This window comes from Haliotis cracherodii, unplaced genomic scaffold (genome assembly GCF_022045235.1).
Source record: "Haliotis cracherodii isolate W230 unplaced genomic scaffold, xgHalCrac1.p SCAF_31, whole genome shotgun sequence".
Lineage (NCBI taxonomy): Eukaryota > Metazoa > Mollusca > Gastropoda > Lepetellida > Haliotidae > Haliotis > Haliotis cracherodii.
The window spans coordinates 2,161,616-2,233,704 of NW_027266288.1; the positions used below are offsets into that span (position 1 = coordinate 2,161,616).

General features: G+C 38.9%; 2 protein-coding genes across 3 annotated transcripts; both read right to left on the reverse strand.

The window, feature by feature from the left end:
- Nucleotides 1-52,654: 52,654 nt before the first annotated feature.
- On the reverse strand, nucleotides 52,655-53,956 carry LOC139477083 (uncharacterized protein F54H12.2-like). Its single transcript, XM_071259636.1, has one exon. The coding sequence runs from the start codon at nucleotides 53,954-53,956 to the stop codon at nucleotides 52,655-52,657; it is 1,302 nt and encodes a 433-aa protein (XP_071115737.1).
- A 3,509-nt stretch (nucleotides 53,957-57,465) lies between these two features.
- On the reverse strand, nucleotides 57,466-59,645 carry LOC139477156 (uncharacterized). 2 transcript variants are annotated; one of them, XM_071259706.1, is made up of 2 exons: nucleotides 58,762-59,645; nucleotides 57,466-58,299 (listed from the first exon to the last, which is right to left on the reverse strand). In XM_071259706.1, the coding sequence occupies exons 1-2, from the start codon at nucleotides 59,586-59,588 to the stop codon at nucleotides 57,669-57,671; spliced, it is 1,458 nt and encodes a 485-aa protein (XP_071115807.1). In that variant the 5' UTR covers nucleotides 59,589-59,645; the 3' UTR covers nucleotides 57,466-57,668. The 2 variants fall into 2 exon arrangements, 1 of the variants encoding a protein (XP_071115807.1); XR_011654141.1 differs by having other exon boundaries at nucleotides 58,221-58,299; nucleotides 58,582-58,854.
- Nucleotides 59,646-72,089: the final 12,444 nt, after the last annotated feature.

Below are 72,089 nucleotides of genomic sequence, written 5' to 3' on the forward strand. Positions count from 1 at the left end.
CTCAACAGATGGCAGAGAGAGAGTCTGGCGACGCAGTGGGGAACCTTATTCGGATGCTTGTGTTGTTGAGAGAGACCCGTGGGGTGGTCCGAGCATCATGGTGTGGGGTGGAATTGCTCTTGCACAGAAGGTCGGTCCTGTGGTCTTCCAGAACATCGGTCCAGGGAGAGGCAATGGTGTCACAGCAGCTCGGTACATTGATCAAGTCGTGAGACCACACGCCATACCTCATTTTGCACGTAGCCAATAGCATGATAACGCTCGTGTCCACTCTGCGAGAGCAAGGAGAGACTTCCTCCAGCAGAATGGCATCAGAACCATGCAGTGGCCTGCCATCAGTCCCATTGAGCACCTGTGGGACGAGATTCAAAGACGGCTGAAAGACGTCCGACCAAGGCCGACAACTGCAGCTGAACTGCGTCAGGCGTTCCTCAGAGTGTGGGCTCAAGTGCCTATGACCTTCAGCAACGGCCTCATCCATTCCATGTATCGAAGTTGCACGGCAGTCATCAATGCACATGGCGGACACTTTTGGTGCCATTTTCTCAGAGACTAGTGTTGTGTCGTGTGTAATTTCAACCTTAATGATCAGTTTTGCCAAGTTTCATCTTTTTAATATGCCTCAAAGTATGTTTACAGTCTTTGGACAAAATAAGGTTTCTCATAAATCTATCCATGGTGACGTTTCTTTTGCGGTTCAGTATAGTTTGTAATGCTGTAAGGTACACGTTTGACTTCATTTTGGTAAGATTCATAATAATTATCACCGAGGAACATTGCACCACGCACATTGATCACAGTTATACATTCATCATAAGGGCAATTAAATTCTTGCATTCAAATTGGTCGACTTGGGGTAGTTCCTTCATTCAGAAACGACAGGGGGTATAAAATGACCACAACATATAAAATGCGCTGCCTGTATTATTTTCGTTCGGAACTTCCCGTTTTTGTCAGTTGTTGAGATACAGAAATAAGATATGCTGCTCTGAATGCGTCACTCGAAGCCTCGATGATGTTTGGCTGATTAGAAAGTTCACCTGACACGACAGCAAGAAATTGTCAGATTGATTTGCAGAGAGGTATCGTATCGGAGTTAAAGATCTGATTTCATCTGGGTTGGTTTTATGCAGTCAGACATGAGTGTTCTGAACAAAAGTGGTCTGTACTAATCAGAATAATTAAATTTGAATGACAGTTTTGTTTGCATAATAATTATTATGTACCCGTCGATGTTGTTCTGTTAGCTACAAGGTAAACAATAGCAAAGACGTCCTATGGTGTACTTTGTAGTTTCTAAACATATATTCATCTGTTAGGACCCGGGGCAAATAGGTGGTCAGTTTGAAAGGCTCAGTCACTAGGATGATTGAATGTCAGCGTACCCTAAGGACGTGACACAATGCTCATAACATCAGCAAATGGTTTGTGTTTCCCAAATTCTATCAATTACAGGCCACCGTGATATAGCTGAACAATGTTTGACTTTGGCTAATGCCTTAAACTAAACAAACATGTGACAGGCATTAGGTTCACTGCATGGATTTATTGTTTAAGACCAGTCAGCAATGTTCCAGCTATACACGACAGCCTGGGCTATGCAAACCATTGATAAATAGCAAGAGAAACGTTCCACACCGTCATGGTTACGATTACACAAAATCAGCCAGATCACATGTGGTTACCAGATCATCCTCTTTCGTTGACTTTTAGGACTTGGAACCTGTTCTGAATCAAAACGCATTTCTCTCACTGCGCTCATGGCTGTATTGATAACCCCATGGGCGATCCATTTTAGTCCTTCATTGGGTGATTTATGTGAGTTTCAAATAACTTCAATCCTTCCTTTTACAGGATAATCTCCGTATCAACGGCGATTACACCCGTCGCTTTCGCCTGCATAATAACACCGGCGTTGGATTTACTATAATAAATGTGACGGAAGCAGACGAAGGAGATTACAGATGCCTTGTGACCCGCCAAACTGGTACCCTGAAAAAGTTGAAACAGAAATTACAAGTAAAAGGTAATGTTGATTTTCAAAAACACTTTTTTTAAGAATTGATTGATTGAGTGAGTTAATATCTCAACTGTATCCCCCAATATATATATCAATCAACGATAAAATATCATCAATACATTAAAGATTACACAGAAGAATCCGGCAATTTAGAATAGCAGTAACAGAAGCTGTTGAGAACCCACAGAGAACATCAGGCACCCAGTCTAAAACGCTTTGTAGTTCAACATTTGGTCTAAAGATTATGATGGGGTTACCAGTGCCCAGAAGAAGCTTAAACATTTGTAACACAGACATAAATCCCCAGCTATATGACAACTAAAGGAAACACAGGGTGAATTTCAGTAATACAAAGTATCGCTCACCAGTTGCAAATGTGTCCCGAGTCTTGCTGGCGTCAAATACTGTTTGTAATAACAGTAACTTAAAGATATATTCCTATCAGTTTTGATACTTGCATTTGTTGATGTTCATCAGCTCATGAAAAGTGAGGTGAGGTGAAATGAGGTTAAACGTCGCGTCCAAGATTATTGCACTTATATAGCGATGTGCATGTATGTGTATGTGTGTGTGTGTGGCTGCTTGTACTAGTCCGGACTGATGCCAATTTATAGTGCTAACACACTGAGATACCATGCCGCAGTTTTAACATGTATACCCCACTCAGACACAGTATACTGACTCCGAGCCGACCAGTCCTTGTTTTAGCCCCTTAATGCCGAGCACCAGACAGGGTAACAACAAGTACCATCTTTTAACTTTTTTTGGTATGACGCGGCCGGGGATCAAACCCCAGACCTTCCGCTCTTCGGGCGGACGCTCTACCACTAGACCATGGAGGCGGTTTCATGAAAAGTGGATAACGCGGGCACAAATTATGATGTGTAAATACCATATTGACAGTGACTGAAATGGCACCACAAACATTATTCAAGCATATGGAATACTGTAAGGGACATTCTCGCGATCTTAATGCTCACGATCTCGACCTTTGGAAACGAGCTAAATATGCCAAAAGTGCGAGAATGTGATCTCACGATTTCGTGTTTTTGTGACCTGATTTGACAAGTCGAGATTGCAAGATTTTACATCATTTCCAAATGTAGCATTCTCGCGTTGTCGACCATTGACAAAAAGTGCAAGAACACGAGAATGCAAGATCGCGAGAATGTCCCTGTACTCCATTTAAAGGCATTTGTCAAAGCTTTGTGAAAGTCACATCACAAACTATTAAGGGAACTACATAAAGCGGACTTACATTCGATCGTGGGTGACCTCCCTTAGACTGATAAGTAACAAAATAATCGCTTTATTTACGGCAAAAGCTGTTGAAATGGAAATTGTTTCCTGTTACGATATAATTAAGTCACGAATATAAGCTTCGTGTCTATACTCTGACAGTATCTACCTCGCCTCGATTTCATTTCCTGAATAGAGATAGCTCTTAAGCAGCTTCGACCAACATGAATACTTCGACATATCAGCCATAAACGATTTGAAACTAGTTTTCCCTAAACGTTAGCTGCTATGCTCCATATTATACGCCAAATTCACCATGCATGTTATTCACAGCATTATCATCGTCCTGAACCAGTGTGCACCATGGTTACGATGTTAATAAACACTAGATGTCGCTCGACGTTGGCGGCACCGTTCGGAAATTGTGAATCCTGGTGATATTTACAGTTTATAGCCGTCACTAAGTCTTATTTGAGAGTTAAATAGCGAACTGGAGTTATTTGTTCAGATTACAAGACTATCCCTATCCCTGTATCTTTCTGCTCGTGTGAATATGTAATCAACATTACGTGACATTCTGACGTTCATAGGGAAATTAGCGACTGTGACAGAAATAGTGTTAATCAAAGAGAAGTCATCGGCTTCTATCAGTATTAAATATGAGCAAAGTTTTACTTCCTGGCTCAAGCAATACCATTGATCCCTGTTCCTACTTTGTTATATTCGGCTCACCTGCACTGAAGGTCAATGTGAACATTGGAATGGCGCTTGTCCGTCGGTTAACTGCTGTGTTTACAAAATCAGGTTTCACAAATTCCGGCTTTGACACGCCTATGACATTATCTATATTCCAAAGTCGGCTGCGATACATACATCCCTACACAATCAAGTCCATGCGATCCCTGAATCAACGAAAGGCCCCTCGTAAAATCCTGCATACTTTATGTCAGTGAACACACCATTTTGTAAACGTTGGTGATGTCATACGTCATCATTGTTGTACATACAGTAAACTACGGTTATAACGAACTCCGAAGGGACCACTTATTTTAATTTGTTATAACCGTAGTTCCTTATTGGCATATATACAGCAAATGGCCAGGACCATAAAGCCAGTTCGTTTGTTATAAGCGTGTTCGTTATAACGTAGTCTAACTGTATTTGGAATTTTCTTTGAGGTGAAAGTCGGGTGAATAAAAGTACACACGATCATTGTCTCCTGTTGTTTATGTTGATGTAGATTTTGCACATCTTTTACATATTTTTATGTCCCCTTTTCTTTGTCCGTGTATATATTCGTTGTATACATAAGCACATCCTTTATATATCTATGTCGTTCACATAGTAGGCAGTGTTTTGTGTATGATAAAAAATGGAGAAATCTCCTTAGCAGTGTGTTTTTTTCAGGTTAAATATTTGCAGTCAAATGGACACCATCAGATAGGGAATTTAAGATTCTTCCTTTCTGCGTTGTTTTATAACCGGAAGAAGATTCAGTGCCGCGAGAGCGCAATTCTCGCACAAGGTTCACTTTCCAGATCTTTTAAAAAAATTTGCGTCTGAAATATAACTCAGCATCCAGCGTGTTAAATAAAATACATATGAAATGAAAATTCTGTAAGATTTTGCTAAAACTCCGCACAGTCTAGGAAACTAAAACAATGACCTGGTATATCAACACAGATGGATTCAGATTCCTCTTTTTATGCGCTTGTATTGATAATAGGCCATTAAAATTGCACTATATGTCAACATTACTCAGGGGCATGCTCAAAGCGCTACATTATTATTACACCGATCACATGATTTCATTCTCAGCTCCCTAGGGAGTATACAACCGATGCTTCCTTTGAGGCACTAGAAAAAAGTTAACAGTCACACTATCATCTCATCCTACCGGGGACCCATTCACAGTTGTTGAGGTATTATTTGAAAAAAGCCATTTGCTCAGGAGTCCATGCAATTGCTCTCCATAGCTAACGTTGCATAACTTTGCCTGATTTGTGACCTACGCACTGTACACACGACCACGTACAGCCACAGTATTGGTTTTAGATGACAGTTGATTGTTTGGTGATGATATGTAAATTATGTGGTGAGTCAAGGCACTGATATAACTGAAATATTGTTTAGAACGTGACTCTATTTACAGTAATCAAACTAAATGTTAAACTGCAGCAAATTACCAGGAATCTTTCAACCAATGGACGGTCGAATATACAACCTAACAACCAAAAGTAACTTTGTAAAAGGCCTACATAGAATAATATTTAGTGTGTCAGTCTGCATTACTGAAATATTAAAACGATACTCTTCAGCAAGTAATTACACAAAATAACCCAGTCTCAATAAATATGGAAGATTATCCATGCCGTCGGTGCGACGAAATGCTTTCATTCTCATCCCTGAACCTGACTACCTGATATGACGTGAAGGTAACTAGAATTAAGGACCTTATGCATATTTGTTAAATCACAGTCAAATGGCAGTGCCATTGCCATTGCAATGCATCCGTTTACGTATTTATCTTTACAATTTATTTAAGGATTGACTGTGTATTGTTTTCGGTTCATTGAGGTATGAATCGATAAACCGATCTGCAAACTGTATGAATCCGCATAGTTTGCACATCGGTTTTTCGATTCATACCTAAATGAACCGAAAACAAATCACAGTCAATGCTTATAATTAAATTCGACAACGTAAAACATGTTTTATCTAAAACCAAAAACAGTTGTATATATCAAAACAGACAAAAATGACGAGATTGATAAACATTCCAGGTGTTGGAATACATACTGTGGCGTGACATGAATCAGGTGATCGTTTAGTTTATGCACATAACTTGACACGCCTACACAGTCAGTAGCCAATCAACGGAGAGTAGGATCAAACTAATGTTCATTGGACTTGTCAATTAAGGCAAGAGGCAAAAAGAACTGCAACAGTCAGACTGTAACGGACTGGAAGATATATGACCGGGAGAAGTCGGCTGTTTCAAATAACATGGTCAGTTACGGCCAGATTCAAACATTACTTCCCTGATTACGGTAAAACTCAGTTGGAAATATGCCAGTTAGAAATGAAACCCGAAGACATGAAAGTTGAACCGAGGCGACCGGGAAAATAACAGGAGAGCGAGCCTGCACGTTTGCTGTTTCATTCATTCTCAGCCTTCGGTTTGCATGAAAGTCGCTAAATGTCCTGTGCATGAAGATACACCTGAGCAGAAAGGGAATTCCCTCGACTGTAAGATTGGGATTCCCCGACATTCCGCAGTAATAAAAGTAGTGCGCCTTGGTGGGCGTGGCTTAATGTTTTACATTCATTGAGAAATGAATGCAATAACACGTGACCAATTCAGCAAATCAGAATGCAGGAATTTAAATTAACACAACGAAAATTTAATTATTAATTAAGGATTGACTCTGTATCTTTTTCGGTTCATTGAGGTATGAATCGAAAAACCAATGTGCAAACTGTATGAATCCGCGTAGCGGATTCTTACAAAAGTTTGCACCTTGGTTTTTCGATTCATACCTCAATGAACCGAAAAAATTACACAGTCAATGCTTATAATTAAATTCGACAGCATAAAACATGTTTTATCTACAATAGTTTAACCAAAATCAGTTGTATATATCAAAACAGACAAAAATGACGAGATTGATAAACATTCCAGGTGTAGGAATACACACTGTGGCGTGACATGAATCAGGTGATTGTTTAATTTATGCACATAAATTGACACGCCTACACTGTCAGTAGCCAATCAACGGAGAGCAGGATCAAAACAATGTTCATTGGACCTGTCAGTTAAGACAAGAGGCGAAAAGAACTGCAACAGTCAGACTGTAACGAACAGGAAAGAAATATGTCCGGGAGAAGTCGGCTGTTTCAAATTACATGGTCAGTTACCGCCAGATTCAAACATTATTTCCCTGATTACGGTAAAACACAGTTGGAAAAATGCTAGTTAGAAAGGAAACCCGAAGACATGAAAGTTGAACCGAGGCGAGCAGAAAAAAAACAGGCGAGCGAGCCTCCACGTTTGCTGTTTCATTCATTCTCGGCCTTCGGTTTCAAAGGTTTGTTTAGACAATGAATATACATGAAAGTCGCTAAATGTCCTGTGCATGACGATACACGTGAGCAGAAAGGGAATTCCCTCGACCGTAATATTGGGGTTCCCCGACATTACGAAGAAATAAAAGTAGTGCGCCTCGGTGGGCGTGGCTTAATTTTTTACATTCATTGAGAAATGAATGCAATAACACGTGACCAATTCAGCTAATCAGAATACAGGAATTTCAATGAACACAACGAAAATTTAATTATTTGTATATAACATATTTCAAGTAGGTGTGGAGTAAGTAGATCTATTGCAATGGATATGTATTTTACGCACTGTCAATAGATCGGAGGTGTAACTTTCCATTTTCAAGGTCACAGCAGGCAATCTGCTTTTGGAGTTGGAAAACGGTGTTGCCGCGATATCTCAAGAACTAATCGCTGGATTGTCTTCATATTTGGTACTATGGTGTATATACAGGCGGGGGACATTTCGTCACTTTGTGACAAATACTTGTTGTATTTTGGAGCAAACAGATTTGTGTTAAAACAATTAGAACAAAAAAGTCGAGCACGATAATACAACTATGTTCGTGGTGTTAAAACAAACATCATAAAAACTGCTGTCCAATGACACTAACACGTGGTGCGCATGGCTAAACAGATGATGACCCGTGCATTTCTTTATTACATCATATCTGCCATTGTCAAACATACGTATGTGGCATCCTTTAAGATATATATACATTAACTGTTTTGTTTTACATTTAGCCTCAAGGTATTTCATAAAATGTGCATGATTGCTGATGAACAATATTTACCAGATACTGCAGCATGACCGCAGGTGAGATATGATCCGCATATTTTTCTTTTAGGTATTAATTTTGGAGTTTCTCACATAATATACTCTCATATACGGCACCATTCCATTCATTATTTCCAGTACGAATGTAACGGCGAAGTTGTGACATTTTAGTACTTTTAGTAATGACAAGTAATATCACTGTTTCTGGTCGTGCATTGGGACAGTGTTTTTTCATTTTGTGGTAATAAATATCTACCAACTGTCACATGCAATTGCGTGTGAAAAGACCTTTCGTTGTTGAGAGACAAATGTATCTGCAGGGTGAACTTCTGGTTTCAAGGTTTCCCTGCTTCTGCAAAGGCTCTTCACTTGCCTTGATCATATGTCCCAGGATTATGACACAACATATCAATATGATTAGCCTCCTAGGAGAAGCTGTACCTCAGTGCCTACAGTGGTATTTTCATTTCGAAGTAGATAATAATGCATGTGCTTTCAGGTCTTTATTTTGATATTTAATATTGTTGTGGGGCAGCTATATTGTAAGTGCATTTCTGATGTGTGTTGGTGGCAGCAGTGTGTAGTACAACATAGTGATCTCCCTTAGTAGTTTACAGTTCTGTCCCAACGCTTGACGCCTTCCTTATCCTCCCGCTTGTGTGGAGCTTGTTTACAGTTGTAGATTCGCTTCAGGGGCTGGACATTCGCGAGTCCGCTGACTATTGATATAGTGCTTGTTCGATGGTAAATATAAAACGTCATCGCCAGAGAATAACCTGTGTCGATTATCCGATGACACAGATTCCAAGGGTCCAAAAAGCAAAATATGTTTGTTGCAACATTATTTCTTAACTATTCATTGACCGTGTGTGGCTAGTATCTGATTTCACAGCTTAATATTGCTGTACAAACCGGTTCCTTGGATAACCTTCACGTTTCAGTTTTGGGAATCAACTCGTAACAGATATTATGAGATCTCAATTATAGTTGCTGAGAATTGCAAAACAGAAATAATCCCCCTCCTGAGGATAGCAGATGTGACAAGAAATGTCAGCTAGGTCCCCCCTTTTCAAGAAAATGAAGTTGACAATTCTTACCCTTTGCAACACATTTGAAAGACGTAGGGCCTATGGGTAATATTCACGCAAAATGTCTATTCAGCACTACCAGTTAATGCAGTTCAAATTATGGTAAAGTGGAAAATGCTGTTTTGAAAGGCATATGCGTTGGTCCTTGCGGCATAAAGGCAAACACTTATGCGGTTAAGAAAAGTGTGTGTGTGTGTGTGTGTGTCATACTTTGACTTTGTTCGATAGGTGGTCATTGTCGTAGGATGTTAGCAAAGATTTTGATAGGTTGAGGCAACTGATTTTGTTGGAAACTTTCAAGCAGAGTATGCATGATGAGAATAAGACTTATTTCAGATAATTCAAGTCAGAATTATTCGTTTCAAACTGGTTTGATTCCTAGCAAAGTAGGCAGTTGTGCGAACACCCGGTTGTATCACTATTTGATAGTGATTTATAAACAAATGCTCATGTTATAGTCAGCGAGCATGAGCTTTCTACTAAGATTTCAAAGAGGTAAAACTATTCAAGTCCTCAGTAAAGCTTTCAAAAGTTTTTATGGTCAACATGTGGAGGACTTTTCCAAATTTGATGCATAAGTGACAGTGTTCTTTTCAGGTGAACGGTTAACTTACCTTTGTATGTGTTTAGGACGGGTGCTCACCTTTTCGCAAACATCTGGTGTCATCACTATTTGATAGTGATTGATAAACACATACTCATGTTGTAGTCGGACTCGTACAATCGATTCTGCTACGTGTGTCAGAAATAAACATGTCGTTTATGTTGGTTGCAACAAAGTCGGTGAATGCACTGTCGTGTGGCTAGATTTTCTGGTTCGTCGATTGCTTGGTTTCTTGGCCGGCCGCTGTCGCGTGGTGGGGGTGCTGCTGTGCGGCATCAGGGATGAGCTGCTTACTTTTTCTAACAAATTGTGTCAATGGCGGGTGGGGCAGGGCATACATACCTTTGCGAACACCTGGTGTCATCACTGATTTTCGGTGGTCCATTCACATACTTTTTACAGCTATTTAGACCTTTACGCTAAACATTGATCTGTTTCGGCGGATAATCTAGACTGGTTATTTTCTTGCTATAACAATATATACTAGGGCGAAACCGCATTATCAGTGGTTCATATTGGGAAAGGGAGGTCACTCTAATTTCAAACGAGAGCCATCTCCGTTGTTTTCGTATTTGCGAGAATTGGCGTGAGTCACACAATACGTTGTTGGTCCAGCTATTAAATGCCCAGCTTATCCCTAAGGAAAAACGTATCCTAATTAAATGCTTGAATGCATTATATATTTATGTTTCCATCCGTACATCTTCTTAGATTGGTTTAGTGCTGATAACCATTTTCGAAAATGTGGCCCCACATTTTTCCCGTCATATATGGTGATCGAAACAAGTGGGCCCACAATTGTATATCGCATAGCTTCGTTAGGCTGTTTAATTAGTTCTGATAATCAATTCTTAAATGTGGGCAGACGTTCTTCCGTCATATTGATTGCAACAGGAGGGACCACATTTATTAATCGCGAAATTCTACTTAAATATTGATTATCATTTTCTGAAATGTGGGCCCACATTGTTCCCGACATATATGGTGATCGAAACAAGTGGCCAACCTTTGTATATCGCCTAGGGTAAACGTGCTTCCGTCATAGTGATTGCAACAATAGGGACCACATCTATAAATCGCTAAGCTACATTAGCTTTTCTTACTTATAACCAATTTCTAAAATGTGGGCCCACATTGTTCCTGTCTTATAGCGATCAAAACAGGTGGGCCCACATTTGTAAATCACTGGGCTTCATTGGGTTGACTAAGTCATTTAGGCTAGTGGGCCCACATTTGTCATTACTTTGCATGGGTATGTGACATCATCAAGGATGTGAAATCTCCGCGGAAACCATGGAAAATCGCGTTTTTTAAAACAGTTGTTCTCGGAAAAAATCATCTTCCTCGTAAAAATATTATCAAAGATTTTAAAAAAAAAAACACTCTGAAAAATATGATAGAAAACCGGACAACCATCGCGGATTATCCTGTTTTCGACCAGAGCTTTCAGCAGCGTAGGTTTTCGGACATCATACGTTTTCTATCACGAATACTTGCACTATAACGTGGGGTGTGGCGTCACACAGAAATTGTAAATACTCTGAGTCAGATGATGGCTTGTTTTTAAGATAAAGTTGTCTTTTAGCCTGTAAGTGAAGGAGATGATTTACAGTTGTTCATGTGATTAGCAAGAAAACTATGAATGTTTCTTCAGCGTCCAAAAACCCATAACATGGGGATATATGTTGTATTAATGTCTTAGGTTTGCAATGGAGTTTTGTTTTGTTTTTCAACAAAAGGTAAGTAAGTACAAGGTAAGTTTTTTTCAATATGCTTCAACATGGGGAAAGGGGCAGACATTGCACGCTTATGAAGGTTGTCCTTGTGTCTGGGGGAAGGGGGTTGAAGTTTATGGCAGTATTGCTCCCAGACCTAGCGGGTAGCCACGTGCGCGGAAGCTATGCCCAATTTTTTAAAAATACTGATTTATCTTCGAAATTTTGCTGCATCTGCCATCTTGTTTATTTGACTTATTGACTTTTGCCATTGACTTATTACTTTTCTTGGTGTGAATGTTGTCCAAACTGCACGAAATTGCTCAAAATGCAATCAAGTGACTTTTCCTCTTTTTTTCGGGGAAAACCTGCTCACATCCCTGGATTATATATTATTCTCATTTTGTAATATTGATGGGAAAGAAATATCTTTATAAATTATTTAGTGTGACGTTAATTCCACGAAAGGCACAAGGTTTGAATAATGTCATCATAGCTGACCACACCAGTATTGTAAAAATAGTTACAAAGCAAGAAACTTAGATCTACTTCAAATTAAATTTAAAGAGGCAATACCACTCATTCTACTTTTTCCAGTATAAGTTTTGGTGCGAATTAAGCCTGAAAGTATGTCTACACTTGAATTCATCTCGGACATGATACAAGCCTCAAACTTTTCCGAGAACTTGTTCCATAAATGGAATAACTCATGAATATTAATGACCCCACGACCTAGTTTGGCGATGTTCGTAGAAGTGAGTTCTGCTGTATCGTCATCGCATTTGTACATTCTAATCCAATAATAAGTCATAATACTTATTTTAAATAGACAAAATAGCAGTTCGTAACGCGGGTTTGTTTACTTAGTACATATTCTCAACAACAAGTGCGTTTAGTTTCGAATGTGGGCCCACCTCGAATTTTCCATAAAGCAAACAGAGTTAGCTCCCTTCTCGAACCACCGATAATGCGGTTTCGACTATACTAGTATGGAATATGGAAAGAGTGTTGTCGTTTTTAGTATTATTATAGTGATAAAGGTTAATCAAGGTTCTTTTAGAGACGATAAATTCAACAGATATTTCTAAATATGGATCATGTATTCATGTTATAGGTCAGGTTCATTACCCAGCCTTATTGTTTATTATTAGCATCTGCCAATTACTAAAATGGACCGGGTCTGGTTGCTACAATAGATCGATTTAGTTAATTTTAACTTGTGTCATAAAGGAGAGAGCTAAAATTTAAGTATTGTCACATTACGATTAGGAGTCAACTCCAATATGCTAACCTGATATGTAGACGAAGGAGTGCGTGAGCGAGTGAGTATGGTTTTAAGCCGCTTTTAGCAATATTCATGCAATATCGACGTAGGACTATACTTACGTACTTGCTCATGACGTTATGCTAACCTGATGTGTAGATGTAGGAAGGGCTCTGATTCTTATGTACCTGCTCATGACGTTATGCTAGCCTGATGGGTAGATGTTGGAAGGGCTCTGATTCTTATGTACCTGCTCATGACGTTATGCTAGCCTGATGGGTAGATGTTGGAAGGGCTCAGATTCTTATTTACCTGCTCATGGCGTTATGCTAGCCTGATGGGTAGATGTAGGAAGGGCTCTGATTCTTATGTACCTGCTCATGACGTTATGCTAGCCTGATGGGTAGATGTTGGAAGGGCTCAGATTCTTATTTACCTGCTCATGGCGTTATGCTAACCTGATGTGTAGATGTTGAAAGGGCTCTGAGTCTTATTTACCTGCTCATGGTGTTATGCTAACCTGATGTGTAGATGTTGGAAGGGCTCAGATTCTTATTTACCTGCTCATGGCGTTATGCTAACCTGATGTGTAGATGTTGAAAGGGCTCTGATTCTTATTTACCTGCTCATGGCGTTATGCTAACCTGATGTGTAGATGTAGGAAGGGCTCTGAGTCTTATTTACCTGCTCATGGTGTTATGCTAACCTGATGTGTAGATGTTGGAAGGTCTCAGATTCTTATTTACCTGCTCATGGCGTTATGCTAACCTGATGTGTAGATGTTGGAAGGGCTCAGAGTCTTATTTACCTGCTCATGGCGTTATGCTAACCTGATGTGTAGATGTTTGAAGGGCTCTGAGTCTTATTTACCTGCTCATGACGTTATGCTAGCCTGATGTGTAGATGTTTGAAGGGCTCAGATTCTTATTTACCTGCTCATGGCGTTATGCTAACCTGATGTGTAGATGTTTGAAGGGCTCAGATTCTTATTTACCTGCTCATGGCGTTATGCTAACCTGATGTGTAGATGTTTGAAGGGCTCAGATTCTTATTTACCTGCTCATGGCGTTATGCTAACCTGATGTGTAGATGTTTGAAGGGCTCTGAGTCTTATTTACCTGCTCATGGCGTTATGCTAGTCTGATGTGTAGATGTTTGAAGGGCTCTGAGTCTTATTTACCTGCTCATGGCGTTATGCTAGTCTGATGTGTAGATGTTTCAAGGGCTCAGATTCTTATGTATCTGCTCATGGCGTTATGCTAGCCTGATGTGTAGATGTTTGAAGGGCTCTGATTCTTATGTATCTGCTCATGGCGTTATGCTAGTCTGATGTGTAGATGTTGCAAGGGCTCAGATTCTTATGTACCTGCTCATGACGTTATGCTAGCCTGATGTGTAGATGTAGGAAGGGCTCTGATACGTATACACCTGCTCATGGCGTTATGTTTGCAGGATGTGTTGATGAAGGCAGACCTAATAGACCTATACACCTGTTCATGACGTTATGCTAACCTGATATGTAGATGAAGGAGTGAGTGAGCGAGTGAGTATGGTTTTAAGCCGCTTTTAGCAATATTCCAGCAATATCAGGGCGGCGGACACCAGAAATGGGCTCCACACATTGTACCCATGTCGGGAACCCGGGTCTTCGGCGTGACGAGCGAACGCTTTAACCACTAGGCTACCCGACCGCCCCTGTAGATGTAGGAAGGGCTCTGGTACGTACATACCTGCTCATGACGTTATGCTAACCTGATGAATGATCTTTATTTCCTCCATTTACTTCCGAGAGTGATATACATTTGAATCATGTAAACACAGCAAATTTACAAGAACATTATGTAGAGAAATTGGCAATAATATTTACATGTCGTGGTCCTGGTATGAGATATACTGTCTATAGATAGATCATTGATCGCAGGTTCCAGAAGCATTTATATCTTGTGATACATAAGATATGAATTCAGCCCAGCTGTCAAGGCTCATATCCTCTACAATAGGGGTTATACCACCTAGTAATGTCACAAGTTTTACTTCGTCATCTGCACAGTCCTTAATACACATGTATTGTTCAAGGTTTAAAGCGTCAAATAGATGTTCATAGAGGGTGTTCCTTGCATCAGCTAAAGCTGTACAACATAGCAGTTGGTGTTTTATTATGTCATCGCACTCGTCATCGCACATTAAACACTGTCCAGGTGTTATTGGTAGTGTTCCTAGTTTCACAAGTGCATACATAAGTCTTGGTGTATTGTACAAAATACACATTTTCCACAGTGCGGTACAAGCTTACTGTGAATTTTAATAAATCTGTTTAATTCAGGGTGATCTCGCAGACTCGTGTGCCAATGAGCAGTTTCATGTTCTGTTATTTTAGTTGGTACGGTTTTGTTCCACACATCCTTGGATGGAAACTGGTTAGTTTTCATAAAGTGAACTATTATGGTCCATAATCCATACTTCTTTGCCACATTGAGTAGATCATGTGTTACAGACTTGCCTTTGTCACTGCCTGTTATGTATTGAGCACACTTGAAATAGAACACCTTTTTCGCGGCATATCTGTGGCTGCTTCTACACATTCTCCCATGGAACATCAGCTTCATTTTGTCAATCAGACATGTCACAGTTCACAATCGCCGCGTCTGAATAGTTGCAACGGTCGGAGATCTTACATGAAAATTTTGTACATTACGTGCAAAGTAGCACTGGAGTTTTTCAATTTCATTGTGTTCTGTCTTGGACATATTTGACCACCTGTTCATGACATTATGCTAACCTGAAGTGTAGATCCAGGAAGGGCTCCGATTCTTTTATATACCTGCTCATGACGTTATGCTAACCTGATGTGTAGATGTTGGAAGTGTTCCTATACTTATATACCTGCTGATGGTGTTATGCTAACCTGATGTGTAGATGTAGAAAGTGTTCCAATACTTATATACCTGCTAATGACGTTATTCTAACCTGATGTGTAGGTCTAGGAAGGGTTCTGATACGTATATACCTGCTCATGATGTTATGTTTACAGGATGTGTTGATGAAGGCAGATCTAATAGACCTATACACCTGTTCATGACGTTATGCTAACCTGATATGTAGATGTAGGAAGGGCTCCGATTCTTATGCACCTGCTCATGACTTTGTAAGCATGTAGAACTTAATGACCCGAATATGCGAAGGAAAACAGCTTTGGAAAAGGAAGGTGTACGGTTGAACACATCTTTGTACAACATCGATAGTAGAAACCAGGAAAAGCTTTAAAAAGTCAACTTTTGTCGAATTTATAGATTTTAAGAAAGTCTATGGCTGTGTCGACAGCTCCATACTGTGGGAGAAACAGAAACATTTTCTCGTTTCTTGTAGCCATCTAGGGACACTTCAAGCGTTGTGTTAGAAAAACGGCAGATTTATAACGTGGTTGATGTTTGTTGTAGGCTCAAGCATGAGTGTTTGCTTTCGCCCTTCCTCTTCACCTCTTCATAAATGACCCTCTCATAGGAATAACCAGTCTGAAGATGATCGAGACTGATGGTTCTCTGGCGTTGAGGATGTCCTCAGATCTTTGTTTAGCGGTAGTGAGAACTAAGATCTGATTTTAATGAGATTGCTCTCGGGGTCACGGGTGGGTTCGAATCCCAATTACGTTTCTAGGTTTGTCAGCACCATACCCGTGCTCGTGGGTTTCACCGAAGATGTAAACGTCTAAGACCTGCATCACTTCGGGCTTTCCTTCCACATTAAGCTGACACACCATGATATAACTGGAATAATGTCAATGCGGCGTCAAACACAACTCACTCACTCAGGTGTCCCCCGCCTTGATACAACTGGAATATTGAATAACTCAAATTGAATAGATTCGCTCACTAAAATAAATGAATCTATAGTCAGTATAGCCTGTGTTCACTCAGCGTATCAGCGACAGTAATAGATAACCGGCTGACATGAGAGGAGCCGATTGGAGGGATTGGCAAACAAGCAAATTTTGCTTATCTGAATGCCTCTCCCAAACATGATACACATACAAATTACAATGTATTAAAGTGATATGAGAAATAGCATACATGATATAATTGACATTAAAGATGATTATTGTTCTGTAAGTGTTTTATTACTGGATTATCTTTCGAAACTACAGCTACGTTATATTATATACATCTAGCACAACATCATCACAATATCATATATACTTGCCGTAAAAGGCGACTGTGCTTGTCGTTAAAGGCGACCACTAACGGGATCGGGTGGTCAGACTCGCTGACTTGGTTGATGCATGTCATCGATCCAAATTGCGTGGATCGCTGCTCATGATGTCAGTCACTGGACTGTCTGGTCCAGACTCGATTATTTACTGGCTGCCGTCATATGGCTGAAATATTGCTGAGTGCGGCATTATACAACAACAAAAAATTTAACTTCTGAAATATCCCCTTGTACGAGAGTCACAATTCAGGCAGTCTCAATCAAAGGAACATTCTGCCACGACCCGTTTCTACGGACAAAATAGTATTACTTGTACGAAATTGTAAAACTTGTATTGAAGGACACTTGACTTATCAAAATCATCCATTTTCTTTGGAATTATATAAACGTCAGAACTTGCAATTATATAAACGTCAAAACTTGCATCTAAATAACATAAAATAGCAAATATTTCAGTCGGAGGCTTTGAGGCTTGTTCATTGTTACCTCAGACCCCCCCCCACACACACACACACACACACACATTTAGGTGATTTCTTCCACAATTAGTACATTAAGTTCTTAAAAGGATATGTGAAGTCTGATTCTCTTACATTTGAATATAATATGTATGACTTCATTCCAATATTTGAAAATCTATGGCAACATTTAACTTCTCGGCCACTCTTCATATATGTCCTCTATTTGACCTTGAACTATTATAATGAATTAAATTATCCCTGTGATATTTTTTATAAAGTAAATAAAAGTTGTATACCAAGATTGTTCTTTAATTTAGTAATATTAGAAAGAAATTTGAATCTCTTCCTTCCTACAAATATCCAAGAATACGAAAATACGAATTATATATGCCTATATCTTGTGACCTTGAGAAAGGTCATTCCCATGAAAGCTGACATGCTACCAAATAAAATAAAGTATGAATTAATTCTGTTGCAATTTTCTTGAGGTTGGCCATTTATTTTGACCAAAATGACCAGACTACTTAGTATTGAAGATTCTTTAATGGCGAGGGGTCGATCTTTCCAAAGGAAAGGATTCGTATGTGGTGAACGTTTTCAATCCACTTGCTGATGGATAACTTTAGTTCAGTGCCCACCCTTGCCGAACTAGGCCGGAATTTCAGTGGCTATTACGAGTTAGGTCCCTTCTGTGACCAATCAGATTCCACTTCTTATATCACTAACATTTGTTCAAACAAAATGGCAGCGCTCAGTCAAGACGATCTGATTTTTAATAAAGATCTATATTTTGATAAAACGGGTCTTACTTCGCGATGTGCATGAGATCAGGTGAGCACAGAGTAACCTTTCAGAGACCCCTGAAACCTCATTGCGATTGTCAAATATTTTGGTTGCCAGGAGGCTGCATCACAGTCGCATTGCCTGTGTGACTGAGGCTTTAGCTAGATCTGTCATTTCACTTTTTGCCAGGACACTTTGTCCGTCGTTCGTAAGCTATTTACACTTGATTAAATGTGCAGAAGCATTTTGTAAGTGTACCTTTTCACAATAAAAACAATTAATAATTGTCTTGTTGACAATGTCTCCTTTTCATAAACCAACTTTACTCGAAAGACACTTAGTTTTTACTCAAGAGAATGTTTGATAGATTTGTTTACATATAGTGCAAAGATATTGTATGGGTGTTTGGAGACCTCATGTGATACTGGTGAACTTGACCTTTTTATCAAGGTCATTGGAAGTATTTGGTCAATTTGCTGCTTGCTGAAAGATATCTCATGACATCTCAGGATGTCTCAGTGTGTTTAACTTTTGATTGTTAGTTGTTAGTTGACAGTTTAACGTGAATAAATTCAAGCATTTCTTTACCAAACGTGATCCTCTCATAGTATGTTTCACCAGTACTTAACAACTCATCTACATGGAAATATGTACTTAAGAAATCTTCCGCATCCTTCTTTAACAACATGTTTTGAGGAATGAATGAGTATGGTTTTACGCCGCTTTTAGCAATATTCCAGCAATATCACGGCGGGGGACACCAGAAATGGGCTTCACACATTGTACCCATGTCGGGAATCGAATCCGGGTCTTCAGCGTGACGAGCGAACGGTTTAACCACTAGGCTACCCTACCACCTCTCCTGATTACCTGAACTGAACTTTATTCACACTTAGGCCGCTATCAGCGGCATCAGAGGTACAAAATTATTTGAACAACAAAATACATATACATATAAATATAGAATATATACAAAAACATCGACTGGAACACTGCTTCACACTAAACATCGCTGAAGGCAACATTAGTACTTTAGTTTCCTTGTATTTAGCAACGTCACGTAGATCCACACAATAAAATCGTTTTGATTTTGAATCAAATGTTTTAAAAACAAACAAGCGGTAAACGCCGCTGTTGGTATGTTGATTTATTTATTTCACAGATATATATTTTTATGTATAGATATGTATTTATTATGAACGACTGCGTTATTAACATGATTAGACTATGAAGATTCTAGAAAATATTATTCCAAAATATTTTTAAAATGATACACATTTATGCTGTTGATGGTTATAATACCAAATTGAATACACGTTGAAAGCAACTAAATAATAAACAGAAAGTAGAAATCACCAAAACGCAAGCACAGAGAACGTTTGACATTTAAAGGTATCACAAATGCTGTAAGCAGTGATGTGTAACATGTGGAGCGCTTTTCGTGTGTGCATCCACTGCAGACAGTGTGTCAAAATGACAGTACCACCAGAGTCCTTATACCTGACAGTAATAAAATACCAATACACATGTCACATCATGGCCGTCAATTCATGCTAAAAGTGGGTATGGATAATTAATCCGAATACGGATTTAGGGTAACATATTAATTGTGGATTAATTTATCAAAAACGAAATATGTTGTAACTGACACAAGACTAAAGTCACAGTGCCTAAGGAGGTCTCGAGGCAGATCTTGCCCAGGACGGTGTTCCATGAATGAATCAACCCCAGCTGAAATGAGCCTGAAATAACCATGATAAACCATGGTCCACAGACCATGGGCACCATGATATACCATGTCCGGTAAATGGCACCCAGGTTTACCATTACGTTATAACCAATGATTTGTTTTTGACTACTGAGACCATGGTATACTTGTACCCAGGTATAACATGGTCAAAACCAAAACCATTGTATACCATGCAATATAATGGTCAGACCATGGTGTATTATTATGGTAGTGTGATTCTGATGTTCAAAACATTCCAAATGACCTTCTGGTTTTCTTGGGGAATTAGTTAGCAAAAAGACCCGGAGCCACAAGAGATTAATTACAATTTTATTTACTTGAACTAAAAAAACAATATCTTATAATATAGCTGAGGGTGCCCTCTGGGCTGTGGGCGAGAGTTGTCCTTGGTTGGGGAGTCAAACCCCTACTGCTTGACATCATGGTTCTCTATCTATCTAACTAAAATTTAAACAATGCACAGAATATGATTCGCTATTTATACATTATAAGATATTTCCTACAATTAACGATGGCTAGACAGAAGGGAATACTTAATCCTGTCAGTTGGCACTAATCCTGTTAAGATATAAACTGGATGCTTGGGAAGAGATTACAATATCTCAATAGACGAGCTTGTATGTGTGCTAAATCTTAATGAGTCTACATTGAAGTATTATTTTAATCGTTTTAATATAGGTGATGGCAGGTTTACTTAAAATAATAGTTCCAGGCAATCTACTGAACCAGGTAAACATAGCTTTTGGTCTTATTGAATAGTATGTCTAGGAGATGGGGCCTTATTACCTTACACTGGTGTTACTCTAGGCTAGCATTTATCTATAAGCTATAACTGAAACTTTCTTTGGATTTATTATTATATGAACATTTGTAGTAATATTACACCTCATATTTTATGTCACAACTAATATCGTATAACTTCATTTTCCCTAACTCCTAATATGTTGGTTATATGGAAATTTGTATAAATTATTACACCATGATAGTACCATGGTATATAATGAAAAATGACATAGTAATTGAGACACCATCAAACCCATAGCATTTAAAATTGCTTGGGATCAATGGAGATAATAGCATAACATACATTGGTGTATCAAGTATAAATAGTTTAATTAGTACCTAAAACATGTTGAGCATAATCGGAAAAAAATACACATACAAATAACATTTTCTCCTTAAGTGGGAAATTATTACACAAACTCACGCACTGAAAACAAACCGTTTAGAGGGGTTCCAGAGATTTCAACTAAGTTGTGAGTCGAACACATAAACGATAAACACACACCAATTTCAAATATCTTTTTCATTTCCTGTTGTTTTAAAAGATAAATTACCAGCCTTGCACAAAACACTACATTAGACCCAAGAACAGTTGTGATCTCTACATTTCCGCTACCACTTCCGACAATCGCATTCCGCTTATTTGTCCGTTTTGAGTTTCCCAGGTTCTAGACGGTAGCAATGTTAATTTTAAGCGAATTATATCGTTGAACAAACTATAGGTGTAGTTGTAGTTTATAAATCGCGTCTGAGCATCACAAGTAATGAAACTGTAAATGATATGGTTCAGGTTTAGGTATCTATGTTCAGAAACTTTCTTGAAAGACATTTACATTTTTCCAAACGAAATTGCATATTTTTCTTCGGAATATGATAAATTATCTTAAATTCATATATCTGGTTTGGATGAACATTCTATACGTAATATCAAACTCTTGGAACGAATATGACAGGATGCTCATGAGGGCATTTTGACCTGTGGCGTTGTTAGATTCGACATTCCATCTGAATACAAGAATGTGGTAAACGTCACTGCACACACGCTATATCAAAACTTTTGTTGTAATATAATGCGTGAAACAAATCTTTAAGATGGTTCTGTAACATCAAGATTCTAGCTGTTGACAGAATGAATGGTTATGTATCATACACTTACCGACACTGTTAACACATGATTATGTGTCAGTCATTGCGTATTCTGCAACTGAAGAGAAGACTATGTACTGAGTCCAAGCAATCTGACTTAGCGAAGGGAGGCTGCAACTGTAGAAAGAAGTGTCCACTGAACTGATGTGTATACTGTTTAACTGTGCATGTAGGTTCAAACACCATTATCAAGCAAGTGCAATCGCTTGTTGATAACGGTGTAAGAACCTACCCCGAAACGTCACTCTTAATCGTAATAAAGAAGTTGGTACAAATGATGAAGAGAAGATAGTGTTCACAACTCTTTATTGGCCGAGTCCTTCGTAACATTAAATATGTTCTGAAGAATAAAATAAATATACTCTTTAGTGATAATAAAGTAAACAAATCAATTACAGTTCTTGAAAAGTATTCAAGCATTCATAATGTTCACCCAAAATTATGCCCAATGAAGTTTACATTACATTTTTAAACAAGGATTTCTCCCTAAATTTAAGTCGCTCGAAGATTCACATTTACGGTAAATAAACATGACTTTGACTGACCTTTACGCAGCAAAGAATAGTTATACCATTTAGGTGATATAACATTACTTGAAAACATTACAAATACTTCCAGCATATATATTTTGAGCACTCAAAGATGATCGAAAATCGAACAACACGCTTTTTGAAAAAAGTAAACTGAATTATCAGTAAAGTTGACATATTTCCAAAAAACTTGCGCTTATGACATGATATTATATTAAACAAAAAACAGTAATTTATACCTGATGGTGCTTTCTGCAACACACACAAATTCTCACACATTTGACCCTCGCGGTCACTCACACTCATCGCTGGAGCTCTCAAAACACAACAGGGAGTAATCATTATTTTGGAAGCACAATCCATAGAACAAAACGGCTTGATCAAAACAGCTAACTAAAATATTTCTTTCTTGGCATAAATGAAATTAAATATTAGTTATTTTACATTCAAATGTCATTTCAACCAGAAGTTGTTCATCCATAAATCCTATCCCTACTTAGCCTAAAAGTAGTTCAAGCTGTGTGACATCATTTGCATACCAGTATTTATCGGAGTTTACAGGATCGGTTTATTGCATCGATAACATTATCCATTTCAGGATCAACAGAATGGTCATTTATGTATTCTCTCTATCCATTACACACTATATAAAACAAAACACGTGTATCACCCCAAAATATAATAAGTAATTATATGTACTTATGTGGTATGTGTCTTCTTTTGTGTTCCTACCCATAGGGAAGTTCAATATGTGATAATGTTGTTTTGATAATATTTGCGTATTTTTAAGTCAAGTTATTGCAACATAAAAATGTGCAGTATTAAAAAAGAAACAAAAAAAAACAAGTGTTTGAAACATGTTGTATGTATCTTAATGTCAACTTTTGAATGAACATTGTACTCCCTACCCCTTTGCCTTTCAACAAATTAATGCATGTACATTTTTGTAACGGATTAGATATGATAGCTATACAAGATCATCTTTGATCATCACAGAAAATTACTTTGCAGGAATTAAGCTTGGAGACTATAATATAACAGAAACGAACACAGCGGAAGACTGCAGGACCCTAAAATGTGGAGAGCCAGTAGGAACCAACCCCACGTATGAATGGGTAAGTATCATGTAGACAAATATGTGGCATGTCACTGTGTCAGCATCATAGTTCTGGACAGACAATTATGGGATCAAGTATATGAGACCAGGTCGATGACATGCTCTGCTTCGACACCTCGAGTTCTCGCTGTTCCGCCTGTTTGGAGTTATTTCTGTGACGCTCTTTCAACGAATACTACCATCTAAGGTTTTTTTGTACAGTATAGCGAGTTTAGGATGAATAACTATCTTTTGCTTATGTCCATGTTGATTCATGAATATTGAAAGTTCAGACGAGGTGGCGTAAAGTCATATGAAAGTCACGTGTTTGTGCCATCGGGAAAATGTGAATGTTTCTGACAATATGACACATGATGGGTCGAGCGAGGAAAATTATGTTGGAAATAGACATAGATTTGAAGCTGTCATATATTTTTTATCATACCGTGATAACAATGATCATTGACACCAATATTGTTCTACACTGTAGGAGCACGTACTGCATTTACATTTTCGATGCCCTATTACTTGATATGGAATTGTAACAGATAAACAGTATATCAATCAAATAATGCATGTTTATGTTTATCTGATAGACGTGAATTAAAAGTTCCTGACAGGCTATTTATCAGAATATAAGCCTAGTCTCTGTGTATTAATCCATGTACCGTCTTTTTCAGAGTATCAAAGAGGGCAAAGTCGAAGAACGTCACAGAACCACAACTAATACCTTCCAATTGTGTCGAAATGTTTTTAATTGTTCGGTGAAGTGTCAACGTAACCATGATTGCACGGAAACAACATGGATGTGCTTCAGACGTAAGTTTTGAGACAACTACATTTCCCACACTTTGTTTTTTGTTTTATTGTTTACCTCACATGTAGACAGTTTGGTTTCTAGTCTAACAGTACATGGTGCATATTTATAATAAATACCTTTTCTACATAAAAGCAACTGATTAACATGTAGTAAGGTTCTAATGTTGCTGATGTGAACGAAGGCACCATCTTTTGAAAAAGAAAAATTGCAATAAATACTGTCGATTTAGATGTTATCAATTGACACAGGGACCGCCTCCATGGTCTTACGTACAAAGCGTCTGCCTGGAGAGCGGAAGACCAGTGGTTCTATCCCTGACCGCATCATACCAAAAGGCATTTATAAAGCCGCATTCGACCCGATTAGAATACAGCTATGACGTTACTCTATCTGCAGATTATCTTTTATTAATTGACAGTTTACTAACTGCTTTCTACAATGAAAAAGTTAAGGCCAAGCATTAATTCTAAGCACGTGCATTACGAATGTACCGGTTACAGATCGCGCAAAATGGACGTACGGTGAGAATATAAGGGCTGGTTCAAATGGAACATGAAGCATGTATAACGAATGAACTGCATGGCATTTACGTGCAACACACATACTGGTTGCTGTATGTGTTATACTTGTGAACGCGACGTTTGATACCGTTTTAGTTCACAAAAGATGATCGGTAAGAGTGAGTGAGTGAGTGAGTTAAATTTTAAACGGCAAGTATGCAGTCATAGAATGAATTGAACACGTTAATTATACATCTAAAATGAAAACATTCAGACTAAGTAAAAACTTATCGACAATGGACGGTAAAACAACTCGAGTATCACAGATGAATGTTTGAAACTAGAATGTAACTATACAAAGATATCACTCTACATAACAACACATTATAAGCACGAACCATAGATATCACTCTATATAACACCACATTATAAACACGGACCAAATATGTTACTCTACATAACACCGCATTATAAACACGGACCAGAGATATCACTCTACATGACACCACATTATAAACACGGACCAAAGATATCACTCTACATAACACCACATTATAAACACGGACCAGAGATATCACTCTACATCACACCACATTATAAACACGGACAAAAGATATCACTCTATATAACACCACATTATAAACACGGACCAAAGATATCACTCTACATAACACCACATTATAAACACGGACCAAAGATATCACTCTACTTAACACCACATAATAAAAACGGACAAAAGATATCACTCTATATAACACCACATTATAAACACGGACCAAATATGTCACTCTACATAACACCACATTATAAACACGGACAAAAGATATATATCAACATAACAACACATTATAAACACGGACCAAAGATATCACTCTATATAACACCACATAATAAAAACGGACCAAAGATAGCACTCTGCATAACACCACATTATAAAAACAGACCAAAGATATTACTCTACATAACACCACATTATAAAAACGGACCAGAAATCATCGGCAACAAAAATTTGGCGTTTATACCGGGGATGGTCAGTGCGAAATCTGACATAAAAACATATACATGGTTTATGAGTTAGCAGTAGTAATTCAAAGGCAAGGATTATTGTCACATGCAAGAAACAAGGAGAATTGGTGAAAGCATACTGATGTTCTGCCGTCAGGATTGGCATTCTGGACTGTCCTCTGTCTTTGCAGGACATGCTAGGCACAGACGTTTTCAACACCATATGTTTGATGTGCCAACGGCTTGTGTTGGATCTACCTAGTCTGGACTGACGATGTGACATCAGATACACATATTCTTTAGTAATGTTTTTTTCTGCTAATTCTTCGTTTCTTCCCTCCGTATCACAGCAGGTGAATCTGGAAGGCGTCATCGAAAAAGGAGAACATTGGGTAAGTAAAGCATGTGTAAGATCGGGCTGAAATCAATATAGGATTGACGTAAAACACTAAAGGGTTATAAAGTATGACGAGAAGCAATAAGTCTTAAGGACTTCATTTGGATGTATGGATCATGTTCTGTCACTTGGTGACACAGTGTCTCGTCTGTCCCTAAAAAAGGTTTTTATTATTCTTTATTATTTAATTTTTAAAAACGTTTAACAAAATAAAGTGCAACTTGAAAAAAATATCATAAAACAATGTTAATGTTTGACCTAAAATATCCGTTTACTCTATAACTGAGGTGAATGGTTTACACTCCCGCACTTATTGAATACAATGAGCACGCAGTTAACCTAAACCGCCTGTAGGATGTCCAGCATGTAACAACCATGGTGTAGACAAATAAGATGTTTTCATGGACATATCTGAAGCCTCCATTCATTTCCTAGGGAACTGTGATCATCCAAATATATTTTGGCTGAAATTAAATGGCTCAATTTGTCTTCAGTGCACTGATTGGCGCATTTGGACATTGAGTTTGCAATGGGTTGTGGATCCAGGTACAGACAGTGTTTTATCTAGTAGTCCACAGTAGTAATTTATTTGTGCAATCAGAATGACCCTGGATTGTAATAATTCTCTTCTTATATTAGATGCATTTATTTTAACATAACATATATTATCATGTACTATCAATACTTTGTCCTGTAATTATTATTTATTAATATTAGTTTGTGTTATAATAACTTCATTAACACAGTTGAATGAAGAGTGAATTGGTGAATTGTCCTGTCTTTATACATATAAAAAATCCGCTTGTTCTAAATCATGTCATTAGCTCCTTTTGAAGATATGATTTAAAGATGAATGAATGGCCTAGAAATGTGGGATTTCTTCTCTCAGAAGCTTTCCAAGTATCTTCTTAAAACATTTGTGGCATAGAAAGTTGAACCATATTAATAATAAAAAAATATATGATCCGTGAATTAAGGATGCTGTTAAATACAATGGAAGAGTATTGTTCGGGAACAAAATATGAATTGGTTTGATTGTCCAAGCATATTCAAAATATCGTCTGTATTGCAAGTGAATATGCCCCATTTCTTTTATTTCATTGAAAACTTTTGTCATAGTCTTTCATAGTCACAATAATCCCTCATGGCATGTTACAGTTATTGTATGATAAAAAGATGTACTGTAGCAAACCAAACAGTGAATTTAATTTATCCTAGTATTTTGTAAGTGACAGTTGCCTGCTTCATCGTGACAATAAAGGAAGATGTGGTACATTATAGCGGCTATCGAGTTCCTCACAATCACATCCTTTTAAAAATAGTTTCCAACCTATGTTTCAGATGAACAGCTTGTCCCCTGTGGTAAGTATGATGTTATTCAGTATTTGCTTATATTTGCGTTAGCTTTTGCCAAAACATGTTCGTTATACCCTGAAGACATAGGTATGCAAATTACATAGCAGATGATTTCTCAATCAATCAATCTTTATTCATGGTACTTCTGAGGTCAAAGGCCTATAGTACATTGTGTGGGGCGTGTTACAAATTCATACATTTTCTTAGTTTCATGGCAGGATAAATGAACTTGGATAAATTTATGATAGTTTCTGTACAATCACAAGTCATTAATTTACAAAATTTGTTACCGTTTGGGTTGCGGTAGAAATAGTTATTTAGATATTTTGCTCTTAAATCTTCATACACTGGACATACACATAAAAAGTGATGTTCATCTTCAGTACAATCAGTTTTACAAATCCTACAAAGTCTGTGTTCTCTTTCAATACCTTCATATCTGCCTGTTTCAATAAAAAGATCATGTGAGCCACAGCGGAATCGAGAAAGAGCTGTTCTAAACTTATGTAAATTTACACTTAATAGATAAGGTTCTGGTATAATAGTAGTCTTAAATGTAGTGTAGTAAATTGCTTTTCTAGAACTGGACAAAGAACCATGCCATTTTTGAATGTACATATCTTTTAAAGTCTGTGTCACACGGGAGAAGAAATGTTGTGGCATATCTACATGTTGCTGTAACCAAAAATAACCATATCCACATCCGTATAACATGTTTTTAACTTTTGATACCCAATTTTGTTTCCCATGGCTGTCGTAGAGAAGCATCATATTATAACATATTCTCGGGTATCTTGAAGATGGCATATTTAATAGCTTGACCCAGTATTGAATAACCTTTAAATAACTATTCACCATATACCCTTGCGTTTTCTGTGCTGGATTTTACAGAAAACGCTCAGCTCGAGACGGTATGTCAAAGCTATGGCACATATCAAACAACTAGGACAGGGCAATAACATAATCCACCACACTGGCACCCTGGTTTCCTATAAAAGTAAAATCTCCAACCCCAGCGTCTGACCCGCACCCTCCATCCATAATAAGTATATTTAATATACTGCATAAATCTAGTAAGCTCTTACCAAAATTATTCAAAGATAAATCCACAGAAAATCTTTTTAAGCTGAAATTGTCTTAGAACAGAAATCCCCATACACTGTTATCATGACTCTCGATATATTCAAGGATATCATTTTCTACAAAATCAGATTCAGTGCTAGTTCTGGCATTCAAGTCTCCCCCAATCATCAAATAAACATCATCACAATGTGCTAGTGTATCAAGTAAGTCATTTTGTAATATTTGTATGCCATTTTTGCATTGCCTCAAAGGGTTTGTGTACCAAGTCGAACATTCAGGGTGAACATAGACACATGAATATAGCAAATCTTTTTTAAATCCAAATACGGTTTTATCTAACAGCATGAAAATGCCACTGTCATAAACTTTAGACCATTTTACATATTTAACAAGTTGCTGTCTAACTAATATGGCAATACCACCAGAAAGTCTACCAAAGTTGGAAATCTTTTCAGCTTCTTTGATCCATAGCTTGAATCAGGGAAATATCAAACTTATGTCTATATCTTTCATCCATGTTTCTGTTATGCCGATGAAGTCAAATGAGTTTAAATAATCGGTAAAGTCCTGATCAGTTAATTTACAATTAAATCCTGATACATTCCAGAAAACAAATGTTCTATTCTCAAATGTACAATCATCGACATCATCTGTCGTATCTACATGAGGCGTCCTACAATCACGCTTGGTCTCGTTGCACCCCTAGTGGGTTGCTGTCCTGTCCCAGGCCTTAGAGTAAGAACTCAGAAGTCGTGGTCCTGTGTGTGAACCTCCCCGTCTATGTCCTGGTGAGGGTGATGTTCTGATGTCCTGGCTATCCCTTTTCTCCCGTCTGTGTGCTGTAGTTCTCTCTGGTGTCTCTTGTCTATCTCTCATCTCACTATCCTTCTTCACATCCTCGACAAGTTTGCGTCCTTTATAAAAAAAACCTCTTATCTGGGTTTTCACATCGTAAACTGCCTAGCTCTTGTCGGTCATTAGCCACACCATATCCCATTTCTCTCAGGGTATCCCTGAATCCAAGTGTTTGGATTTTATCATCCCAGTGTGCCATTTTCACTATTAGAGGGCGGGGTTTACTTGTTGTTTTGCTGGATAACCTGTGTGCACGTTCTATGTCTCTATCAGCAAGTTCCTCATATGTAGGATTCTTATTTCTGGCTCTATTAAAAATATCTAGTATCTTTTCCTTGCACACTTTATAAGATTCTTCTACTCCCTCTGGTACCCCATATACAATCAAATTATTTCGTCTGCTCTGTCTTTCCTGATGTACTCTAGACTCTAGGTCACTAATACTGTCAGACCAGTAATACAGTTTATCTACTTTGTTGGATATTTCGTCAACATCTACCGTATTTTCTTGAGTATAGTGCGCACCCATGTATAATGCGCACCCCCCTCTAGCGGGTTCAATATTTTGGAAAAAAAGAAATTTGAATATTATGCGCAGAAAAAATTTACACCGTACCCTTTCAGCGAAGTCCGGCAAACGAACGGGTGCTGAGAAACTTCGTCAGTACAATTTCGAAATTTGAGATAAAAAATCACCAGACATGTTTATTTACCGTTTAAATAGTATTTATTGTTCTGCTAGGCAATGTTTTATATCTAGGGATTTAGATTACCTTGTGTATTTTCTCGTAAACTAAGCCGGAAACAGCAATCAGCTGTACACACGTTTTCTTGGAATCGACCGGTGATTCGGTCAAGACACACCCAGTGATATAACTTTATAGGATTTTTAATGCAAGGATCTGCAACAATTGTATCTGAAACTATTTTATTTATCAGGAATAATATATTCCATTATTTTCTTAATCATATGAAACCTTTACTAAACATATTTAAAATAATAATAACCCTAAGCGAAGCAGCTGATCGCTATTCCCGGGTATTATTTTTTACATGGAACATGTCTGACCAGTCACCGTCAAGGCTCACGCGCACGTGAGCACGTGAGCGCGAGAATTTCATGTTGACATAGAATCGTCAAACAAAAACAAATATGACTTTTAACGAGTCAAAGTATGTCATTTATGATATATGTATCCATTCTCTGTCAACTAAAGTTCGTTTCAAGGCGTCAATAGCGGTATTCTGACCGTGGTTGCTGTTAATAACGGTGAGTTGTGCGATCTTCCGATCGCTTCACACACGATTTCGCCGAAATTAATAAAAACAATATTATAAGGAATTTTGAATAAAATTAATGAAGTAAGTTACAAACATAAGTCCAGAAATACAAAGAACACTTTTTATAGACAGACAGTGTAATTACATAATTATTTTGCGTACTTCAGTATGGATTTGTTGACATGGTATTTCCGGTGTTTCGTGCTCACGGTACGTAATGTCTTTCCATGGGAGGAAAAAACATCCAAACTCATAATTCGTGTATAATGCGCACCCCCTTCTACACAGCTGTGTTTTTCCGAAAAAAAGTGCGCACTATACTCAAGAAAATACGGTAGTCTGAGAATAGCCTGTTCTTCTCTATTCACACTGACTTCTGTTCTCAGTTCACATACCTCTGCCTTGATCGAATGAACTTCTTCTCTCAAAGATCGTATGTCTCTTGATAGCCTGTCTTCAGATTCCTTAATCTGATTTATAATGGCTGATTCCAATCCCGCGGAGTCCCCACCAGTAGGTCCCGGGTTCGATTCTATGTCACTGGCAACCAGTAGCAGTGAAACAAACGGTTGTCTCCTAACTTTGTGGATACTGTCCAGTTTTGGGTCTGTAAACAAGGTTGCCTTGTCCTGTACATTCATACATATCTCACCTTTGAAACACGTTGGCGGCACAAAATCCAATGTAGACATCGCATATTCCATAGATGATGCCAATCCGAGCTCTCCATGCTTCTACGGATATTCACATAGTGCTTGATGTTCTTCTTGATGTATATATACACCACAAAGTTGATTTTTTTCAAATTAGTTTCCTCTCTGAATTTGAAACACACCCGTATGTCAAGGGAGGTAAGCGTACAATTTTTTTTTAGAACATGTTATAAAAATGGACAGCTCATACGCTCCCAGGTCGACGATGCTTTAGATGGTTCATCTGACATTCAAGCGCAGACTATCCTTGAAAATACTTTCTCTGAATTCCAGATCTAAACCAAAGAAGAGATACTTCCTCAAATGACAAAAAGCTATGCATACCTTCTGTTCACGCGATCTCATCCCAGCAAATCTGGTGTATGACAACGTTGAAATTCTTCTGCCAACCAACACCAGGATCGTCAATCTGTCTGTGACTTCCAGTATCATGGCAAACGACTTCAAGACTGCTTTTGTGAAGCCACTTATTAACAAGATGGACTGCATTGTCAAAGCCTGAAATTATAGACCCGTGTCTAATCTGTCCTTGGCCTAATATTTCCGCTTTAGATACGACTGATCTTGCACGTCTTGCACGACTTGCACGTCAGTCCTGGAACCAACAATCTTAGCTTTGTACGTCAGGCTTCTCGGTACCATCAGCAATAAACATAAACACCTAGATCACCTGTATGCAGATGACATCTCATTATTTCACGGATTGATAATTGCAACACCTTTCAAGCAAACTCCCCTAAAATATACCCTCAACCGATTACAATGAATCCAAAATAAAGCTGCTCTTCTTGTATCTCTTTCTCAAACGTCCAATAACATCATTTCTATCCTGCACTGGCTACCAATCAAACAATGAATCACCTTCAAACTCATCTCTCTATCAATGTTACTTCAAGTCAACCCCAATTTATGTCTGACCTGCTTCAACTCTACACACGAATTTGAATACTCCGATCTTAATCAAAACATCTTTTCTGTGTACCTCCCCAGTAAACTCCCCAGTTATGGACAAAGAACTTTCTTCTTCGTTGCTGCGTTTGAATTGAATATCTACCCCTCATCTCTGTGATTGTCCAACCTATTCTGCTTTAAGAACATCAGTCAAGTTTTATCTCTACGCCCAACCTTAGGCTGGACTGTCCTCTCTTGTTTGCGCTTTGTGCATTAGAAGAGAATGGGAAAATCTACAATATGAATAATATATTCTTCTTCTTCTTCTTCTTCTTTTTCTTATTATGGATAGATTAAAATATAAAATGCAGCAAAGAGGGTTTGGTGATCCAGGCACAGTCAGGCTGGTTAGACTCATCATCAGCTCAGGGCACTTGCCCCCTCTACACGCAGCTCAGAAAGCGAATGGGACTTCTCCCAGGAAGCGCTGCCTATTCAAACACACCCAGAATTCTTCGGAGAATGTGAAGACTCCCCAATACTGTAACCTTCTGCATTACCCAGATTGTCAGAAGGGCTGGATTTCTGGAAGCGAACCTGGGTACTCCTCCAATGTCAGTCAACAGATTGGGAGGTACAAACCCTAAGGCACCGAGAACAATGGGAGTGAGACAACTTGGGATGCAAGCGTGACCTTTCGAAAACGAGGTCCGCATATTTGACATGTTTTTCCTGAGTCCTGTCAAGCACATTAGTGTCAAAAGTGACAGAAATTTCATGATAGGAATGATTTCATTGGATTTATCAAAAAGGACAAGATCAGGTTTGTTGGCCTGGATACGTCTGAGGCTGTATACGTGCATGTTCCAAAGAATTGTGTATTTAACATTTCCCATGAGGCCCTCTACATATTCCGGTTCATACCATGGATGGACCTCTGTGTCAAAACCTCAAGCATTGTGAAGGCGGTAATAAAAGGCTCGAACCATTCCATCATGTCACTTACGATACTGTGTTTGTGCCAAAGCGGGCATCCACTGGCAATGTAATGGACAGTCTCATTAAATTCATTGCATAATCTACATTATGATGCAAAATCACACATTGACGGTTTCGAGTGGGAAGTGACTTGCCCTGAGCAGCAAACAGAAAGCCTTCTGTTTCACTTTTGGGGCATGCTCATAAACTCGATGCAGTGGTCGTCAGATAGCCTCTTCTTGAAAAACTGACCCTTGGCCAATTTGATATGGAACTTTGCTTGGTTGACACTCATTTCCGTACCGTCCATCAGTACAGAACCATCAACAAAATCAACACTGACATTGAGATTATGTCCCTGTCCCTTACCCTTATGTCCCTTAAACTATAGAATGCCTTGTTTTCATGATGACATGCTTCACAAGAGGATCATCAGACAAATAAATGTGTGCAAAAGTGCACAAAACAATACTATCATGACGAAACCCCACGTTAATCAAACCACGCCCTCCTATAATGATTGATAAAGATAAGCGATTGAGGGAAGAACGAGGGTGGTGGGATCTATTGTCTGACATGCGTCTTCGTGTGAGGGTGTCAATACCCTGAATGTCTTGTTTCGTCCAATCAACAACACCAAACGAATATAGAAGAACGGGTACAGCAGTATTTGTGGCTTTGACTTTATTGCGAGCATTCAGCTGTGAACGCAAGATTTTCTTAAGCCTACATTTGTACTCTGACCGAAGTTTGTCCTTGATATGGGCATTCTGGAATTTGCCCCTCACCTGCATCCCTAGGTACGTATAGGCCTGACCTTCAATGACATGGTCCTCCCCCAAATTATTAGTATTATTAGTATTAGTATTAGAAGTAGTAGTATAAGTCATGGTAAAGTGGCATTCAAACTCTACATTAGTATCTCCTTTGAATGACACTCTGTGTGTTGAATATATGGAGGAAATTTCATGTTCTCTCAGTGAAAGGAGATATCTCCCCCGTCCCGAGATGAGAGATCCCACGAGATGAGAAAACATGATATTTCACAAGACACATGAAATATCCTATTTATTATATACTTTTTGGCGTAGTTTTCTTCTTTTTTTTATAACCAATTTATAACCTTGAAACGTAGATCCTCCCTCCCTATAACGCAGAAAGACAAACAGTTAACTGAGCAAATTGTTCTTATAACGAAACATTTTGAAAAGAATAGCAAACGGCGAGAAACGTCAATGTGGATCTAAGTTAAAACAAAATCAGCAGTTTTTGTACGGGAGAGACTCGATAAAAGATGACAATTTGCTGGGAGCTATCTCTTGTATGACAATAGTTCTGGCAAAAGTGTTATGTTCACTGCAGGAAAATGGTGGATACAGCGTCTGCATGGAAATCGGAAGTTCGGTGGTTCGTCGTACCAAAAGATGTTGTATTTGTTGTTACCCCACCTGGCGCTCGGAGTCGGGTGTTCATGTTAAACTCCATCATGCTATCTCAGTGGGCCATCGCTATTAAACCGGCATTAGTTCGACCTACTAAAAGCACGCACGCACACGTCCACACTCTTTCTAACTTACATGGTAACCAACAACCATACACTTATTGAAATACAATTCTTACGATCACAATTGATTCTGTATTATTAGCAGTAGACGTTAAAAGATGGTACTTGTTGTTACCCTGCCTGGCGTTCGGCATTCAGGGACTAAAACAAGGACTGGTCAGCTCGGAGTCAGTATACACATACACGTACACGCACGCCGCTATATAAGTTCAATAATCTTGGACGTTAAACCCCATTTCACCTCACCTTTAAGCGGTACTAATGTTAATGCAGTTGCTCAAAGGTTTTTCTCATTTCACCTGCGTAAGTATGCAAAGAAAGAATGATTGTGTACAAATAGTTAGACTTTCTAACAACCATACACTAATTGAAATAGCTTTTAACAATCTATATGTTTATTGTTCAGATGAGGATACAGACTCTGGTAAGTATGATAGTTTCTGTATTTTAAGCAGTACTTATGTTGATGGGGCTTCTCTGAATTTCACCGTCAACACCACTGCTTCCTTTTTTCATAGGGTTATAATATTAAGTAAATATTTTCTATACCACTTCCGGAATGATCTTGAAACATTGATTGGTCAGCGTCATCTTCAATGTCATAGCCTGAAAATAAGTTGGTCAAACATGTTTATTGTAGGTCATTCTACCATGATATTGAATAATGCTTGATAAGTCAAAATATGATTAAAATCCATGCGATACCTCAAAATGAAAATGACAAAATCCTTGTGCATGAAAAATCTATCTACACACTGATAGCCTGTGCATTCCTGCAAACTTGATGAAAACTACTTCTCAACACTCATACAATTAATTAAAACACATATTTACCACTGTACCACACAATCAATGGTCAGTAAATTGAGCAGTCTCGCACATTCTCTCATGTCGTACAATGCATGCCGACTCGTCTTCGGATAAAAAAACGGCGATATTGGTTGGTTCATTTCCACCATTAATTTCACACGTTAATGATGAGCATAATGACAAGGAGTTCAAAGAAGCAAAAGGTTGCGATGAAATTAAATATATACTGTATCTAAGAAGGGTTATTTCATTATTTCTTTTTTAAAAACTATTTTCATAAACATTATTTTGAACAAGTCAAGAAAATAGGAAGTTTATCTTGAACTTGCATAATATTTTTCAATGTCTGTCACTCCCTGTGACCCCTTTTCACCACGTCCTAGGATAGCTGGCCTGTTGATCCATGTGTAAGTACGCATACCAAGAGAGAAGCGTTTGAGAGATGTTCCTGCACTAACATGTGAAAACACATTTCTTACTGGTCACAATGGCTGCATGGTTTTCTTTTATAATTTCAGACACATGTGTAAACGTGGCTTGTCTCTTGCATTAGTATATCATATGATTAAAAACTCTGTATTGTGCAGAGGTATTAAACACGCATTGATTCGGGTTCGGATTCGGGGGGAGTTCCCCAGTATTGTCATTAAGGAGTAGACACTTGCTCGTTGTTTTCCACTGCATAACCCTCCGTATGAATACATTACCGTTTCTTGTAGGGAACCTGGATGACTCTTCGCCAATTACAACCGGTATTGCTGTCGTCTTTGCTGTCATTGCTGTCATTGCTGTCATTGCTATCCTAACTGTTGTAACCTTGAGGAAACTCAAGTCACGTGCTCGAAGAAGGTCTGATAGTTTCAAAGGTAACAGTTTGTCTGTCAATATCCATATAGCCTTCAAGCAAACGTTTAGTTTCTTAGCCCGTGATAATTGATAACATGACATGCTTGGCGAAAACATATGCCAAACATAGGTGTTCTCACCTTCTGTAAATGGGGTTTGATGTTTTCATCTGGTTATGACATACCGTTTGACCGACTGCCTTCATTTGTAACTGATACCAGACTAACCTTGCCGGCTGATATCTGATATTCTATCTATGGAGGTATGAAACATAGGTGGGAAGCATTGGGGATTGATAGTGCTTCGTGCTCTGACATAACGCGATATTACAGTTTATTTACAGGTTATCATGTGCTTGGTTTGTCAGAACAACAGGAAATAGGACTTTGAAAGGTGTAAACATTCTGGGAAAACCAGCATGCTAGTTTGAAGTAATCCAAGTAGTGATTTCCGATGATCAAAAGAACCAAGTGTGTTCCAGATATTACAATTAACAAAGATTGCGTTTTGTAATTTTTACAGTGGAGACGCCGGCAAGTACCGAATGACTTGAACTGGTGGACAAGACATATCAACCAGGTGGGTATTTATTTCCGCCACAACGTACAGGTATATGGCTACTATGCTTGAAACTAGATAATTATGTCCCGAGGGGTGATTTTAAGGTCAAACGTAATGAAATAATCACAGTGCTATTTGTAGCCTGAAGCGGAAACTTTCCCAAACTTGATGTACCTGATCTCTGCCTGGTGGTGTTAAGATAATTAGACCGACATCCTCCAAGGTAAAGGTCACATTTGGTCACTTTGCAAAATGTCACATAAACCTCAGGAACAGGTGGTGTTTTGCAAATTACAATCAAATTGAATACATCTGTAATGTATATCTCTCTATACATATATGTATCTCAAATAGCTTTCAATCAAAAGTATATATGTTTTGTCAATGACATAACTCATTTGATGCATACTTGTCCAAAACGTAGGCCAAACAGAGGTGTTTCCCGTTGTTTCGCTGTTATGTAAATGTGTTATATTTATTTCATCTACCTATCTATCTATCGAACGCTGGTCGACATTGCCAGTGGAAGCTGAAAGTGACACACCTGGAAAAAAACGTGAGATCTTCGACTCCGTGTATAAGACGACCCCCCTTTTTAACCCCCTCATTTTAGGTATGAAAAACTCGCCTTATACACAGCGATATACGGTAGTTATGACATACCTTTTGACCGAATACCTTCCCTAATCACATTTGGAACTGATATCAGACTAGTATTGTTCGCCGATACCTAATATTCTATCTATGGAGGCATAAAATATAACGTATAAAGCATTGCAGACGAATAGCCCTGAAGTATCGCGATATTACAGTTTATTTACATGTTATCATGTGCTTAGTTTGTCAGAACAATTGGACATAACATTTTGAAAGGCCTACACGATTTCGGTATATAATATTTCTAATAATAGTAATTTCCGAAGGTCAAAAGAACCAAGCTTGTTTCTCTTTTACAACTTAAGGTCTAAATAACATACATTATTTGTTATGATATTTTTACAGAGTAGAAAAGTGACGGTGAACTGGAGGAACTAAAGGATGGCAAACATCTACAAGGCAGGTATTTGTTTCCGCCATGAGGTATGGGCAGTGGGTATTTTGTTACCACCTGTAATCGAAACTAGATATGTTCCGGAGGGTGCAGTCACACTTGATGAAATAAACACATGACAATTCCGGTGACACTGGTACTTTAGCTTGTAGTACCGGATCCCTGCCCCCAGTGTTAATTTGATTAGAATTTGACTGACATCCACCCAAGGTCAAGGTCATATTTGGTAACTTTGCAAAATATTTCACAAACCTCAAGAATACTTAGAGTAACTCAGTGTAGGAAGTCACATAGCTTGACCTTTCAATAGTAGTTTCATATTTTCAGTCTGAATGTATACGTGCCCCTTTCACTTAACAGAATTTAAAGTTCTTGTTGAGATTCCACGTCAGTGCATCTTCCTGACATATACAGCTCAAATATTATGAGAATCATTTTTGTGTGTCTCGGAAAGATGAAAAATTACATATGATATGATAATCTTTCTATTTTCTTGCAGACAAAGAGACATGTGAACAGGTGAACCTCAATCAGACAACTTAGATCACATGGGTCAATAGTGTCAAATGTCATCATTGAAACTATATCTATAAGCGTTGGTAAATAACGCTGCCATTATGGCAGGTAGACATGAGCTGTCTTTGTATCACCATCTTTTTGTAACAATATAAAACAGTTGTGTAATGTTGAATAATATTAAACGCGACAAAACCCTTTACATAATCATAAGAAATCTCCGCTACAGGCAGAGTCCATTGTAGGATTCTGACTATGTCATAAGCATGTGTCTGTGAATCGCTATGAAATAGTGATGACAGCGGATGTTCGCGCAATGGAGTGCATCCTGCCCCTCCAGCGGCAATCGTCACAAACACACGCAAAGGCAACGCACATATTCACCTAAACAAACAGGAGAACATATGGTATAAGACAAATATGAGGTTGCAGCAGACATCCTTTTTGTCACTGATGTGTCAATTTTGGAAATGTCATCGCTTGGAATGGTCTTTACCATTCTGCCTGACATCTCATGTTTCAAAGACTGACTCCTTTTCTTCACAGAAAGTTATTCTCGTCCCCATTTGCAAAGTATTATGACTAAATATATTGAGTCAAGTCAAACATGTGTTTGTGACGGGGGCCACAGGTGGGGTAGAATACGCTCACCTTTTATCATCACTATTTGATAGAGATTCATGACATGTGTTCATGACAATAGTCGGAATCGTACAATGGACTCTGCTTTAAGCAGAGTTTTCTTATGTTGGTTGGTTGGTTTGTTGTTTAACGCCGCACTCAGCAATATTCAAGCTATATGATGGCGGTCTGTAAATAATCGAGTCTGGACCAGACAATCCAGTGAATGACATTATGAGCATCGATCCACGCAGTTGGGATTTATGACATGTCAACCAAGTCAGCGAGCCTGACCACCCGATCCCGTCAGTTGCCTTTTACGACAAGCATAGTCACCTTTTACGGCATGTATGGGTTGCTGAAGGCGATTTCTTATGAATTTGGAAAGGATTTTGTCGTTTTTATTAAACAGAAACGATACATATGTACACTGATGTTACATTGATATGTGTTACAGAAGAATGGATATGGCCTCTTTTATCTGATAAATATTTCTGAGCAATATTGCTGACACAGGTCACTCAGTAAAAGTTAGGCGTCAAACAAGATAATTGGAGTAAATGTATAAAAAGACTAGAATGCATGATCTTTGACAGCTCCAATCTTCGGGTGAACTCCATATAAGGTCATGTGGTCCATGAGCTCAAATTATGAAACATTGCTCAAATTTCGTTTAGCATTTCCAATCCGATGATAAACTTAAACAATATGTCATGAGGGTGTTAAAAATCAAGGTCACTTTGAAAGTAATTCCACCATGAAGTGACTTGCAAATTATTTCATTCAGTAAGTATGGTCAATACGGTATTGATAAAAACACCTTTTGTCGAAACAAGTAATGTTCTCGCAAGTAACTTGGGTATAATTGAAGGTCAAGGTCTCTTTGTGATGTAGACCTCCCAAACGGCTTGTTTACACAATATCTTGAGTCTTTGATGATGAGACTTAGTATATATAAACTCTAGGTCGGGGCCCTATATTCAAAAGATTATTGATTACCACCGATGAAGGTAAAAGTCACTGGAATCATTAGTGTCATGCAAAGCATGAAATACGTGATCTCTTAAACACTTTACAATGAATAAGTTCTTTCTCCTCTACTTATCATGTGTGAAGGTCGGTCATGCATTGAAAGACTTTACATATGGTTTAAATTGCGGAAGTTATAAGAGGCACAGGACATTCAGTTGTATTTCTTTACGACAGACGCAAAAGACTAAGTTGTAACGTATTGGACACAGATGAACATAGAAACATAGAAATGTATTGCTGATGTCAGCAGTCACGTATTTTGTCAAAATCATTCATGTTTCTTGTAGGGAAGTTTTCGGCCATTCACGAACATGGGGGTGTGAGGCTACTTATGCAAACATCTTTCCAATTTGTGCTTTTATAAAACAAATTTATGTTTAGAAGAAATTCTTTTCAGCAAATAATGCGTAAAGTTGTGTTTTTACTACACCAGATAAATTTTGTTCTTCCATTAAATCATTAATATTTTTTTTACTGGAACTATATTTGATAGATGACTTTCCCTGATCACCACAAAACAAACATGATATGTCACGTTTAAGAAGAAAACATCCAATCAATAATTGTCCTGTTAATACATTAGTATGATTCACGTCATTTACCTAGATGACCTTTTTTATTTGTAGAGTTTTTACTCTATTTGTGTTATTGCATTCTCTTTTATTGCTGTGTGTGTGAATGTGTTTAATGATTAAAGGAACAGAAACACTGTGAAAACGCAATATCCATTGCTAAAGATTTGATGGAATACTTTAATAGAAATAATTTATATTACTTATCAGATTTTCTTTGGCAAGTTTTATCCTGATAGGTTGTTTTTTTCACACAAATTATCATTATTATGGTTATTGACATAACATATACGTGGAACATAACTTACTCGGTCCTGTATTATGTTTTACACGGTTGAATTGAGGCCAAGAATAACATTTAGTTATTTGCTGTTTTATTCAATTCCCAATCCGTAATGAGTTGAATATCTGAATGGATGGAGTCAAGTCAAAGATAACCTAACCAGAAAGGATAAATATGTCCAATGTGTTAAATTTTTGCAAAAGAATAGAAAATGTTTTGGTCATAGAACATAGAACATTGCGTCATCAACTATATTTACGTTGTAAAAAATATTGTCTTTAATTTAACAATAATTGGCGTGTATGTAATATATCATACTATTAAGTATTAACAAATTGATATACTATACAGTTACACTGTTACATAGAAGCTATCTGTTAACTTGGAAAAAACTAATATTATCGTATTTAGGAGGGGAGGTCCTCTTGCATCGAGAGATAAATGGTTCTTTAATAACCAACCTATAAATGTTACAAACATGTATAAATACCTCGGTGTTGTTTTACCGTTTAACCTTAATCTTGACAATCTCGTTAACGATCTCGCCCTACGAGCAAAAAAGGCCCTAATAAATCTATTTGTCGTTCTAGATAAATTGCGTGTTATCTCACCTACTATCTTCTTCAAAATGTTTGATGCTCAAGTTCAACCAATCTTATGATATGGATCAGAGGTCTGGGGTTTTGAAACCTATTACAATATTGAAAAGGTACACTTAACTGCATGTAAAAGATTTCTAAATGTTTCTAAATCGGCTCCAAATCATATGGTCTATGGCGAATGTGGCAGATACCCATTATATATTTGTTCATATTTACGTTTACTCAGATACTGGCTAAAAATAACAGAGATGTCGCGGGAACGAATCCCCCAAAAATGCTACGAAATGCTTGTCTATCGTGATAGTGTTGGTTACGTAACCTGGGCATCAAACATTCAGCATTTACTCTTCTCTCACGGATTTGGATATGTTTGGCTTAGTCAAAGCGTTGGAGACAAAATGTATTTTCTTAGCTCTTTTAAGCAGGTAGCAATTGATATGTTTACTCAAAATTGGAGGTCGTCTCTAGATAACAGTACACGCTACGACGTTTCTAAAACCTTTAAATATTGTCTAACACCAGAGGTTTACCTGCATACTATAACAGAGAGAAAAATTAGAGACACATTTATTAAACTTACGCTAGGGTTAAATGATTTGATGTGCAACAGGGGTCGCTTCTCCTCTATTCCTAATTTATCGATGTAAAATGATAAATTGAAAAGTAATACGTATTTCCGACATTGTGAAATGTGATAGATTTAAGAAATGAATGATATTACAGGTAGGTCCATAAAAATATATACTATTTTGATAGTATACCAGTATACCGGTATGCCCGACCGAAGTCGTCTGTCTACCAGTTTGTCCGACCGTCAGATAATATGTCCACTTGTTACGACCGACAATACAATGTCTGTCTCAACTTTATGCCCGAACGAAATTGTCTGTCTACCAGTTTGTCCGACCCTCAGATACGATGTCCACTTGTTACGACCGACAATAAAATGTCTGTCTCAATGTTATGCCCGAACGAAGTAAGTCTGTCCAACTTTTTTCTATGCGAGGCTTTGCGCAAAGCTTGTTCTTATTCATAGTGCGAAGCAAACTCTAGTAGTCGTGTTTAATTGTGTGTTTGATTTACTTTTCTAAAGTACTTGTGGCCGAACTGGTGAAAACTTGAACTATCGTATATAAATCGACTAATTCAATGTTCGCCCGTAACATTGGGTCGCCTGTAACATTTACACTTACCGAGACAGACGTGAAAGCATCCTTCTTCTTTGGCGCCATCTCTGCTGCTGACCAAATTTCGGCAATCATGTGATTCGTATCATGTGGCAACCAACCGGAACTTGGCAAATCTGATGACGTAATATAAACCAGATGACGTGTAGCGATCAGAAAAGTTAAATTATGATCGAAAATTCGCCCGTTACAGTGGGACAGAGTTTTCTATAGACGTTTATGATTTGCATTATTTTCTGTGGTTGCAAACCTGTTTTGATTTCATGTTTAGGTTTAACATCCATTGATCACCAACTTTCATTCTGCTTCCAAAGTAACTTTCAGTAGATAACATTTAATAACTACCCATCCACAAATCCACATTTGATGACGTCACAAGTGCACCTAGTAACCTCACGTGACTGATGACGTCACATAACCTTGACCTTGGGGGTGGGGGTGGGGTGTTGTCAATGTCATTGCCTCATTAATATGCAGAATAACTCATTAATATGCAAATGTATGCATGACGTCACAGGTCAATTAGGTTAATAAAGGGTCAACTGACCAAATGCAATCATGCAATTAATGACTTGACCATTCGTTAACCGTAGAACACGGGATAGTAATGAATGTTCCTATATGGACATGTTACTACGACCGGGGTTGGGTTGGGTCTTGACTCACGCGGAATGGAATGTCATTGTGAGACCATTTTGGCGAGAGAACATGTGGTGAACATTTGAACCTTTCGCATTGAAGACATTTCTATGTGGGCATTCGGCGGCGGGCTATGTGCGGTAATATTTAAAAGCCCAGGAACAGGTTCATGTAGAAAGATCTCCCGATATTCAATTACATTAAGGGTCAACTGACCGTATGCAATCATGCAATTAATTACTTGACCATTCGTTAAACGTAGAACAACACGTGTCTAAAAACAAGATGGCAGACGTTGCCATGAACGCTCACGGGTTGCCACGTGTCCTCGGTTTGAATCTCGCGCCTGACCTACAAGTCAGTTCTATGAGGCCCCATTCCACATCTCAGGCTAAGTTGATCCATAAGTGCAATAACTCATTCATAGTCAAATATAATCATGACGTCACAGGATAGAAAGGGTAATGAGAGGTCTGTTGTTCCAATGCAAGAAGGAAATGTGTTAATGAGTCCTTCATTAAGTGAGAACAAAGCGTAGTAATGAGTGTCCCTATATGGAATGGGCTACTACGAGGTTCAAATGTGATTCACGGGGAAAGGAATGTCATTGTTAGACATATTCCATTGATGCATGGATTTCACGTAGTAATGACTGTCACATGTGGCAAAGAGGGGTGTGAGTTGAATTTCCATAGAAACCACATGTCCAGTTCTTAACTCTTCTAGTGCTACCTCTTATAAGTTCCTTTTAACATTCAGTTGCCATGACAACTATATATAAAAATAAGGGTTAACAGTCTTGACTCCTAGCTAGAGGTCAGCTCGGAGAAATATAGAGTCGGTATCGCGAAACCCGTGTGTTGAAGACTGTAATGTATGCCAGTCTGGTCTATGACGTTTTAATACTGTAAAATTCTATTCTTTTTTCTAAAAGATGTTTGAGTTCAAACTGTCGGTTCAGTTTCCTATTTCAATGGAAAAAATACTCGTTTAACCCTTACCATGAATCATTTTTCATGAAAAAAAAATTAGAGTGAAATAACGTAGTTTCAAGAAATTGTATACGATATCCTGTCACTTGTCAACATTTTTCAATGAAAAAAATATCATGTCTCACGTTTATTTCATCGAAAAAAAAAATACAAGCGTGTTTCAGTTTTAATGCATAAAACTCTTGTTCTTAAACAATCTGGTGAATAGAAACAGCTGTGGCAACAGGGGCGTGTTAGGAATATTGGGTTGTAGCAGACATGCCTGTTGACTGAGTAAACAACTGTGTTGAACGAAAACAGCTGTGTCAACAAGGGCGTGTTAAGAATATTGGGTTGTAGCGGACACGCCTGTTTACTTAGCAAACAACTGTGTTGAATGGAAACAGCTGTGTCAACAGAGGCGTGTTAGAGAAATTGGGTTGTAACGGACACGTCTGTTGACTGAGCAAACAACTGTGTTGAACGAAAACAGCTGTGTCAACAGGGGCGTGTTAGGAATATTCGATTGTAGTGGACACGCCTGTTGACTGAGCAAACAACTGTGTTGAACGGAAACAGATGTGTCAACAGGGGCGTGTTAGGAATATTGGGTTGTAACGGACAGGCCTGTTGACTGAGCAAACAACTGTGTTGAACGGAAACAGCTGTGTCAACAGAGGCGTGTTAGGAATATTGGGTTGTAGCGGACACGCCTGTTTACTTACCAAACAGCTCTGTTGAATGGAAACAGCTGTGTCAACAGGAGGGACGGTTTTCCCTCTTGGGTGGACTTGTGTCAAAAACAACGGTTTGCATGGCTATTGTGAACCAGTTGACCAACACCTGTGTCAACAGGGGCATGTACTGCTTCTCGCGATAGCCATGCAAAATCATATAAAAAAGAAAGCCCAAATCTTTTTGCGATACAGTTGGTCTCCAATCCACCATTGGTATCATCACAGAGAGCTTTTTCTCAAAGTCGGTAACAGCATACCTCCCCAAAAATGGCCAAGTCTCTCAAGCGTTTGTCATCAGAAGTAGCTGATAACATGGAGGGGAATAAAATGTTCAAACCCAAAGTGACCATCGTTTCCCGACATGAACTGATGAAAAAGGTGAATGCAGACGGAATCCTACACGAAAATTCCACAAGATGTAAAGTGAGTGATTTACCAAAGAATCTTTTGCTCGAGATCATCTCTCACGAATCCATCTGTGTCAAGGACGAAGACCTGTGGAAAGTTCTACTGTCTCGTGCAGTGAAGAAAGTAGGAAGCATGGACTTTGACGCCCTTCTGAATATGCAATACTCGGAAGCCCTCGAAAATTCAACTCATTTGATCTTCGAGGGACAAGGTCGGTCTAAATCCAATCGAATGTTCAACCGAATAAAATTCTTCAAGTGTACTGAAGACGGAATGAATGAGGAGAATGGAGATGACGTGCTGCTGTGTCAGAGTCAGTCTTAGGTGAGTAATAATTTTAATCTAAATATTTTTACAAATTATTTACCGATATGTAATTAGTTACATTGAAATCTTTTTTTCTTTCTTTCTCATCTGTCTACCTCTAATGCATATTTGTGTAAAGCATTTTTGTAATGTTATGTATGCATTTGTACATCATGCTTTTGACTAAATAATTCATATCATTTAACAGTTAAACTTAAAACAGATTCTTATTTTACCAATTCATTTGTAGAGTTTAATACCCAACAGAAATCAAATATAATCCTTCTTCTTTTTGTTGTTGTTGTTGATAAAACATCACTCGTTAAACATTTTACAAAGCAAGAAATAGAATACTCAAAGTGATTTCATGAAAATTTACTTTTTATGAAATGTAACAAAGTGATTTCTGATACAGACTATACTTTGCTTTGCGAGCGGCGCACAACTTTTGGGTACTAGCATTGCGATTCTTGGCTGTAGATGTTATAGTCTGTTTCTGCATGATGTATGCATTTGTATGAAAAAAATACCTTGATTGAGTTTATTATCTTATCATGAGTCCAACGAATTCTCATTGTACATGTACAAATTCAATGTTCCCTTTGTTCCAGGATGTGTGCACCACAAATGGCGTCCCATTGAAGAACCATCGTAATGAAGAGACATAGTGATGTAGTTACCTTTACCTATGTGCTGTTTAATAAAGTCAAGACATCGATCGATGTATTCTTATATTTTTTTTTTTTTATCTCTTTTGACAAAAACAGTTACGATTAATCTTAAGGTTTTAAAAAGGTGATCTTAGCATAGTGTTAGTTAACCCTTGTCATGATAAATTTCTATGACTCCAGATAAAGTTAGAATATTCTGAATTTAGTATGATTAGCTTTTTAAAACCTTAAGATTAATCGTTTGGTGTATTGTGTCCTCTGTCAATGGTCAGGAAGTACATATTCGCTGGGGAGTCACGTGATCACCTTCTTTACAACGCGCAATGGGCATAGTACTATTTCCATATTTAGTTAGTGTACTATGTACACAGTTGTCGACGCATCTAGCAGTAGATCATATTGCTTATATGGTAACAAGTGAGGTTTATTTTACAACACTCCGAATGAGTTGGTATATGTTATACACATAACACCTTGTTTTGTCCGTGTAGCTGTTTTGTGAAATACTGACATCTAGAGAGCCTCCTGAAATTGAGGTCACCACATGCCATTTATCGTGAGCCTGCTTATGAATGGAGGGGATTGGTTAACCACAGCTCCACTCCGTTGTAGAAAGTTCCCATATGGTATGAGTTACTATACACATGCCATGTGATACACGTGAATGGAGAGACAAAATTCACGTACCGCGTATTGAATTTTATTCAATAAATAATGGTCGGTAATTCCAATACAACTGAAACACCCCTCCCGTTTTTTGACAATGAAAACCCAAACTGCGGGCCTAGATGACTGTCCCGACACTGTTAGATGCCCACACCCAACTGTCTGACTGACATTGAATAACGCAAATATTTTAAACGAATAATTTGTCTAGTCATACGGTTCTAAACTAAACACGTTACGTGGGGTGTGTTCATTCTTAGATTTTTCACTTATAAGAAACTGGTGTAATTTTATCATATGCTATTCAATAAAGGCATGTTGAATACTAAGAATATCAGGATCTAATTTTGTAAAGGAACAATACTAATTATATGAAAAACACCAATTCGCCTGTGTGAAATTTACAACCATAATCTTTAACTCTGCAAAGTACGAATTTGCAAAATCATTGTGTAATATTTCATGACAGTTTTAACTTTAAACTGAACATGTAACCATTGTTTGCTAGATACATATTATAATACCGCGATAGCTAGCTAACGGAATGGTCGTTGCCTGATAACTTGGAAGTCAATTTGATAATTATTGGAGATTGATTGAGAGCATGTTTGTGTATGACTATGTTTGATAAGTAAATATATTGCTTGGCAATCGAGTTGTTGACAGTTTAATTTAACTGACCGGTCGTAAAATCAGACTGTCAGACTTGCGACTTAACTAAATATTTACTGAATAAAATATGTTTAAATCATAACTTATGGTATGGGTGGTATGATATGGGTTGTCCCAGAGAAGAGCGCTTAAACAATGATGAATGCTTACATCTTGTGTTTAACTTACCGACATTTATTGGAGGAACTATTCTGCTCACATACGCATTTCCCCAAGAGAACAATGCCATACATTATTTTGACTGCTGGCTTAATGACATCCTGAGTCGATGTGAAGAGATCTGACAGCAATAAGTGACATATCATCGCCCTCATTTTGTGTATGTAAACAGAACAGCACAATATGAACTTAATAAGAATTGTTTGATGTCTATTTTTTTGTGAAATTTTACATCCTTATATCAACAAGTATTGCGGACTTTCACATAATATCGAGGATGTGTACGCTCATATGTCAACACCAAGATCGCATGGCAAATGATGTTTTTAAGTCAACCAGATAAACAAAATGGATTCTTTAATTTGCCCACAGTTCCTATTCTGTATTGCTGAGGGAGTGCTGAGTTCATATTTATGAAAGTGTTGTGTGAAAAAAATGTGACACATGGGAACCTGTCAGACATGTTTTTGTTTTGTTGGGGTTTTTTTTGGTGGAGGGGCAAGCACGATGTGGTTGTTTGGATGTGGTTTAAGCATAATAGGTATGCAACCCTGCTGTTGACATTCGTGGGGGCATACAATAGCCGCAACACCTGCTGCTGTTAATACAAGACGGGTCCAGACTCCAGGGCGTGATGCCTACGGCTAAATGTCCATATGTATGAATGTAGGTTTAATAAAATAACTTTCATCAAGTACAGCTTATTCAACACGGATGGTAAACAATGATTTTATATCACTGAACATTTTCTACAAAGAGTCCATATTTCTTTTCTTTCTAAAGTTACTTTACCGCATCTTGCGACGTCATCAGTGAATAAACAGTGTAGACTTAAACTTCTCCTTGTATATCACTGTCCATCCTTGGAAAATAGAAGACTGCATACATTTAACACGCAAATTGACATCGGGAACCATCTTAATCAAAGACAATGTAGTATGATGGTAAAGCATCTAACCCCTCAGTAACATATCATTGATACAAAGTGATGGGATGTTTACTGCATTGTTTTACTGCAGAACAAACATGCCTTGGGATTTGAGTTTTACTGTAGAACTAAAAGACCTTGGGATTGAAGTTTGCAACTGCAATTAAGTCATGTGGAAGCAAATGTAGATTTCTTCTCCTGTTTCAGTCCCCATATTTGGAAATAGACTGCAACCATTGTGTAACGGAGTGTTCTCGAGGAAAGGGGATTTTTAAAAACAACACCTGAAAAAAATAATGAGATCTACATTTTATTTAACACAATGACATTATACATTGAGAAACAAAATTGACGAAAAGCATCAAGAGGTTAACAATGTTGATCAAAAGTAAACATTAGTTTGTCATCAACTATCACAAACAATGTATTTCATGTTATGCATAATTTGTATCGACAACTTGTACATCATCTTTATGGATATACATGTTCATGTGCATTAAAAAGCTTCTAACTTTCTTGATTTAGCGTTCCCGGGCACACCATCAACTGCTTTACGCTTGATAACTAAGGCTTTTACACGCTTTTCTTTTTTGTCTTCCTTTTGTCTGCTTTTCACGAAATGCTTTGGAACGTTTAATTGTCTTAAAAGTTTACGAAATTCCTGGTAACCCTCCGGATGCCGTCTGCTTTGAACACGGGGTGACGTGATGACATAGCGAATCAAGTCCACAATGTTTGAATTATGCAATACATCTCCATTGCTCATCACAACTTGTAAATGTTTATTCAAACTCAATTGCCCACTCAGAATGTTTTCTTTGACGAACAACCACAAAGCCATTAACCTCCCTATTGTCTTCGTAGAGGAAATGTCTCTGATTAACTGGTCAGGAACTTGAAGCATGAGCTTCCTTTCAGTTTGTCCCTCTGTAACAGGCAGTGATGTATCATTGTCAAGTCTATTAGAAATCGCTGTCTGAGGATCCTCCGCTGTCTGATTCACTGTCGTCTGTGGATTCTGTTCTTCTCGGTTGGTCATCAATCTTTGATACGTCTCCCTCGTCAGAAGAACCAAAGGTTTGCTCATGATGAACGTTATCTCCCGACTGTGCTGACGACGAGAGGTATGCTCGATAGGCTCTGATGCAAACCGGGAGAACAGAATGATGTGCGAGTATCAACTCACGTTTTTCACGTCGACTTACTGTCTTGCTGGCCAAGGATCGAATGCACTTCTTGTGACGCGACAGTCGAATTTTATCCTCATCCAATAAGTGTATATTCCCTCTTAAAATGTTGAATAACAGAGTGATAACACCCATAAACTGTTCACGCGATGCATGCGTCAGCAAAGCTTTTCTTTGCTTGGTGTAAGTTGTTCCAGCATCAGTAGAAAAGTTAAATGTTTCTCCAGTAGTTCACTCATAATGGTGTTTACTGTTTGATTGTCTCGCTCTCAAATGAACAGGTGTATGCTTGCCAATAGTGTTTTATTGCATCCTCCCTCCCCCCAAAAAACCAACAGAGATTTCTTTTTTCTACCCTTCCTTGTTGACCTTGGGTTCTTCGCACACCATGTGGATATAGGTACAGCGAGGGGACAGTCTGAAGTGTTCCGTCATCGGGTCATCTTCTGGTATCCATCGGTGTACGCGAATTTTGCATTTGAAACAGTAGACTCTGTCGTTTTGTCCTGTGTATATAAATCCAGCCTCTGCCATGGATTTTGGAGACTGCTTCATCTGAAGAGGCCAGATAGCGAAGGATTTCAGTCTGTCGCTAAACTTTTCTCCGTACACATCTGTACTGCGCTCTATTATTTCTGCGCAGTCTGTAACTGAATCGACATCAAACCTCCCACATACATCCATCGTGTTTCGAGCCTTAGTTCTGTTCTGTTTGTGAGGTGAAAGCGAAATGAACCAAAAGGGTATAGCACATCTGTACTTCTTAGTCACACATCAACAATGTCATGCGCAATGGTTTGTTTTCTGTTGTTGTTTTTTCCTTACTGTGGTAAGTACACCGTGCACACGTCACCTGGAAATATCCCCGTACGCAAACGTCCGTATTCCTCTTCTGCATAGGGCGACACATCCATAACAAGATACCCGTATTTTTTCCTACTCACAGCATCCTGGAAGGAATCCGAAAAATATTTCGCTTGACCCGGAAATATTTGTGATGCTAAAATTTTGTATTCATGTGCCAATCGTGGGTTGGACAACAGCACGAAGTAATGAGTGTTTAAAGACATGGTTCTGTTACACTCTCCTTTGGGATAGGCCGATTGCTGTATGTTTATGACGGAAATCCCGAGGTGGTGGGATAAAGTACTGTAGAGACGTAAGAATAACTGATTTTTACACACTTGCTCCATATAATCATCGACGACCAGCAAACAGTTCTTGTCAGTCTCCAAAGAATACGATTTTAGTTCATCTTCTGTTGGTAGAGAATCCCGAAATCGAATGTTGTTGTTGACAGATCTCTCTATGTCAGTGTACACATCTTGCCAAACAGCGTAACAGTAAATAATGAGGTTTGGTGCTGGGTCGAACATGGTATTGACTTCTTTTAGCAGTTGTGCAACCCAAACTGTTTTACCGCTCGATGACCCGCCCACCACTGATATGGTAGTAGGGGTTTGAAAAGGCAACAGACATTTCAATTCTTCTTCCATGGTGATGATGTGTCTTGGTCACTCTTTACCATAGAACTGTTTTTGATAGACTACTCACATAGGTATTTATACACAACATGACACAATGAGGACTAAAACTGATGTTTTATTGACTTCTACCACAGCATATAGACATGAAACAAAGCATTTCACAAACTACATTCCCATGTCATATGATTATCTCGTACATGACTCATGAATATGGCGTGAACACGAATCTGTACAATATCTAAAATAGCGACAAACAAATGCGGAAACGTATTCATCGTTGATTTAATGATCATTTGTATCGAACTGCTGTACAATATCATCCATGCGTAAATTGGATTTGAATTTACATAACAGATAATACAATGTAAAAAATCCGCGTTTATCAGAGTTTGAAGATTGTAATTGCTTTCTATTGCGAGTGTAAGAGGAGCTATTCTCAGACTTCAAATAGTGATCGAATACTTTATCCACGGGTCGTTCTGATAAAGAATCGAACATTTCTGCTTTATTCCCTTTGAAATACATGGCGATCCAGTGACGACCTTCTCTTGTGCTAGTCTCTGTGTTGACAATGAGTCCCACACCTTTGGCACGCTGGCCAGGTGTCAGAGTGGGCAAAGTATCTTTGGCAAAAACACCTATGACATGAGATTGTAAACTCGGGTCACACTGTATGGCGCACCAAAGCTGAGAGGCTTTCATATTGTCTCTGCTTTTTTCTTTTGAATGAATTGAAAGTTACTTGACAAACACGTTGCGAGCCTGGTCGATTTCGATGATGGAATTCCTCTGAGTCAAGACGACGCAACTCAGCGTCGTGGTGAGTGGCCATTTGAATTCAAGTTCGAGCCTCACACTTCCAGATTTCACCAGGTTCAGGTACTCCGAATCTGCACACATTTTATCAATGTCGAAGACGAACAAGGCATTCCCCAAGAGAAATTCACTTCTGGTGATAGCGTTTCCCTTGTTTTCCTTCCACAGACCCATGCCATCTAGCATGTTAACGTAACAGGCGACATCATCTGCTTCGGTGGGTTGACCCGGAACACTGACCCCATCGATGTACAACGTCATCTTTTTAAGCATGGACGACTTAAAATTAAACGGGTTGCCTGTATAGCTGCCATTTAGACTCGAACTGTCCACCAATCCGACAACGTATCTGTTGGCCACAGGGTTAGAGACGTTGTCTATGCAGTGAGTCTGCTGCGTGGTGGGGATGCTGGTGACCTTGACCTCATTTTTTGTATACGGGTAGAGAGCGTTCGTCTTTTCGAACAGCGTGTTGTGAGCCAAGATCAGGGCGGGGTTGACTTTGACTTTGCACACCTGCAGGTAGGCATCCAAGATCTGAACTTTGAATTCGTGCTCGGTCACGCTGCTCATCAAGCAGAATTCAGGATTCGATCTGTACATCTTCAATGTCAGGTCCACCTCGTTCAGCAGGTACCGGTTCATGTCGAAGATATCTTCGTAGATGGGTCCCGACATGGTCAGTACTTTGCTGTCCGCTATGTAGGAGGCTCTCGATGACATTCCGCTGTTGATAGATCCAGTGACGTCGCTGCTCTCCAGGTCGGAGTTTTGTTCGGCTACGACCTTGTAGAACAGCTGAGCTGTCAACTGAGTGGTCTTTGCCTCAGCTCCGTACTCCAACAGGGTCTTCATCATACTTTTGTAAGCGTAATGGTTGTTGGTGGAAGACACGAGCTGATTCTGCAGGTAGACCGTGACTTGAGAAAAGAGCGACTGCAAAAACAGGTTCACGGGGGCCACGTTTTCATCTTCTGCTAATGGTGTACCGTCCGTTTGAGTGACTTTGACATTGAGGTGCAGACGGGTGCGCTTCAGATCGACGTAGTCGCCTCCGGAATTGGACACGTGAAATTCCAAAGGTGTGGAATCGTTGATTTGGCTCAGAGGACGCACGTTGACGAAGTAATGTTTCTGAACGCTGGTTTGATAGGGAGGCAGAGTGAAGAGATTTAACGATTCGGGAACCAGTTCCTCGAATTCTTTGTCGTTCAACAGGGCCATGATTTAACTAAAGATGTCGTTTTCTTTCACTGGGGTACACTTGAGCACTTTAGCCGTCTTGGAAGGTGCGTTGATGTTGTCAGTTCGACGTATCTTCTTGGTTGTGACGCACTTAGCCCCCGCCTTGCGTTTTAAAGCCTTTTCTCTTTTGCCGTGTGCTTCTGCTCTCTCTACTTCGCTTTGGGATTCGGATGTCATTTGGAGAGTGACCTTAGTTGGAGGATCTGCCTTTTGTTGTTGTGTTGCCTGTCGATGAACTGGAATCACCATCCTTTGCATCTTCCCATTAACCAGTCTGGAGGATGACCTTGTCGCGTGTTTGTCAAAGTAATGTTTAAACTTGGCGTAGTCGGGGAAATACAATGGGCGCGAAGCATCCATGTTTACTCCACAAAAGGATAACGTCTTAAGTGAAGTGTGGCGTAGGTCTCTTCCGTTAAGAATGACGGTGTAGAGGTACTCCCAGACTTTAAATACAGCTCAATATTGTCGGTTTCTTTTAATTTGACACGAATGGTAAATTCACTACCAAACGTATAGGTAGGCCCCTGTCTCAGATCGATGCGTCTCAATAAGGCCAGTTGAGTTTCCCCTACCAACGAGCTGTCACATAAGTTACATAACACGTCCACGTAGGGGTCACCACTGGGGATTTTTTTCGCATCCAGCTTTCCAAAATTGAGCTCGACTAAAGACACCACCCAGAATCTGTCAAAGACTAACCTTTGATTTAATTTGACTCGAAAATGATAGGGTGAATTCTCAGGAAAGGAGGTTGTTTTGGAGTCTGAGCTTTTGAAAAACGTACTTTTCCATCATCAGAGGTCTTTCAGTTCGCTCTCTTCTACGTAGGAATCAAAGGAACTGGGCCACCCTAGCCAACGCACTAGAACATGGGTCTTGCCTTTCACCTTTTTTCTTTTCAGAATTTTGTCGACTTGCCACAGCACATCACCCTCTTTCTCGACCTTCTGTAGTTCGTTCGCGTAAAAGCTACCTATCAAGGGTTCGTCGTGGAAATCTTTCAGCTTGTACTGAGGGAACGTTTGCTTCTTGTAACGTCGAGCCACTTTAAACAGTTCTTCCGTCCACTTGAGATCGAGTTCCTTGGTGAAAGGTTTCCTGAGGTATGAGATGCGAACCAGGTCGCCCACTTTAAATAAGTATTTCTTGATGTTGGGTTTGACTTTTCTCAGAGGTTCCAGATAGAGGTGATCCCACACTTTCACTTCGTTGGTTTTATCGACATCTGCAGGAGAGAGATGAGGCAGAGACGAATGAAGGGTGTGATTATAATTGGATACTAAATCCGCCAGAACGTCCAGATAACGTTTGGTGTTATTGTGGGTCATGTATCTGGTGATCAGTGATTTCAGTGTTCTGTTAAAACGTTCAACGTAATTACTTTTGATGTTTTCGTTGCGAGCTATGGTGAGTTTTATCTTTTGTTTTTCTAAAAACGTCTTGAACGCCCCCTTAAATTCGCTTCCGCCATCTACTCTCACCTTCCCGGGACGTCGCTGTTCGAGGATGTGTTTGAAAGCTTTCAAGACGGTTTCGGGTTTCTTATTGTCTAACGGAAGGGCGAATGCAAAGCGGCTCAATATGTCGATGGCCACCAGCAAGTATCTCACACCATCGTTCCACTTCGTAAACCTAGACAGGTCGGCCAAATCCACGTCGAACATTTCGTCGATAGAATTCACTCTGACTTTCATTCGTTTGAAACGGTATCTGACGGGTTTGTGTAAACTGTAAGCATCTTGATTGTTGACAAACCGTCTGACACTGCTCGCTGGAACTTCCAATTGACCTTTTAACACCTTTTTGAGTTTACTCGGACCCAAAAACGCGCCCGGATTTCTGGGAGTGAAATAATAATCTTCTAGTACTTTGTCAGAAGTTATCTCTCGAGAGCTCATCGTGTAATGATAGAATATCATGGATGATGTTTTGTTTTATATCATTGTTGTTGTGCGTCTGTGTGTGTCTGTTCGCAGGTACCAGGCCGAAGCTCGCAGGTGTCACTGCATCACATAACCACATTGGTGATGCAGGCTTTTCCTCCTGCAGCTATAAACCCTGCCGCCATGGTATAACGGAAAACAATTGTTGAAAACGGCATTAAACCCTAACTCACTCACTCACTCGCTCATTATGTGTGACTGAAGATAAAATACAAACAAAATACAAATTTTCAACATTGATTTTTATTATCAAATCAATATCATAATTAAAATAAACAAACAAAACATTCATTCAATTAGTCCCAAGAAAAAACATTTCACATTCTTTTGTCTAACTTTAACATTTTCTCGACGCGTTCTTTCAATCCCTCCTTCCATTGAGACGTTTTAAATTGAGAGTCACGATAGTCCTTGCATCGATACGGGACCAAGTTAAAGTCCCTCACATCTCGAAAACTTGGGTCTTCTAGCAGCAGTTTTATCCAGCTCTCGTGCACCTCTCCATCGTCTACGTCGGATAATGCCATGTTAAAGTATTTCTCCATCAGTTGTTGTTCAGACATATCGCAGGTGTGGCCCCATTCACCTTCTGCATCGAACATGCACCCGAAACACAATTCACGAGACAGTCGTTTGATCATCTTGGTGAGTTGAAGACAGTAGCATAAAGTCAACAAGTTTTCAACGAGTTTCATCTTCTCCGCCACGGCGACCTCGTCCGCGGAGAGTGCCCAGCAAGATTTTTTTATAATCACTCGCTTAGTGACGTTGAAATCGTCTCGAAACTTGCGCTTGGCGTTTTTCACGCATTCGTCACGATTTGGAAACCATTCGTGAGGTTGGTGAATGACCGCCTCGTTTAGGGTGTGCGGCATTTTCATGACCTGCTTCCAGGAATAGAATGTAGATTTGTCTTTTCTTCCCACTCTGTTAAAAAGATAGTATGAAGAGGTTCAGAAATTGACAATATCATGTTATAGCTAAGCAGCAGCAGCATTAAGAAATTCTTTGTTCGCTGATTGTCTTGCAAGCATCAATTTCTCAAGAGTACTTATCATAAAGCTATACCTATTGTAGTGATTACTAAATAAAAATTAATTGAGTGAACTAAGAAAAAATGCACAAACCTTGCCGACATGGTACACTGTTTTTTACGAACACAACTTCTGTCTCTGAGGGTAGACGACGAAATGAGTGATATAGGCGTGATTTTGTGCATGTCACTATTTGAAATTCACTGGTTGATAGGATTTTATGTTTATCACGTGTTAAAAAAATAACAACCCACCTATGATGATTGGATGTGGTTATGTAAATATTTAAACTCAAAGAATCTCATTGGTTGATGACTAAGTGTATGTGTGTAAGTGTAATTTGGTTACATTCTATTCAAACTCTCTCATGATGAATATAAAAACATTCTGTTTTCTTCTTTCACGATAACATCAACAAAGAAAAGACATACACGAATGAAAACACAAATAGATTTTATTTTAAAATTATATCATGAATCAATTTCTTGGATTATTACCATGAGAATTTGAACTATAAACATTAGTGACACTTGTGTCTTGGATTACAATAGATAATAAAAAATTGGTGTTTTTTTAGTGTGACATCACTGTCTTCTCCGACAGGATTAAAGCAATCAGAGTTATGCCCCTTCCTCATGAGCTAATCAGAATCATGTCTCTTGATGCAGAAACACTAGTATGAGGTAAATGTGATAAAATCATTGTCACATTCTAAAAGTCTCTCATTTTCTCTCTCAGCTTCTGTTCTAATTGTTCTTTTCTACTCGAAGTAAAGAAATAAGTGTTCAAGTAGTGTTCGTTTTCATAGCATTTGGTGTTTAGGAGTGAAAATAAAAGTCTGGATGATGATGCCATTTGCTCTCTTGTCTTTTCGAGGATAAGCCTGTGAGACATTGTTGACAGTGCATCATCAAAATAAATATCAACCCTCTCTTCAGCACCCATCATCAAACACGGATGATGGACATGAGATGGATGATCGACTTCACATCCGTAACAGTCTTTATTGCACAATTCATTAACTTTGCTCTGAAGTTCATCCACATAAACAGATGTCATCACAGATTCAAACAATGAACGAATGTGTTTCTTCAGGTTATGGTTTCTTTTGTGACGCCACCGTTTTGAAATAACAACTTCTTGGCTGGTCACAGAGAAGGGTCCCCGGTGAAGCATAGTCTCTGCTGCTCCATTCACCTGATGTCTCAGCATTCTCTCGAGACATCGAGAACCGGTAAGACAAGCCGCAAGGTGACTTCTTTGGAGAATTCTTCCTTCCTTCAGCACTTCTCCTTGGCTTCCAGTCACCCTGAATCGATACCTCGTGAGATTTCCAATCATCCTGTAAGAGCAAAAAAAAAAAAAGTGTGTTAATTATTAATATATATTTTTCCCCATCATGCAAATTTTAGATTATGTTATACAAGTTTTTGTTTTCTGACATATACATTTAGTTTCTAACATACAAGTTTTTAGTTTCTGTCATATAAGTTTTAGTTTCTGACAAGTTTGTTTTTTCATACAGAAGTTTACCAGCAATAAAAGGTTATTTATCTTTGATAAGATAAGTGAATTAAAGTTTCTTTTTACATCATTTGTGAAAAACATTTTGCATAAGAAATACCTTTTCACATATCAGGAACACAGGGACGAAGTTTCCATATGCTATATCATCCATGTTTGCTAGACACTTATTGTACTAATGAGAGGGAATTGTTTAGAATTTTTCTTGAAATGAACAGGTTACAAAAGGTTCTAAATAGGATTAAATCCATAGGGTCGAGATTCGATGCCACCTGCCAACAGGTATCGCTTATCATCTTGAGGAGTTAAAGCCAGTTTGGTCACTTTGTCTGTGTAGAGGGTGTTGTGTATGGATCGAATTTGATGAAATGTTGATATGTTTTGTTGGTGTTTAAAAAGACAATCTTTAAACATCTGGTGACGGAGATGTTTTTTGACAAAAGCTTTCTGCACACCTTTAGCAGTGCGTTTCTCAACCCTTTCACCAGGAGTTTTGTCAAAAATAAAACTATAGTTTTTGGGACGAAGTCCAACAAACTCTCTGATGGTTTTGCCACCCACTTCATCTTTCATCAAACCGATGGCCTTGTGTCTTTCCATGGAATGAAGTGGGTGGTCTACGGGATAGTTTGAGGTGTCAAAGAGGTGGGTGTTAGCTAACATAAAGTTTTGAGGATCGCGGACAGGAGTACCCACAGGGGACCAGATTTGATAAAACAAGCTATCCGTGTCTGTCATGAGGACCCTGACATTGTCACTATCGTATTCCTTCAACATGACATTGTAGTGAAAGTCATAAAGAAGTCTTTTTGCGTGTTCCAAAATGGTGAAGCCCACGGCGACGGGTTGGTTCAAAGTCACAGACACCTTTTCCATGCTCACCACGACCAAATTTTCCGAAAAGATGTTGACACTTTTGAAATTGGGTTTTGATGAAAACCTTCGCAGTCTTTCCTCGGTCGCAATTAATTCAATTTGTTTGTAATTTCTTACATTTTGCAACTGTTTCCCATACACGGCATTTGAGAGCAGTTTAAACAAGTCTTTCGAAAAGTCATCCGTGGCTTCTTTTCGTTTCTGCGTGTTAAAGTCAATGTAGGGCTTCATCCATTTGGTCTGAGTAAATTTCAAAACTTTGTGTACTTTTTTCAGTTTCAAACCCAATTGTAAATATTGCTGCAAAGTAGCCAAGTAAATGATATAATTTTCTTTGTCTTTCAATGTGCAAAAAAGTTTGGTTCCCGTGGCTTTCAACCCTTTGATACCAAGCTCTGCGAGCAATTGTCTATGATAGGGGGACATATCTTCAAAGGGAATGCTTTCTTTGGTGGGAGCGAGGGGCAGCGACTGATGGACAGAATGAAGGTGACGTTGATATTCCAAATCACACTCTACAATGTAACCCACACTACCTTCGGGGTCTAGTTGCAACCAATCAATAGACTCTACTTCTGTTTCGTCTACCCAGTCAAAATGACCTTGAGGTAAAGGATAACTCATGGCTGCACCATACAAATTGTTAATGTCAAAGTACATCAGGTGAGATTCGGGTTTGGACGGGTCGAAATCGGACATGTGTTTGTGATTGGCTTGAGCGTGGCGATGATTGATACTCGCCACGCCTCCTCTCACTGCGTTTGAGACAAAGTTGTACATATCGGGATCGGTCATAAGATCTAAGCTCACACCCGTCATCAAAAGACAAGCATCCATGGCCATCCCCGGGAGAGTAAAGTACTGACACGGGTCCAATCTATAGTAGCTCAGACACATGTCACGGAATGCTTCGAACACATCGGTCAAAATCAAAGTGTCTACGGCAACGTACAATTCCATGAACTGTCTCACCGATCTAATTTTAAAAGTCTCCCAAATGTGACGGGCGAAGGCATAGTCTTGTTCAGAAATGGTTTCTTCCGTTAAGGAAGAGTAAAAGTCGTCACGACTCGGAAATTCTGTTCGATCTAATTTTTCAAAAGTGTCCACATACTCATAAAAGTAGGGTAACTTTCGAGTCAGCAAATCCACATGTTCGGGAAAGTTCTTTGCCAAATAGACAAATTCTTCTTCGCCTTTGCTTCTCAAATTGTTGGCCAAATTTTGTAAGCTGGTGTTTAAAAATTTGAAACTGTCCAAGAAACGAAGTTGATCTATTTGAAACATGATGAAGTGTTCCGAATTTTGACCTATGCACGTCAACTTTCGATCGGCAAACAGTTCTGCTGCTTGAAGAATCAAATGATTGTCATACCTCGAAGCATTGTGACAAATGACATTGACAAATTTGGCTTCATTGTAGTTGACGTTGCAGTAATTGTGACACAGACCCCTGACTCGACCCGTCAAATGATCGTGATCGATGTGTCGCTCATTCTGCTGTACTTTCTCCCCGCAAAGATAGCAATGGGTTTCCAAAACTGAAGCTAACTTTTCCTCATCTGTTAATGTCATGGGCACGGGATGATTTAAGATGTCCATGATTTGATCGTAATCCTCCAAAAGATGCGTCATGAAATGCTCTGAGGCCCGTTCCCCGCTATAGGTTCTCAATGGAAATGTGTACATGTCGGGTTCCCGACATACAATTTGATAACTGTAACCACATGGAATGTGCTCATGGACGTGGTGACTTTTCCTCTCCGATGTCTCATTATGTTCTAAAGGTGACAACACAGATTCAAAATCGCAGTAGATCACAAAGGGGACTTGGACTGTTTTGGCATAGTGACCCAATCCAAACCTTCTAAAGGCTTTGTTTGGTTCAGGCATTTTAATTCGTTGAGCTTTGTGATAACAGTAAGGGGTGTGCTTTTGTAATCTATCATCAGTTGTAAACGTCCACAAACATTTTCGGCAAATGAATTTTCTGTTACAATCTCCAGCTTTTCTGGTCAAAGCTGCCAAACTAGTGATCAAAACATAATGACAAATGGGAGGTTCGTCCGACTCTTCCTCGTCTACTTCTGACGTTAACAGAAGGAGATCGATATGCCGTTCTTTGGGCAAGTGGGTCATATCGGAACTAACTCTTAAAGGAAAGACAACATGGTGTTGATCTTCATCTCCATCAATACCATACACATTGATGCTGAGATCGTTTGCTTTTTCAAATTTTGAAATATGTTTCAGAGGCATGGGAAATTCACATCCATTCAAGTCTAACTCGTGTAGTTTGTCCTTGTAGTGATTCACTTGTTCTCCGACCAGTTGAGACTGAACGGGGAACAGATGCGCCAAAACGCAATAGGCAAAACAGAGGTCATCGTCCACGTTTTTAATGTTTAACAGACAGCGCTTGTTCTCCAGTGAAGGAGGGAGGGGGAGATGTGAGCTTCCGCGAAAGGGTTGATATTTAACCACGGATAATTTCACGCTCAACACAGTTTCAAAGTTTAAGTTTGAGCTATCTCCTTCGTAATTGTCCATCAGTTTCATGATTGTGTTTGTGGCTTCGGTGTACAACGCATCCAAATCATCGGCTTGGGTGGCTGGAGACATTTTGGTTCGAAAGAAAGGTTCAGTAAATGAATTCAGACCGTCCGACCGTCCGTGCTAAATCTAAATTGAGTACAAAGTCCCCACTTGATACTATGTTTTGTTTCAATTTCTGTTTTCAAGTGATGAATCATATCAGGTTGAATTTTCACAAAATAAAAGTAGGGATCATTTCCCTCTTGGCCCTGAGGAATAAAGTCAAATTCCCTGACATTTCGATTTATTGCTTGTCTTGAACATGACTGTTGATTATCTACATTAGTTTTCCTACGTTTAGCTGCAGCCCCGCCACCACTTTGTTGATTTGAATGGGTTTGTCTCCTGTGTTTAGTGAGATCTTTCACTGATGGGAAAGTGGTCGAACATGTATGACAAGTAAAAGTAAAGGTAGAAGTAGATGGTTGTGGATCGTTGTGTTGACTTTTTATGTGTCTTTGTAAGCTATCACTACGGTTGAATGATTTGGAACATATTTGACAATCAAAATGTTTTGAAGCTGGGCCACAATTTCTCTGATGTCTAACAATGTTCTGTTTGTTACTGTAGGATTTTTGACAAAACTCACATGTAAACACAGGTGTTGTAAATGGGGTAGACATTTTTTTAATTTTTTAATTTGTTTTCATAAAGTCTAGCAAACATTGTGCTTGGAACACTTCTATTTTCTGAAATAAATAAATATATAATAAATAGAATAGTTTGTCTTTCAGACTATTAAAGTCAACATGACAATTTAAAGGAGTTTGAAGTGTTCTTCATAATCACAACTATGATAGATCTTGGGACAAAATTTACACTGTTTTAAAATGGATGCAAGGATGTAATACTTGTGATATACTGAAATTATAATTATAATTATAATTAGAAGATCTTTTTAATATAATTGTTTATGAAATGTAAAACATAAAACTCTTACCTTTTGTACGAAGAAAAAATCTATCCAATTTGAAAAACAAACTCCTGAGTCACCTTTTGGTAGGGAGAAAAATAAATGGCACAGATAGGCACAATGTTCATTTATGAACCAAGAGAGACGGAATGAGAGGTTTAGATGACAACTCTGCTATTTATAGGGTAAAATTGACACATATTCAACACCTCCTGTTGTGTTGACGCAAGTGTTTTCATTCGTGAGACCTGTTTGTTCAGTCAACAGGCGTTGCCACTGCAACCCAATATTCCTAACACGCCCCCTGTTGACACAGCTGTTGCCGTTCAACACAGTTGTTTGCTCAGTCAACAGACGTGTCCGTTACAACCCAATTTCGCTAACACGCCCCTGTTGACACAGCTGTTTCCATTCAACACAGTTGTTTGCTCAGTCAACAGACGTGTCCGTTACAACCCAATTTCGCTAACACGCCTCTGTTGACACAGCTGTTTCCATTCAACACAGTTGTTTGCTAAGTAAACAGGCGTGTCCGCTACAACCCAATATTCTTAACACGCCCTTGTTGACACAGCTGTTTTCGTTCAACACAGTTGTTTACTCAGTCAACAGGCATGTCTGCTACAACCCAATATTCCTAACACGCCCCTGTTGCCACAGCTGTTTCTATTCACCAGATTGTTTAAGAACAAGAGTTTTATGCATTAAAACTGAAACACGCTTGTATTTTTTTTTTTCGATGAAATAAACGTGAGACATGATATTTTTTTCATTGAAAAATGTTGACAAGTGACAGGATATCGTATACAATTTCTTGAAACTACGTTATTTCACTCTAATTTTTTTTTCATGAAAAATGATTCATGGTAAGGGTTAAACGAGTATTTTTTCCATTGAAATAGGAAACTGAACCGACAGTTTGAACTCAAACATCTTTTAGAAAAAAGAATAGAATTTTACAGTATTAAAACGTCATAGACCAGACTGGCATACATTACAGTCTTCAACACACGGGTTTCGCGATACCGACTCTATATTTCTCCGAGCTGACCTCTAGCTAGGAGTCAAGACTGTTAACCCTTATTTTTATATATAGTTGTCATGGCAACTGAATGTTAAAAGGAACTTATAAGAGGTAGCACTAGAAGAGTTAAGAACTGGACATGTGGTTTCTATGGAAATTCAACTCACACCCCTCTTTGCCACATGTGACAGTCATTACTACGTGAAATCCATGCATCAATGGAATATGTCTAACAATGACATTCCTTTCCCCGTGAATCACATTTGAACCTCGTAGTAGCCCATTCCATATAGGGACACTCATTACTACGCTTTGTTCTCACTTAATGAAGGACTCATTAACACATTTCCTTCTTGCATTGGAACAACAGACCTCTCATTACCCTTTCTATCCTGTGACGTCATGATTATATTTGACTATGAATGAGTTATTGCACTTATGGATCAACTTAGCCTGAGATGTGGAATGGGGCCTCATAGAACTGACTTGTAGGTCAGGCGCGAGATTCAAACCGAGGACACGTGGCAACCCGTGAGCGTTCATGGCAACGTCCGCCATCTTGTTTTTAGACACGTGTTGTTCTACGTTTAACGAATGGTCAAGTAATTAATTGCATGATTGCATACGGTCAGTTGACCCTTAATGTAATTGAATATCGGGAGATCTTTCTACATGAACCTGTTCCTGGGCTTTTAAATATTACCGCACATAGCCCGCCACCGAATGCCCACATAGAAATGTCTTCAATGCGAAAGGTTCAAATGTTCACCACATGTTCTCTCGCCAAAATGGTCTCACAATGACATTCCATTCCGCGTGAGTCAAGACCCAACCCAACCCCGGTCGTAGTAACATGTCCATATAGGAACATTCATTACTATCCCGTGTTCTACGGTTAACGAATGGTCAAGTCATTAATTGCATGATTGCATTTGGTCAGTTGACCCTTTATTAACCTAATTGACCTGTGACGTCATGCATACATTTGCATATTAATGAGTTATTCTGCATATTAATGAGGCAATGACATTGACAACACCCCACCCCCACCCCCCACCCCCAAGGTCAAGGTTATGTGACGTCATCAGTCACGTGAGGTTACTAGGTGCACTTGTGACGTCATCAAATGTGGATTTGTGGATGGGTAGTTATTAAATGTTATCTACTACTTTCTGTGGTTTCACAATTCGTTACAAAATGATGTTTTTGTTCACCACCCATCGAGGACAGACATTGTTACGTCCGACACTTGTCAAATTAATTGTACACTTGTATTAATTTTTTTTTTTTTTCATTTTTTTTTTATTGAAATCTGTTAAAGTACCTTCCTGTTACATTCTGTTAAAATTGAACAGAATGTGGAATACAGCCTACAGATTGGAGGTATGCACAGACGTGTAACAAACAGAACTCAGAAAACACACTTGTTTTAATTTAAAAATTCTTTTATTTAAATTTTATACATTGTTTAAAAAGCTCAAAATATGTTTACTCTCTCCAAAATTCATGATGTATCCAATGTAGTTCAGATTTTGCAGATACTCTCCTTGGAATTAAATTTACAACTGTTTGAAATTCATAGGTATCAAAGTGGGCACTCTAGTGAATAAGGACTCTTATACATTCGTCACCAGTCGCCCCTTTCCGTAAGCTGCAAGAAGACTCGTCCCTCTATCGACGGTTATATATTATGTGAGACTTAAATTGTGTTACTGTCAGGTATACATGTCTTCCAATCGCTAAGGACTTGTCCAAATAGATGCATGGAGTATCTGTTTTCCAAAACCGATGTTGCGTAGTTAAACAACATGTGCATATAACTTTCTGATAGAGTGAAGTCAAAGACTTCAAACTTATGTCATAACATCTAAAGTACATGTAGACTCGACTAGCTAGATGCACTATACTTTTAATCTGATTATGGGCAGTAATAAAGCGGTGACATGGAATTATTCGTGAGGATATATTAAGATATTGACCAGTGAGTAATTATTTGATGTCTTTTTCTGTTCAGTTTTCATCTCTGTGTTTTTATCCAGTGTTTAACTAAATAAGAATCTACTTAACTCCTACTTGCAACCACGCATGTATTCATGTATTTCTCTTTATCTTTGCTTTGTACCAGGTTGTAGTAATAAAAATATTATACAAGACGAATGTGTTGTTCAGAGGAAGTGTTAAACAGAGAACCAACTGTTTACGCTAGCAACTGACAGTTGGAGATTGTGCAGAGACTAATGTTGTGTGATGAACAATATTTCAAAATAATAATATAATTCCACACACTTGATAAAATATCAATATCAGTTTTAAACACGCATCTTCAAGAACACTTGTTTTTCAAATGTGAAATATCATCACTATTTTCGAGTTTTGGCGCAGGGGTGACCAGTATGTTGAGTTTCTTAGGGGTGAGGGTCACATGGTAGTGGAATGGAATCCCATATTCTTCTTTTGATTTGTCAGTAGTAAACATTTAACACTTGTATTACCTCACTGCACGACAACATCTCTGTCTTACCTTCATTCCAATACAGTTTTGGCGTTTTGGGGCATAATATTTTTCTTTATATGACTTCCGTCAGAACACACTGTTATTTTGTTATACTTTTATTTCGATTTAATACAAAGAGTGAATTACAGTGAATTTGAGCTCAGGAAACAGATTGAAACCATAAATTCCTGTTGAAATATATTTTTTAAGTTGGAATCTGTGAAACAGTGGAGAAGCATGTAGAAGTTGAGCTGTTGCCTCACATGAGTGACCGAGTAGGGTTTAACGCCACTTTTGATAGTAATCCACTTATATGACGGCGTATAAGGCTGCACCTAGTACTGTGGCCTTCTGTAGAGTCACAGAAGGATGGAGACACGAGTAGATGTGAACTGTTCCCACACATAATGCTGCATCTGGTACTTTGGTCCTCTGTAGAGACAACTGAAGGGTTGAGAGACGTGTAGATGTGAACCGTTCCCTCACACGAGGCTGTACCTGGTACTGTGGTCCTCTGTAGGGGCAACCAGGTAGAATACGTCTTCAGCAACCCATGCTTGCCGTAAAAGGCGACTATGCTTGTCGTAAAAGGCGACTGACGGGATCCGGTGGCCAGGCTCGCTGACCTGGTTGATGCATGTCATCGATCCCCAGTGCGTGGATCGATGCTCATGATATTAATCACTGGATTGTCTGGTCCAGATTCGTTTATTTACAGACCGCCGTCATATAGCTGGAATATTGCTGAGCGCAAACCAACCAACACCAACCAAAAACGTTTAGCCGCATAGACTTACAGCTGTGATCTTCCTGAATCTGAGTTATTAAACTATTAAGAAAGCATCTCTTTTAGTACTCCAGATACAGATGCATTGATACAGAACATGCTAGAAGCTACATATACCACCTGTGCTCCAAACAATAAGATATGTTCGTACCTGTACTGATGATCTCCTGGAAGGTAGATGAAAATAGCAGTTATATATAGCAGAGTTATGCAGTAAAGGTACATCTCCGAGAGCACAATAACACTTTTCATAAAATGTCACCATCAAATATCAAAAGAAGTTGCTTGAAATTAATAACATGAAACACACACACACATGTATTCTTCATGATGACATTACCTTTCTTCCCTCTTTTGTCACAAACACGTATCACGACAACAACAGCAATGAGGACAAACAGGGTAGAGCAGACAAGGGCTACAGGTACAGCGACGGTTGAGACAACAGAATCTAAACACGCGACAAAAGAACAAACTCCAATGAACATTAATCAATTCAAAAAACGTTTCTTTGGTAATACCAAACAACGTGCCGTTACAATAGCACACCTAGATCTTGCATTCTGTTTGAAATAGATGTTTGTAAGTAATAGATAAAGGGTGATCCTTAACAGATTAATTTCAATATAACCCTACATTGTATAGCCAGCTTCAGACTCCGTGACATGCCGTGTGTATTGTTTACGTGACAGATGTACTGTCCAGACACAGATCTGTCTACAGCTCGTATATACAACACAGCCTCCCTCTGTCCCGTGATCACCTCCTGTCTGGATGTGTCCCACCAGGTCACAGTGCAGGCGGGGTTACAGTCAGCATAACATCTCACTGTGAGAGGGTCACCTTCCACTGCAGACACGTTGTCTCTGTTGTCATTAAACTGTACTGTGTCTGGTCCATCTGAATAATAGAAATAATCTAATCATTTTTCTATCATAACTGATCACCCATGTCACTGCACAGCGAATCGCGACGTTTGGCCACCCGTGTCCCCAACTTAACAAAGAAAAACAACATTGAATATTAGCACACTAAATGAGATATGCATTAAATGCAAACATTATCCTTGTGTACACGATACTTTTAAAATCAATTCCACATTAACTAACTTCAACTCACACAGAAATTCAGTGTGTATACCTGACTCCTGTCTGATAGTTCCCCCTTTAGCTTCAGTTTGACACGACGGCCGTTAGGATGAACGTTTGAAACATCATGCTTCACGTTCAAGTACCAAATTTAATTCAGTGTGATTCAAATTATGAAAGCAACTGTTTCGTTTATGTCCTAAACAACTCATACTACGTCTTAAGCAACAACAACACAAGACATTAACAAAACAATCTTTTCACTCACACAGAACATTCAGAGTGTATCCCTGACTCCAATCTGACAGGACGCCCTCTTCTTCACATTGACACGTGTAGACGCCCTTGTCCCCCTTGGTGACGTTGTCTATAGTCAGGACTGTCCCCTCCACGTGTACACCGTGAAAGACATCCCGGGAGATGGAGGACATGTTCAGGGTATACGGGTACTGAGACTGGTCTAGAAGAACACTCCGGGAGGTGTAGGACGTGTTCAGGGTATACGGGTACAGAGACCGGTCTAGAGGAAGAGTCCGGGAGGTGGAGGAGATGTTCAGGGTATACGAGGACAGAGACCGGTCTAGAGGAAGACTCCAGGAGGTGGAAGACATGTTCGGGGTGTTTGGGTACAGAGACTGGTCTAGAGGCAGACTCCGGGATGTGGAAGACATGTTCAGGATATACGGGTACAGACACCGGTATTGAGGAATACTCCAGGAGGTGGAGGAGCAGGTCAGCATCTGCACCAGCACCTGAAACAGGGTCGGCAGATGCGCTGATGTTCGATTGTGATGGTTTCCCTGAGAGCAATGTGACAAAAGAACTGTCTAATATATAGTGAACCTCAAGGTAAAGAATGTATAAACACACTCACACACGCATCGGAACTCAAACCCAAATGTAACAATCTCAGCTGGACTGGAATTCTTAAGCGAATCAGTCAATGCGTCTAAGAACTTCTATGTGATTTCTGACGTATTTTCTATCCATTCCCGTGAAAACAAATGATTGTTTAGGGCATGCATCCGGAATTTACAAATGTATGTCCAAGCGCTTTGTCCTTTTGTTAACTGAGCATCTGCCCGGAAAGTGGAAGGGCGGTGTTTCAATCCCTGACCGCGTCAGACCAAAGATGTTCAAAGATGGTACTTGCCAGTCAACATTAAGGGAATAAACAAGGATTCCTCGGCTGTGTCTGCGTGGGGTATCAAATTTAAACTGCGGCTTGGTATCTCTGTAGGCCAACTCTATGAAACCCCATTTCACCCCACCTCACCAAGCGCTGTTTATTAGCCTCGGTCATGCCATCTTCATCATCATGTTTATTATTTGCCAAACCAAATAGCCATATCAATGTATTATGCATACGCCATATGACGGTGAGGTCGGCGGAGAGACGGAGGAGAGGCGGGCGAGCGGAAATTTCACAAATGTTGGAGGAGTGCATTTCTAAATATGATATATTTGGAAATAATTAAAATTCACAATGTGTACAACGGTACAACTGTTATAAGAACTAGAATATATTATACACAATTCAACGCAAGTGATTAGAGGAGAAATATAATTAATTTTGTGACACTCGAATACTCGTCTTAAAGCAGGAAGTTAGATTGCGAATAAAACGACAACTACTATACTACGACCACTGACACCATTGTTTGGTTTCATGGTTAGTTGGATGGAATTTGAACGTATAACCTACAATGAAGTTATAAAGTCACGCATATATGGTCGTCTGGATTGACGGTAAAAATACCCACAATAAATAGCAAAAAACAAACCACAGAACGTAGCTCACCTATGTATGATGTAAGCAGGACCACCACCAGTATGACCAGCTTCCAATCTACAAATCATAATACAACAGAAATCAGGAAAGTCAATAACGCTATAAATAATAATGACTTTTCACATCGTTTGGTATCGATGTCTCACAAGATGTATTTTAATTCCCCATAAACATGGAAACACATAAGTTATACACGAAGAACCCAGAAAAATAGTAGAAACGTCTAATACACGAGGCGATTTATGACGAAGGTGTTGATTGCAAACTGCTTTTTTAATATTTGACTTTGAAAGCACATATGGCCGTTGTCGATGAAGATATTGGTAAATGAGGTGACACATCAGACCAGATGAATAAAAGAGTAATTGCTGCTGTGTCATCAGAGATAACTTCTACTTTTGTGGTCGTCATTTTCTAATCAATACGCTTACAACAAACTTTCATCACTTACTAATTGTGACTAGTTGCTTAATATATATCCCAGTATGTAGTAAAATTATATACTCTTTAAAAAAAGAAACGCAAAAGGTATATTTTGGGCCATAAAAGAAAAAATAGTGTACCAGGAGGTGCAAAATGAAGAGATTTAATGTGTTATAGTGTCAGTGACACCGGACCCCGGATCAAAATGGTCACAACTAGGACATGCAAACCATCAGCTGGTAAGCACGTACGATTCGGGGAAAAAACCTGCACCTAGTGCATGAACAAAAGGGCCGTGGAGCAACAGCACTACGAACGGTTTGAAAGTGCAGGGTTTTTAATTGCCTGGCATCTGCGTCAATCGAACAGTGACAGTTGTTTTCCTATGTACCGATAACTGAGATGACTACAATCACCAAGTGTTCTACCCACAACATTTTGGCTCAATTCCTTGTACGGTTCCTCGTATAAATGTATTTTTCTACCTCACACAAATCTGGCTTTGCGTTTCTTTTTGTGAAGAGTATATCTTGAATAGATTCATTTTTAGAATGTGGACTATTGTAATCCTATTATAGATATGAACAAAACGATATTATCTTTAACAAAGATACCACATATACAAAAAACAAAGTCTCACGGAACTCCTGGGTATATAGTCAACAATTTAGAAATTGCTGCCAGTATGGATATTCAACTATTTTCTGAATAATACTAAAATCTAAAACTAAATGTAATGATTTGAACAAAATATTATGTCATCATGATGAGACACATAGATTCAAAGTTCGTTTTCTGAGATACCACGCCGCAGTTTTAACATGAATACCCCACTCAGACACAGTATACTGACTCCGAGCCGACCAGTCCTTGTTTAAGCCCCTTTATGCCGAGCGCCAGACAGGGTAACAACAAGTACCATCTTTTAATGTCCTTAGGTATGATGCGGCCGGGGATCGAACCCGGAACCTTCCGCTCTCCGGGCGGACGCTCTACCACTAGGCCACGGAGGCTGTCTACATTGGTTTTGGTCCATAAGGGGTTTGTGATAGTTAAACATCACCAAAACATTTGATTTTGTTCATAACTGACAAAAATAGAGTAATTATTTTGGTGATTTTTGTTTATTGTAGTGATACTGTGGAGTGCTGGTGAAAATTTCAAAAAGCTTTCCATATATCTACAACACATGGTATGGTTTCCGATAGGGGCCGGGGGCCGCTAATGCATTATGGTCGGAAATTACGTTTGAGTGAGTGAGTGGTTGGATTTTACGCCACTTTTAGCAATATTCCGGCACTATCTGGTGACACCAGAAATGGGCTTCACACATTGTACCCATGTGGGGAATCGAACCCGGGCCTTTAGCGTGACGAGCGAACGCTTTAACCACTAGACTACCCCACCGCCCCAAATTACGATTGAACTCGGTTTGGACGTGCAGAGGATATTTATGGACAATTTAGAAATCCCTGAAACTGGCCCTGTAGCAGTTGCCAAGAGTATCTCATCAGGATGTTGGCAATTCATAACATCTGGCAAACCATACGTAAAATTAACCAGAGCGTAAAACAACTTGATGCCTGGTGATTCAAGGATTATCTGCACATCATGAT

Bases quoted from the DNA above. Each gene is read 5' to 3' on its own strand.
- LOC139477156 (XM_071259706.1), bottom strand. From the start codon at position 59,588: ATGAAGCCCTACATTGACTTTAACACGCAGAAACGAAAAGAAGCCACG. The intron at 58,300-58,761 runs GTTGGCAGGTGG...TTGCTCTTACAG, and splicing joins CAAGATGATAAGCGATACCT to GATGATTGGAAATCTCACGA.
- LOC139477083 (XM_071259636.1), bottom strand. From the start codon at position 53,956: ATGGCCCTGTTGAACGACAAAGAATTCGAGGAACTGGTTCCCGAATCG.